The following is a 71,214-nucleotide window of genomic DNA, read 5'->3' as shown; positions in this document are numbered from 1 at the left end:
CCAGATCCCTGAAGAGAAGGCTGAAGACATCGACATATTCCCCTTTGACTATCTTGTCCCTTGTAGCCTGGGTGAGATGATCACCCAATGGAAGCGCCGTGTCGCCAAAGGGCAAAGCGCGGTAAGGAACCATTCCATAAGGAGACATACCATAAGGAGGGAACCCCCAAGAAGGATAAGTTGTAAACTGACCCGTAGCTGACTGGGCACCAGTATGCTGCCCCTCACTAACCCCCCACGGCAGTTGAGGATACCCCCCCACAGCCGTGGGGGCACCAACCGGGGGTAACCCAGGCCATCCCAGATAACCTGCTGCAGGCTGAACGGGTGCATTCTGTGTATGTGAAGGTGTAGCAAGACCTGGGGACCCGGAGGCAGCGGCCTGACCCCAGGGCCCCCATGGCCATGTGCATGCCTGAACAGGCAGGGGGGACTTACCCTCCACGCTGGCAGGCTGTACGGCCACAGCCACCTGCTCCCCTTCACCTAGATCACCCGATTCCACCACAGCCACAGCAGGATCCTCCGACGGTTCGGCTTCCATCTCCTGACTGGGTCCAGCTCCAGCCGCTCCAGCTGCAGACTCAAGGGCAGAAATCCGTTTTAAGACCTCCATTCGAAAAGCTGACTTGGAAGCAGCTCTAACCGGCCTAGAGCGCTTCTGCGCTTCCACAGCACCAGGATCACCACCCTTAGCTTTCTCTAAAGCCTCAAGGCATTTCAGGATTTCAAAATGGAAATTTTCTTCCCCCTCATCATCAGATGAAGAAACAGCCACAGGAACCCGTATAGAAGGCTGTCTCTTAGCAGGCTGCTTGCCCTTGGAAGGGCCCTTGCCTTTCTTGGAGGCCATCAGTAAACTGTAAATGGGCAAAACTGCACCAAGGCTTAAGTACCAAGTGCACTAACGAGCAGTGACACAGCCCCAACAATGGTTGCAATACTCCAAATGGAACAATATTAGTGGGGCCTAAATGAAACCAGCCTGCCCCAACCCAGAGACCAGGGCTCAAATTGGCCACTAGCCAGAGTTGAAAGAAGAGGAATCTTATCCCTCCCAAAGCCCCACAGCCAAGAAGCCCAAGGAAGCCGATCCACCAAGGGGGGGGGCAATGCGCCGCAGACGCGGACGCAGGTAAAATGGCGGCCGGGCCTGCCGAGAGGATGGCACCCCAGAGAGGGCCAAAAAGAAAGGCCCGGGCAACGCCGACAACGCGGCGAACCAAGCCACCCAAAGCCCGCCGGGGCAACGCCGGCCGCAAGCAAGCCGAGCCGCCCAAGGATTAAATAAAGCCGCAAACGCGGCGCAAACCGTGCCGCCGCGACAAGCGGCGGCCGACGATGTGAAGGCCCCCGGCAAGGAGACGGGCGCAGGGACTCGCCGCCGCTAAGCCGCCGCTCTCCTCGCCAAAGGCCGATCCTCCGTCGTCGCCCCCTCCACGGATCGCTGGGAGCGTGCGAAGCACGTCCTTCCCAGCCGATCGCGTGGAAGGGACTGCTGCTGGAGGGCGGAGACGCCTACTAAGGCTCCTGTCTCCGCCCACCAGCCAAGGACCCGGATGCCCGGGAAAAGTCTGTCTCTCCTCCAGCCGTGGGAGCAAAACCAGCACCCAGCTAAGCTGCAAAGCAGCAGCTGGGTAAGTGCTGTATTCCCTACTGCATGGAGAGTACTGCACATTTGTCTAAGCCAAATTTCATTTGAATATCATCCCTGTAATCTTCACTGTGTTAAGCAATGATTCAAGTTAAGTGGGACTCTTTGTATACAATTTGGTTTACTATGGTTTATTATTATTATCATTATGGTTTATTGTTGTTGTTGTTTGTTGTTGTATTTATAGCATTTTGAGCTAGGCACTGCTGATTCACCCACAAAGAACATCTGCTAAATCAAAATCTCCATTCTGACTTCACACAAAAATTGGTGCTGGTATACATAACCCAACTGGAATCTGGATGGGATTGAGAAATCAAATTGACAACTACACTTGGTATCTTGGAATCTCAAAGGCTGGGGAAATAAATTACAGAAGCCAGAATTTTTCCTGGTTTTGCACAAATGTGATGTTCTCTATTTGCGATTTAATCTCCATCTCTCCAAGAGTAATATTCAAGCTCCCCCTAGAGGGTGAGGTAGTGAGGGATTAATTATTAGTTGTATGCAATTCACCTCTGGGAACCATCAAAAAAGTCAGATGTATGCCAATTTGGCATGATTCAGTTTTGCCAGTTCACCAAATTGCTGTACTTTGTTCCATCTTATCTCAGCACCAAGGAGAAATACATGGTAGCTGTGCAGATCTTCTCTATCTTGGCCTCAACTGATGGGCAGCTTGTTTCTATATACTTTCTTAAATGCTACACAATTATCCTGAGGCCTGAGCTGAACAGTAGTGACCAGCTGAAAAGGAAGTAAGAAGATAAATGTAATCTAAGCTGTGATTTTATTTAACATTACATTGTTCTTAAAGCAGAATGCAAAACAGAATCAAGGATTTAGAGCTCAGACTCAGAGCTTGTGCCTGTACGAATCAATTTCCTATGGTTAGCCATGTGCCATCACAGAGCTCACAGAGTTGAAAATACTGTCCCTCCCTCGTTCTAATATCTTTTTAATATTGCCCTGCTTCTCCATCTATTCACTTTCTTGCCCCACCTCATGGCTCTAGTTTTATGGTATGTAATATATCTCTATTGCCAACCATGGTGGACCTCAAATGTGTGCTGTATGTGGCTTGAAAAACATTCCTTGAACACTAATGACTTCAGATAGCTGCATGAACAGATTTGTATTGCTTAAACCCAGAGTTCACAAGGAGTTGAATAATGCAGAGTGGAAGGATTTGATGTAGATGTGGTTGATAATGACCCAAGATTCCTGAACTGTGCATGAATGATGTGAAGGAGGGGAAGGGGGGAAGGAAGGGCTCACTGAACTGTATGGGAATTCTACATATGTGGACTCTCTGCCTAGAGAGAAACCAGGGCCAGTTTGGTGTAGTGGTTAAGAATGGCACGACTCTAATCTGGAGAGCCATGTTTGATTTCCCACTCCTCTGCCTGGGCAGCTGGGTGAACTTGGGCTTGTCACAGCTAGACATGTACACAAACAGAGAAAAACCTGAACATGGTGTTCATTGTTCATTGCCATCCACAAACAACGAACAACAAACATTGACGAAGATGACCTGTTCACGAACATGTTCATTGTTTGTTGTTCATGGGGGCCAGCAGGCTCTCCTCCAGCCATCAAGATCCCTACCACACCACTCCCAGAAACCCTGCCTGAGCAGACAGCAGGAAATGTGCCAATAATAAATAATAGCTTGGCCCCAGAAGCTGGCAGCAGCCTGGAACCTGAAGGGGTAGATCCCTACGGCACCACTCCCAGAAACCTTACCTGATCAGGCAGCAGGAAAGGTACCAGTAATAAATAATAGCTTGGCCCAGAGCCTGGCAGCAGTCCTGGAACTTGAAGAGGTAGATCCCTATCCCACCACACACAAAGAAAATTCAAACGCCAGTGCACTCTCTCTCAAAATACCAACAGCAACTGTCACTCCCTCACTGTCTGCAAAACCAAAGCTGAGAGCCCCCCTCCCCCCGCTCTTTGCTTCCTTATAACAAATTTGGAGCTCCACACTTGAAAGGAAGACCAGCCTATCAAGCTAAATTGGGCTTAGATTGGTGTTTCCAGGGCAACAGCAGGAGTTCAGACAGAGTTCAGGCCGTCCCTGCCTCCGGTTGCCAAGGGAATTGATTGCAGGTGCCAAATTGTCTGCCTTGATGAACAGCAACGAACAGCAACGAATGAGGCTTGCAACGACCACCTGTTCGTTTAGAATGGGGCCTCAGGAACAGCTTGTTCTTGAACAGCAGATTGGGCTGTTCATGGCTTTTTTTAGTTCGTATTGCTGTTCGTGCCCATCTCTAATCACAGCTCTCTCATCCTACCCACCTCACAGGATAATAATAACACACTTCTTAAACTGCTCTGAGTGAGTGCTAAGTTGTCCTGAAGGAAGGTTTAAAAATCAAATATTATTATTATTGTTTTTATTCCTAAAGATTTATTTTAAGTGCATGTCTAACAACAGCAAGTGTAAATGATACAAACAAGTGTTTGCAACCACGTATATAATAATATTACGATGTCAGAAAATTAAAACTGAGTGGCGGAAACCTTGGATAGTTGCTTTTCCAGACATCTCTTGCAGATCACATACCATTGTCCTCAAATTTTAAGTTTTGTTTTGACATCACACCGGGACATTTCTCTAATTGTGTGCTTTCTTGAAAATAAAGAACATTTGAAACATGATGCCTTCTATTTTGAAATTTGTATTTAACACTCATTCAGTTGTCTTTTTCAGCAAATGAAATTATTTTTAGCCTGTGGCATTCTGAACATTTGCTATATGTTCACAAGAGGCAAGGCTTTGGGTAACTGCTGGCCATTGAGTTTGGATTCCAAATCATCTGAAAGGATAAAGATTAGCCATCTCTTTCAAGGTACTGGCCTCTTCAACATCTTTTTAAAAGTTAGCAATGAGAAACTTTTTAAAAAGAAAAATCTTTGCACCATGCAATACATATTATTAATAAGAATGATCAACATCTTGGGCAAATATTCACATCATCTCACTCATAAGGAATAGGTCAACAGCCCAATCCTGTGGGGGAAGCACTCAAGGAACAGACCCAGACTTATATGGATATAACCCCTCCTGCTGCACCCTGGTGAGGCACACCACTGCTGTGGCTTGCTGCCAGCGGGAGTAGTGCAGGATAAGAGTGCACCAGGGGGATGCTGCAAATTTTGGGGAGTGCTAAGCACCCACTCAGGGTAGGAGAGCAAGGTCCTGAATGTCTGCCTAACTACTTTCACGCAAGTTCCCTTGCAGGCTATCCAACTCTTGTGTCCTGGCTGAGGGAGGGCTGAGAGCGCTGCGACAGGTAAGGAGGAGCTGGAAAGCCACCTTCTCCAGCTCACTCATTCATACCAGCTAAGGCTCTGGCTCACTCATTTCTCCTGATAGACATTTGCGGACAAGGCTCGCCAGGGAGGGGTGTGGCCCCTGCCCATGAGCCTGCATGGTTCATGTCTGGCAAGGAGAAAGGCACCTAAGGAGCCATGCTCATCACATTTGTAATGGGGTGGATGGATTCCAGCAGCCCATGCCAGCCCTCTGATCTAACGCCCTAAGTTGGGCTTCCCATCCAGGCAGGGGAGAGAGCGTGGCCACGGGTCAGGGTAACTTGTGTTTGCACTTGTAACTCCTTGTTGATGGTGGGAGCACAATTCCTCAACTGTCTCCCACAGAGGATCAGAGCTGCAACAGCCATGGGAGAAGACAATCCAGATCCAGATGATGAGTACCATCTTAGTGGAGGGATATGCATCATCTGGTTGCTGGCAGGACCTGTCACAATGGAACTGCCTCCGCCACCCCAAACCATGGACTGTAACATCCCAGGATGTTACAGACGGGGCTGGGGCTTGCCAGTTGCCTTGCCACACATGTTTCTTCTTCCCTTCCAGGCAGCTTGGAATCTGACTGGAAGGCCAAGGATTATGGCTGTCCCAGGCCCTGATGATCCTCCTCGACTTCCAGTAAGCGAGCAGTGTTTCAGCTGTCAGCCTGGCTCTTGTCGGTAATGGAGGTTGGCTGAGTGATAGGACAGATGTCCTGTCTGCACTTTCAGTGTATCCGCCACCTCTGGAGACAGTGCTCCTCTCAGGGCAGTTTCCTCTTCTGAGGTGTGGCGAGCCCGATCATATGAGTCTTTCTGCCCTGTCCTCCCACACTCTGTACAGTGGGAGAGTACCATGGGCAATGTGTGGTCCCCAGTTGCCTGCTCCCTGGCAGAGGGAGATGGAGTCACTGGGCAGTGGAGATTGTGGCCTGCCCATTGGCTGCACCACTGCTTGCCCCATGTGCCCTTGTCATGGGGGCAGCATAGCCATTGGCTGGTGCTGGTGGGGTTGTCACGGAAACAGCGGGGTAGGTGCTCTCAGCAGTGGCCATGCCATGCTGTGCCAGGCTCGGTCCCTGGCATGGCTCTCCCTCATAAGTCCATAGGGAGTGCTGGAGTGGCGCTGCTGTTACGTTGCCACATGGACACGTGCTGGGCCAACTCTTTGGATTGGTCTGCCCATCTATCATTTAGACAAGGATGCTAACATTTAATTTTTAAAAAATGGAAGCAAAATCAAAACAAAACCACAACAGGACATTCTGTTCTGAACAACTCTGTTCTCTGCTGACTCTTCAAAATGTTAACTTGTCTGCACTAAGTTGTAAGGCATGTCAATGTTCAGCTCCCTCTAGTATCATGGTTAAGTCTTGCTTCCAACTGGACATGTAGAACGGAGGCCAAGAGATGGTGTTTTGCTCATAGGCATTTTATGGGACCCTAGCAGAGGTGACATTTGAACCCAGGTTCAAAGCTCCCAACCCTAAGTACTTCATGGTAGGGCCAAGCTACACATGACGAATGACACTTGAACGGCAAGTGGATTGAGTGGAGGGCAAGTGAACAGGGAGAAATACACTTGCCATTCAAGTGTCATTTGTCACTTGTAGCTTGGCCCGTAGTGACACTGAAAATGGCAACATTAAACGTTAATTTGTTTCCAGAGCCATGAAAATACAATTATGTTTCCTAGGTCTCCTGTGGCACCTCCCAAAGGAGCATGATGCTTTTCATCAAATTCTCTTGTTGGCCTGTTTTAACTGTAAGGGCTTTTCTTACCTAAAAGACATAAGACTAGGAAATGCATACATAACAACTCAAGAATAGATAGTATCTATTTCACAAGAAGTATGCTGGGTTACATTGCCTAGAAATAAACCTGGCTGTAACACAGCCATAGTATGAGTTCTTGGGTTGGATCCAGCCAACTTTTTATTTTTATCTCACCCAATTACAATAGCTATCATCACACTTAACTTTTGTCTATGCTGGCCCCATAACCCTAGCATGTTTTTTTAATGATCAAAGAGAAAAGCTAATTGGTTCACACCTGGTGTGACCCTGATAGGGGATACTACCAGGTAAATGGCTGCCAGCCATACATGTCTTACTACAGCTTATTAGAGGAAGGCGGACTCTTTTGCAAAATTGCTCTTATCTATCAGTGTATATGAGAATTCCTCAGAGAACACGAATCAGAGGACGAAAAGATGGGATCCATTTCAGTGAGGATAAGTAAATAACTTATTTTACTTATAAGTAAAAACTCACCAAGACATGGAAAAGAGTAAGTACAAAAAAACCTACTAGCACATTAAGAGTCAGTGCTCTGTTTTAAAAAAGCAGAAGGAACAGAACTGAGAACTTATGAGCAGAGATTATTTATTTTAAAATTTCCATCCTGCTCTCCTGAGCTCAGAGAATCAAACAATAAATTCAACAAATATTAATAATAAGAATGTACTGTAGCGCCACAACCAACTCATGGCATCGCCATTCACAGAAAATAGCCCATAAAATTCAATGTCCAGTGAGGAAAAATACAAATTAATCACTGATTACTCTTCAAAGCAGAATCAAAAAGAGTCCAGTAGCACCTTTAAGACTAACCAATTTTATTGTAGCATAAGCTTTCAAGAATCACAGTTTTCTTCGTCAGATGCATGGAGGGCAAAAAGAAACTAGTCAGATATAGTGGAGGAGAGGGGAGGGCGGAGTAGATGCAAACAGTTCCTTCTGATACGGAGATGCAAACAGCTCCTTCTGATATGGAGATGCAAACAGCTCCTTCTATGGAGATCAGTTTGCTTCTGTTAAGGAAATCAGTTACCTCTGATAATGAGATAACCATTCATAGTCCCTATTCAGTCCCAGCTTGACAGAGTCAAATTTACATATGAATTCCAATTCAGCAGCTTCCCATTGGATTTTGTTTTTGAAAGGTTTTTGTTGAACTACAGTGACCTTTAAGTCGTTGATGGAATGTCCTGGAAGTGTTCTCCCGCTGGTTTCTGGACGTTGCCATTTCTAATGCCAGATTTGGTTAGTCTTAAAGGTGCTACTGGACTCTTTTTGATTTTGCTACTACAGACTAACACGGCTAACTCCTCTGGATCTTCAAAGCAGAGAAACACACAATGATAACAAAAGAAGGAAATTTAAAATTTTGTTTAAAGGTTATTAATAGTTAAAAATAGTAGGGGGGCAGTTCAGCTAATGGAAAGAGATCTACTACTTTCAGAAGGAATGCTTTATGAGGGTATGATGTGTTCCATGGTCTGAAGGTTATCTTAGGATCCAGCCCAATAAAAAGGAAATTGTGGGTTTAAGTAACACATATCTGTTTTTGGGATGATATATTTAAATTAGGAACTATAAGAATATTTTAACAGAACTAAGAAGCAAATGTATCCAGGATATTCTTAAGAGGCCTCTTGGGGCAGTAAAATAATCAATATGTGATTCAAGAAAGGGTTGGCTGAATTTTCAAGAATAATGGGTTTTTTTCATCTGATATCTTAGTTACAGCTGAACTAGTTGATGTCTCCTCCTTGACTCTTTGATATAGATTAAGTTGAATGATATAGAACACTTGAAGCTCTTTGATGTGCCACTTGTTGCTCTTCTGAGCCCTTTCCCCCCAAAAGGCATGTTTCAGAAAAGTAGGCAAGGCCCTTGTTCAGAGGGGCTTGTAGTTGGCAGGTGACTTCTACCTTGAATCAGGCACCACCAAAGGAAAAGGTGAGGTGTAACTTTCCTTGAGGCGCAGGCTTTGCACCAGGAATGGAAATAAATTCGCTCTTTTAGTAGACAGTAACTGTGAATGTGGCTGTAACTACTACTGTTATAGAGTTACGTCCAGTTACTTCAGACTGGATTAGGTTGTTACACGGCACCATTCACACCTGTTTCTTCACCTAAAACAAGTTCAGGTTTGAGGCAGTTATATTCTTTGGACAGACAATTCAACCCCTACCCAGCCGTCAGCCAAAGGTTTGAGGCTGGGGGCCGCATTTGTCACCACGGAGGATAAGCGGCAGTGTTTCCCCAGCCCCATAGGGTCATGTGGGTGAGGGCAGAGCTATGTGCCTTAATAGGACTGCCCTGCCCCCATAATGGCACTTGCCACCTCGTGCTCAGCCCATCCACCGCCTGGCGACAGTGCAGGTTTCGACCGGTCGCCTTTTTGGGGGGGCCAAGTAGGAAAGAGAATGAAGTGGAGTAAATCAGCGAAACATTGAAGTGGGTGTGAAAATCCAACATTTTTACAGTCTGAAATCTTTTAGGAGTTTGTAGTCGTGGATACCACGGTAGATACATTTTTCTTTTGATCTGATTTTTAGAGGAACAGCACTCAAACCCTGCCTAGCTACTAATTCACTGAGGCCCCTATTGGATTCCTTACCTAATCGGCATAACTCTAACCACTCTCCCACAAAGGTTACTGTTCAGCCAACTCCCAGTTAAACTGTTCTTTTCCCCATAACGTTTTAATTTGCTTCCCGTGCCCACAGAAGGGTGTTTAGCTATTGCTGGAGGTCTTTTCTAACCCTGCGATTTTATTGCTGGAGGTCTTTTCTAACCCTGTGATTTTATAAAATGGGGATGGGACTATATAGCCCTGGCTGTGAGACTGTCAGCAGTGAGACTGTCAGCACTTAGGCATTTCTTCATCTTCCTTTCCAGATGCTGTCAAATTGATCAAATATTGTATGTGATGTTGAGAGTGATGGTGGTGACTTCCAGGAGGCTTATTTAATTTTTCTTTTAAAAAAATTTGGGAGCTACTGCCACTCCCGTCTGTAAACAGGTTCTGCTCCATAACATCTAGTTAATCATAACTATGACATTATGGTATTATGTTAAGTTTGTTCCCCACCCCAAAAAACTGATGCAAAAAATGTAAGTGCAATTTATAGGGCAAAGATCGAATCAAACAGCATGTTAATCTAAATATTACAAAGCAAGAGGGTGAAAGGGCCAGTGGGGAACCAGCGCTATTTTTCCTGTATGATCCAGTTATGTATTTGGTTGGATGCAACCAGTTTTTCATTCAATCTTGTTAAATTTTCTTCCTTATTATAGTCCTCCCTCCCAAATGGCTTTTGCACATGAAGGGTGCTTCCACACATGTTGGATAATCCACTTTCAATACTCTTTAGTGAACATTTGGAACAGCTTTGCCATGTGTAGAACAAAAATTCCACTTCCAAAGGATTGCTAAAGTGCATTGAAAGTGCATTATTCAACGTGTGTGGAAATGCCCATAGACTCCCTGATTCCAATGTGGACACCTTTGAGTGATACAGAAAGAGATTTCCAGGAAGGGTTCCTCAATCATTTGGGGCTCTCTCCACTCCATTAACGTGTATTATTTGAGATTAACAAAAACAACAGGCACAATTCAGCAAAAGCTATGAGTTTCTATTACAAAGGAATAGATTTAAGGTAGAGGCCAGCTTTTTTATGGAATTCTAGAGGGTTAATCATGTTAGTTGATTGCTGCAAAACTGAAGAGGAGTCTTGTGGTACCTTAAAGTCTATCATTCCAGTATGAGCTTTTGTGAAGTCACATGTAGGATCAGACATACGATGGAGATATCCTATTGATAAGATGTAGCCTGCTGAAACTTGTATGGATTATACCAATTTAAAGAAAAAACAAAACCATGTTCCTATAAGAATTACCGATATCAAGAGTCTATGGATGCTTGGAGCTGAATGAGTGCATGTATCTCTGAGTGCTCCCCCTCCACCATCAAGGGCTACAGTGATGATTATTGTATAGAGTACACATTATGTAGCTGGGCAGTTACTCAAGGAAAAAAGTCCCATTGATCCCTATGCCAGTTCCACTTCCAAGTAGAGGTATAGGACCAGGTCTTAATTATGACCCAGTTGTTTGGTTTTTTAAAAAAAATTACAACTAATCTAATAACACAGACTTAAAGCAATAACAACAACAACAACAGCATTCTATCTATATGCCACCCTTCAGGGCAACACCCACTTAGAGAGGTTTACAAAGCGTGCTATTAGTATTGTTATGACAATCACCCTGTGAGGTAGGTGGGGCTGAGAGGGCTCCAAAGAGCTGTGACTGACACAAGGTCACCCAGCTGGCTTCAAGCAGAGGAGTGAGGAATCAAACCCAGTTCTCCAGATTAGAGTCCAGCTGCTTTCAACCATTATACCAAACTGGCTTGGAGGAATGTTGAAAGAACAATAATTAGAGCTCAAAGAAGAAGAGCAAAATTACTTCCAAAGTCTTATGCTTCATTCATGGCATTTCAGAAAAAGTGGTATTTGAACTTGCACAGCATTTGTTATATGTTAGGCTGGAGATCCTGGAGTAGGGTATTGTCTACAAAGGTTATGGGTGGGGGGTATGCACACATATCCAAGCACATACATTTCTTCTTGTTCTATGATTTTTAAAACCTTTTTATTACTTTTTTTTAAAACTCTAGATTGACAGCATTCCAGATTCTTTCAAAGGGAAAATGTACTGGTAGGATGAATTTAAGAAACGTTTCCCAGCCCATGTTCATTGAAATTATTCTGCTCGGCTTTTCTAATGTCCACCAGCTTCAGAAACCGCTCTTCTTCCTCTTTCTGGTCATGTATATATTGACTTTGCTATGCAACGGGTTGGTAATTCTGCTGATCGAGGTGAACCACCGCCTCAAAACTCCAATGTACTACTTTCTGAAGAATCTATCCTGGTTAGAGATCATCATCACCACAACTGTCACACCCAAGATGCTCAGCCAACTCATTTTAGAGGACAACACAATCTTTTTAGTTTCCTGTGTTCTGCAACTATACATTTACTTTGCGGCTGGTGCCACTGAAATGGTCCTGTTAGCTGTAATGTCAGTAGATCGCTATATGGCCATCTGTAACCCACTGAGATATACGTCTATAATGAGAACTCAAGTTTGCCAATTGATGGTACTCTCTTGTTGGTTGTGGAGTTTCTTTTCTGTAACAACTATTGTGACAATGACAACCAGATTGCCTTTCTGTGGTCCCAACATTATAGACCATTTTTTCTGTGACAGTGGTCCTCTGCTGGGCATGTTTTGTGCTGATATTCACGTTGTACAAACCTTAAATGTAGCACTCTGTAGCTTTGCCATTTTGAGCTCTGTATCTGTGACCGCTGTCACCTACATCTGCATTGTTGTTACTGTGATGAGGATTCCCTCTGCCGAAGGTAGGAAGAAAGCCTTTAGTACCTGCAGCTCTCACATCACTGTAGTATCACTCTATTATGGTAGCACCATGTTCATCTACATAAAGCCACCTGGCAGATCCTCTACAGACCTCAATAAGGTGGCCACATTACTTAACACAGTTATAACCCCTTTACTCAATCCCATCATTTACACCTTCAGGAACAAGGCCGTAAAGGAAGCTGTGAAAGATGCTCTTGGAAGAATGTGGTATGGTGTTCCAAAGTGAGTCTTAATATGACTTTTAAGTGTGTCACTATTTTGGTCTGCAGTAGAACAGCAGGATTGGAGTCCAATGGCACCTTAGATACCAACAAAATTTTCATGTGTAAGCTTTCAAGAGATGAGGTCCCTTCTTCAGAGACAAGTAGCAATGGAGATCCTGATATTTTTATCTTCCAGCCAAAGTTTGTGTATGCAGTGTAGGTTTGTGTGTACAATGGAGGGCATCAGGATGCAGTGGTAAAATGCAGCTTGGTTAGATGGGCGGGGTATAGCAAAGGAAGATGTCAGAATGTCAAGGTGAGATGCAACTTGACAAGAAAAGAAATTAGCATCTAAAGTGAGATAAGAATCATAAATCTCTGTTCAGCCCTGTTCATCTGTGATTTTATTTAACACTCCATTGTTCTTAAAGCAGAATGCAAAAAGGAATCAAGGATTTAGAACTCAGAGCTGAAAACACTGTCCCTCCCTAATCCCTTTTTAATTTTTCCCTGCTTCCCCATCTGTTTGCTTTCTTGCTCTTCCCCGTAGCTCCCCTTGAATGGTATTTTATATATCTCTATTGTCACCAGTGGTGGACCTCAGATCCATGCTGTGTGTGGCTTGAATAAAATCCCTCAATTATTAAGGACTTTGGATAGCTGCATGAACATATTCTCATTGCCTAAATCCAGAGCTCACAAGGAATTGAATAATGCAGAGTGGAAGTAATTGATGTAGATGTGGTCCATAATGATTCGACACTCCCAAGCTGTACATGAATGATGTGAGGAGGGGATGTGGGAGGTGGGGGAAGCAAGACTCACTGATCCCTATCGGAATCCTACATACGTTATCTCTCTACCTGGGGTGAAACCTGATTGTTCCTTAAGATTTAAGTGCACATCTACCAATAACTCATTTAAATGATACAAACAAGTGTTTGCAACACATATATGATCATATATTGTCAGAGAAGTACAACTTAGTGTCCTAAATTGCTTAGCATCCACTCTGGAAACCTTAGTTAATAGCTTTGCTAGACATTCTTTGCAGATCACGTACCAATGATCTCAAAGTTTAAATTCTGTTTTGACATCACACTGGAACATTGCTCTAATTGTGGGCTTTCTCAAAAATAAAGAACATTTGAAATGAAATGGCTTCTATTTTGAAATTCGTGTTTATCAGTCATTCAGTACAAAGTCCTTTGTTAATCATTTTCTTCTTTAGCAGATGAAATGATTTTCAATCTGTGGCATTCTGAACATTTGCTATATGTTCACAGGAGGCAAGGCTTTGCGTAACTGCTGGCCATTGAGTTTGGATTCCAAATAATCTGAAAGGATGGGGTTTAGCTAGCCATCCCTTTCAAGGCCCTTAATAGCTTCTTCAACATCCTTTAGAAAGTTAGCAATGATTGATGGGATATGAGATCTCTGGCATTCCAGGGGTGGGGGGAGGGCACATTTCAATAGGGAAACTTTTTATTAAGAAATTTTTTTGCACCATGCAATGCATATTATCATTGACAATGATCAACATCTGATGCAAAATTTCACACCATCTCACTCATGAGGATCAGGTTAAGTCTATCATTTAGACCAAGACACTAACATTGAATCTGAAAACAATGGAAGCAAAATCAGAGCAAGACCACCATAGGACACACTGTTATTAACAGCTCTGTTCTCCTCTGACTCTTCAAAATGTTACTTGTCTAAACTAAGATGTAGGCATGTCAATGTTTGGCCTCCTCTAGTATCACAGTTCAGAATTGCTTTCAACTCATCATGTAGAACTGAGGCCAAGGGCTGGTGTTTTACTCATAGATATTCTATGGGACCCTGGCTGAGGTGAGGTTTGAACCCAGGTCTAAAACTCACCACTCTAACAACTTCACTGAAGCAATAAAGAAAATGGCAACATTGTTTTTTTTTTGTTTCTAGACAGATGAAAACATATTTATGTTTCGTAGGTCTCTCCAGTGGCACCTCCCAAAGGAGCATGATACTTTTAATAAGATTCTTATTTGTCTGTTTTAATTGGAAGGACTTTGCTAACCTAAAAAGATATTACTAATTATAAGACTCTGAAATGCATACACAACAATGCAAGAATGGATAATACCTATTTCACAAGAATTATGCGGGGTTACATTGCCTAGAAATAAACCTGGCTGTAGCACAGACATGGTATAAGAGTTCTTGTGTTTTATCCAGACAGCTTTTCCATTTTACCTTAGCCAATTACAATAGCCATCATCTGACTTGTCTTTTGTCTATTGTGGTCCCATGACCCCAGCATGGCCTTTTTAGTGATTAAAGAGAAAAGCAGGTTGGGTCTAATCCTGGTGTGAACCTGATAGGTGATACTAGCAGTTAAATGGCTGCCAGCCATACATATCTTACTACATCATATTAAAGGAAGGGGGATTCTTTTGCAAAATTACTCTTATCTATCAGTGTATATGAAAATTCCACAGTGAACACCAATCATAGGACAAAAAGATGGGAGCCATTTCAGTAAGCCTGAAACTACGTAACCAAAGCTTCTGCCTTTGAACTAAAACTCACCAAGACGTGGAAAAGAGTAAGTACAAAAAAACTACTAGCACATTAAGAGTCAGTTCTGTGTGTGTGTGTTTTAAAGTAGCTGGAACAGAACTGAAAACTTATGAGCAGAGATTATTTATTTTAAAATTTCCATCCTGCTCTCCTAAACTCAGAGAATCCAGCAATAAAGTCAAGAAACAGTAATAATAAGAATGTACTGTAGAGCACTGATAACAAAAGAAGTAAATGAAAAATTTTGGTTAAGGATTATTTATTAATAGTTATAATCTATTAATAGATAATCCATTAGTTATATATATAAATAATTATAAATTGTTATATCTAGTTATAAATAGTGGGTGGAAGTTCAGCTAATGGAATGAGATCTACAACTTTCAGAGGGAATACTTTTTGAGGGTATGATTTGTTCCATGGTCTGAAGGTCATCTTAGCATCCAGCCCAATAAAAAAGAAAATGTGGGTATATCCACACATGTCAATTTATTGGATAATATATATAAATTAGGAAATACAAGAATATTTTAATAGAACACAGAAGAAAATGTTTTTGGGATTGTTACCTGGTCTCCTTGTGAGTAAGAGAATTTGTGTGGGGGAATTAGCGAGCAAGGGAGACAGTTACGTAAGAGATCAGTAACTATGGGATATTTTTAACCAATAATTTACGGAGTCCTTTCCCAAGGATACACACATGAAGCCGGTGTTCTTAATCAAAGGGCAATTTTTATTCAAGGCATACACACGCAAGAAGCCTAAGAAAAGCAGTAGTGAAGGGGAATAGATTTGAGGGATTGCAAGGAGATAATTACCTGTATGGAGAGCAGGGAAGTCCGTGGAAGGAGAGCTTCAAACGCCAATGTTTTCAGCCAGGAGAGCAAGAGGCTTAAGGCAAACCTCAAGGGAACAGCGCTTTAGATCCAATAAGCATGTGCAATTTGAATGGGGCCGGGGCACTGTCTTTAGGTAGAACATGCCCTGAGGTGGGAGAACCCACCTAGCTGTTAGAACAGACTACAATGGTCAGTTCCTGGGACCAACAAAAAGTTTGATTACCTTGATTAGTAGCTGGTGGGGCGTGTGAAAGAGAATGCAAAATTTGTTCTAGCACTGCACAAAGGGATAGTTTGTTAATGAAGTCCACCAGAGCTAACTTGATGAATTTAGATGCAAAATGTACCTTCCCAGGACTGAATTATACATACTTATGAATGTTATTTCATTAGCTCTTCAATCAAGGACAGGAGATCTCGTCATGGAAGGAGGGAAAGGAATGTGTTACATGGGAATGACTCTGTGAGAATTTTGTTGCACTGAATTCCATTAGGGGCCGGGGGGGGGGGGGACTGCAAATCCAATCACCACTCCACATTCCTATGCGGCATTCCATTCATGCCTGGGTCTCCTGGGCGGGACTCAGCAACTGTTAGCTGGAGGTCCTCTGGCTGCAATACAGGCTGCCATTTTAAATACAGAGGCCTGGTGATTTTATATCACAAGATAGCCACGTTAAAATGGCAGAGGCCGGACTGACGGATTATAGGATAGTCTTCAGAAATGTAAATAAAGAGATCAATAAATTATCAAAATTACTGGGGGGGTTTCCATCTGAAGTGTTACTTAGAGATGATTTAGTTGATGTCTCTTCCTTGCCTCTTTGATATGGTTAAGTTGGATGACATAGAAGAGTGATGTGGGAGCCACATGAAGCTCTTTGACATGCCATTTGTTGCTCTTCTGAGCACTGTTCCCCAATACAGCACATGCTCCATGTTTCAGAAAACTAGGCAGGCCCTTGCTCGAAAGGGCTTGTAGTTGGCAGGCAATTTCCACTTAAAACAGCCACCACCAGAGGAAAAGATAAGCTGTGAGTCTCTCTGAGCTGCAGGTGTTGGTCTAGGGATGGAAGTAAATGGGCTCTTTTGGTTGATGGAGAATGTGAATGTAGCAGTCTGTGAGCTGTGGAGTGACTTCTACTGATATAGAGTTGCATCAAGGTACCTCAGACTGGAGTACGTTGTTACACTTCACCATTAACACCTATCCCTTCATCTTTAACAAGAAATTCAGATGTCAGGCAAAGTTATATTCTTTGGATAGACAAATCACAGGAAAGGTTTGTTAATGATCCAGACAGCTTACTCTTTGTTTATCTATTACCCATTAGTTTATACAGGGCTTTTTTTCTGGGAAAAGAGGTGGCAGAACTCAGTGGGTTGCCCTTGGAGAAAATGGTCACATGGCTGGTGGCCCCACCCCCTGATCTCCAGACAGAGGGGAGTTTAGATTGCCCTCCGTGCCACTGAGCAGCGCAAAGGACAATCTAAATTCCCCTCTGTCTGGAGTTCAGGGGGCGGGGCCACCAGCCATGTGACCATTTTCAAGAGGTTCCAGAACTCTGTTCCACCGCATTCCTGCTGAAAAAAAGCCCTGAGTTTATATGATTGCTTATATTCTTCACTGGGGACACACAGAATGAAGCAAAGTAAATTGTCTTATCAGTGAACTGGGTGTGAAGAGTATACATATTTACAGTTTGAAATCTTTTCAGAACTTGCTGTCATGGATGTTCAATACATTTTTTTACCTGATTTTTAGAGGAACACCATCCAAACCCTGCCTAGCTACTAATTCACTGAGGCCTCTATTGGACTCTCTGTCTAATCAGGATAATTCTTAACCACTATCCCTCAAAACCCACTCTTTAGCCAACTCCCCAGTATAATTGTTTCCCCTCCTAATGTTCCAATCTATTTCCCACCTCCACCGAAGGGTGTTTAGCTGGATGAGGCAAATGCTTCCTCATCAAACAGAGTAGCTCTGGTAATCTATGCTGTGAGACTGTCAGCTGTTGCTGCAGTTAGGCATTTGTTCATATTCCTTTCAAGATGCTGTCAAAGTGATGAAATATTGCCCGTGATGTTGGGAGTGATGGTGACTTCCATGAGGCTAATTCCATTTTGTTTTTTTTACAAAAAACTATGAGCTACTGCCAGTCTTCACTGTGAAGAAGGTCCCCTTCATAACATCTAGTTAAGCATAGATAGGCGTTATGATATTATGTGATGTTTATTCCCTACCCCCAAAATACTGCTGCTGAAAGTGCAATTTATAGGGCAAGGATTGAATCAGGCCACATGTTAATCTACATATTACAAAGCAAGAGGGCGAAAGGTTGTGGAACCAGCTCAGTCTTTCCTTTAAGATCCACTTAACCATTGGGTTGGATCCAGCCACCTCTTTCACTCAATCTTGCTCAATTTTCCTCCTTATTAAACTCCAGATCCCATATGCAGGTCCCCTCATTCCCAGCATGGCTTTCTGCATGTTCAAAAGCGATCTCTTTTCTTTTAACAAGCAGAAATGCTGGCTGATCCAACCTATTCAGTTTTGCTCTTCAGTCAATATATTGGTTGTGCTGTTCCCTAGAAACAGGAAGACGTGGTGGGCATCTTTGTGTGATACAGAACGAATTTTCCAGGCAGGGTTCTGTAAGCATTTTGGACTCTCCCCAGTCCATTAATGTGCATACTTTGTCATCTACAAAACAGGAGGCACAATTCAGCTAAAGTTATGAGTTTTTATTACAAAGGGATGGATTCAAGGAAGAGGTCAGCTTTTCCATGGGATTCTAGAGGATTAATCAAATGAAGAGGAGTCTTGTGTTACTTTAAAGTCTGTCATTCCAGCATGAGCATTTGTGAGCTCAGACGTAGGATCAGATATAGGACGGAGAATGGACCCAGTTGATAAGACTGAAACTTGTATGGATTATGCCAACTTAAAGGAAAAACAAAAACATGTTCCTGTGGGAATTAACTACATCCAGAGTTGATGGAAGCTTGGAGCTGAATGATTGCTTGTATCTCTGAGTGGTTTGCCAAGGGCTATAGTGATGATTATAGTGTATTGTTCATATAGTGTGGCTGGGCAGTTAGTTAAGAAAAGAAGACCCATTTATCCCTATGCCAGTACCCTCTTTCAAACAAGGTATAGACCCAGGTCTTGACCCACATGTTTTGGTTTTTTAAATTCAAAACAGATCTCTTTTATCGATTCACAATGAATCTAAACACAGACTTGAAACAATGTTGAATGAACAGTAAGTAGAGCTGAAAGAGGAAGAGCAAAATTACTTTGCAAGCACTTGTGCTTCATTCATGGTATTTCGGGGAAAAATGGTATTTGAACTTGCATAGCATTAATTATATGTTAGGATGGAGATAATGGAGTAGGATATTGTCTACAAAGGTTATGGGTGGGGGGAGATACGCACATTTCCAAGCATGTACAGTACTTCTTGTTCTATGTTTTTTATTACATTTTATGACTCTTTAAAAATCTCTCGATTGACAGCATTCCCGATTCTTTCAAAGGTAAAATATACTGGTAGGATGAATTTGAGAAACTTTTCTCAACCCATCATCATCACTGAGGTAATTCTACTTGGCTTTTCTAATATCCACCAGCTTCAGAAACCGCTCTTCTTCTTCTTTCTGGTCATGTATATATTGACTTTACTTTGCAATGGGTTGGTGATTCTGCTGATTGAGGTGAACCACCGCCTCAAAACTCCAATGTACTACTTTCTCAAGAATCTCTCCTGGATGGAGATCATCATCACCACAACTGTCACACCCAAGATGCTCAGTCTACTCATCTTAGAGGACAACACCATGCCTTTCTTTGCCTGTGTTCTACAGGGATACATCTACTTTGTGGCTGGTTCTTCTGAAGTATTCTTGTTAGCGGCTATGTCAGTGGATCGCTATATGGCCATCTGTAACCCGCTGAGATATACATCTATAATGCGAACCCAGATTTGCCAGTTGATGGTACTGTCTTGTTGGTTGTGGGGTTTCCTTTCTGTAACATCTTCTGCATCACTGACGATGAAATTGCCTTTTTGTGGCCCCAATATTATAGACCATTTTTTCTGTGACAATGGTCCTGTGAAACACCTGATATGTGCTGACATTCACTTTCTCCAAACCATAGACTTGGCAGTCTCCTGTTTCAACCTTCTGGGCTCTGTATCTGTGACTGCTGTCTCCTACATCTGCATCGTTGTTACTGTGATGAGGATTCCCTCTGCCAAAGGCAGGAAGAAAGCCTTTAGCACTTGCAGCTCTCACATCACTGTAGCATCTCTCTATTATGGTAGCTCCATGTTCATCTACATCAAGCCAGCTGGGGAATCCTCTACAGATCTCAACAAGGTGGCCACAGTACTTAACACAGTGGTAACCCCTTTGTTGAATCCCATCATTTACACCTTCAGGAACAAGGTTGTGAAGGAAGCTGTGAAAGATGTTCTTGGAAGAATGTGATTTGGTGTTTTAAGATTACGTTTAGGTGGGTCAGCCTTTTGGTCTGTAGAATTTGAGTCCAATAGCACCTTAGAGACCAACACAATTTTCAGTGTGTAAGCTTTCAAGAATCAGAGCTCCCTTCTTCAGACATGAGTGAGAATGGAGATCCCTAAGCCTTTGTATTCTAGCCAAAGGTGGATGGACTATACATCAGGATGTAAAAGTACTATGCAGCTTGATTAGAGCAGAAATTATAATCTGTAGTGAGAGAAGAATTCTAAATCTCTGTTCACCCCCAGGGGATGGAGTCCATTTTTCTGAATTTGTGAATAAACTCCATTTAAGCAATCTTGCGTTTTGATCTCCCCTTGTGGTTTCTCTGTTTGAGAACAGCATCTTTTACATCAGCAATGGAATGTCCTGGAAGTTTAAACCATTCTACCACTGGTTTTTGAGTGTTCTGATTTCCACTGTCAGATTTATGTCCATTTATTTTTTTGTGTAGGGACTATCCTGTTTGTCCAATGTTGAGAGTAGAAGGATGTTGCTGACACTTGATAGCATACATAATATTGGAAGATAAACAAGTGAATGAACCTGAGATGGTATAATTGGTCTTCTTAGATCCAGTAACCATGCTGTCAGAATAAATACAGGGACAATGCTGGCATCTAAGGTGCCACTGAACTAAAATCCTGATCAAGATTGTGTGCTACGGCCAAAATAAATATACCAGCAAAGTTGTTATCTTGATTTGTATTTTGCATTGCCATATATATGGAGTTTAGGAAAAAAGATAAACTGAGATACTTCCTTCGTCTCCTCATTACCACTTTGTCTTGTTTGAGGGCAAAGTGTCAGGGAGAATTTCCAAAACATTAAAGGAATAAACAGTGCTTGTGTGGAAGTATAGATGTTATTGATTTAACCAACTTTGAAATTATGTTTCAGGAAAAATCAATCAAAGTCCAGTAGAAGGTTACTTACAAACCACCAGAAATCTCATACATCTCTACCTGACACCTAAGGATACCATGTAACATATGGAGGATACTGATAGACAAAGTTTGAATTAAAATAAAAACCATGTCATTCCACATGTTGAGGTCAACAACAATGATAGAATACACTGTACAAGTTTTTCAAGTCATCCATGTACTTGTTTTCATCTGTATAAAAGAATTCTTGCTTGCCAAATATAGATGCTTTTGTAACTATTTCTGTCCGAGTTTTTCCTGGCATTTTGATATTCCAAATTACCCTGCTGCACTGAGAATTCTCCATAGCTTCATGTTATGTGTCTACGTTTGGTTCAGAATGAAGCTTGATGTGTCATTTGCTACAGTTTTCATCACATTTACAATTACTTTCTCTTTTATGAATGCTTTGATACCTAACACTATGGTAAAGCACTACAAAAAGGCAATTTTGATTGAAGTGATTTGGGGGTTACAACAAAATTCTGTTTGATTATGTAATACTAGGTGATCTGCCCCTGCTTGCTTTTGTTCACCTACCCCATAGCTTGCTGAACTCCTGATAATTAATGATAGTTCAAATACTAGATGAGTTGCAACAACACCAGGGAAGCAACAGCTAGAATGATCCTACTTCTGCCAATCTGTAGCCAAAACTAGGTTTATAGCGCATCATACACTGCCAGTGCAATCCTAAGCAGAGTTCCTCCTGTCTTAACATAGAAACAGAGCTAGTCTGGTTCCATACCTAGATATGCTACAGAGGGAGTCTAGAGTCATGTAATCTAACTCCCTGCACAATGCAGGAAATTCATAAATACCACCCTTCCCCTTCCCCCACACACATCCAGTGATCCTTACTCCATGCCCAATAGATGGCAGAGAGCCTTGAGTGACAGGCAACTCCAAGGAATCTGATTGGGTAGCATGAACTGAACAGAGAAAGACTTCTGAACTGGATGCTGGGGAGAAGGGAGTCTGATTTCAGCCCTAGCTGAGAGGAGTTGAGTACTGACAGTTTGGAGATTCAGCCCTGACTGAGAGCAGTTTAATACAGACAGGAGAACGGGGGGGGGGGGGGCGGGGGGGAGGGATTAGCATGGAAGTTTGAGAAGTAGGTGCAGACTTCCATTTGGGCCAAAGAAAGGGGATAGATCTTCTAGTGAGAGGAGAATTTCCCTACCCAGTCAAACAGGGAGTTAGTTGTGAAGAGTAAAGAGTTATCTGGCCTGATGTGGTTAGAAACTGCCTTTGGAGTCCTTAAGAGGAGCACACGTGTTTCAAGAAAAGAGGTTTGGATACTGGAAAGAGGGTACGAGCCTTCGGGGGGTGGGGGAAGAGTGAGGAAATAGTCAAAGAAGGCACTAGAGTATTTGGAGAAACACTGCAACAAAAACCTCTCATCATAAAGATTTAAATAATTGTGAATAGCTTAAGAAAACCTCATTAATGTGAAATATAAGAACTAAAGTCTTTGCATGTACTGATTTTATCTCAGAAATTTTCAACCCCTGATTTCACTTGACCTTTTCCCTCTATGTCAAATAAAATATATTTTTTTAAAAAATTCAAAACACCTTGAGTGTCATTTAAGTTGTTTAAGAGAGACTGGATGGGTGCCATAATGGGCATGAAACATGACTAATACAGTTGTATGGACTTATGTAGATTAGAAGAGCTGGCTAACCAATGTCAATAGATAATATGTACTGAGGCCCAGGTGCTGGCAAATGTGCCCCACCACCACCACCCTGAGATACACACACCTGGACACACCTGGGAAAGTAGAAAAAGAAAGGCAAGACGTTCATGAACTCCTTGGACAGGCTTGAACCCACAGACCCTGCCACTCAGGATGAGCCCTAAGCCCCAGACCCAAGAGGCGGTTCCCTAGAGACATGCCAGGCAGGATGAGGGAGTTCTCTGCAACTGTGGCATCACCTGCAGCTACATAGAGTGGGCTGGGCTTGATTGATTGATTGGATTTTTAGCCCTCCATCCCCGCAAACAGGCTCAGGGCGGGTTACAATCATAGATAAATTACGACAAATAAAACCAGTAAAATACAACTCAGTACCAATATGGATTTCAACATTCCAGGTGGTGCACCCTTCCCCTTTCCCTGCCCACCATACACAGGGGAAGAAAAGGGTGGAGGTGTGGGTTAGTGAACCTCTAATTCCTCAAGCATGGGGAGGCAGATGGACCATATGCTCCCCCCCACTGGCAGGAGACCGGCAGGGAAGCTAATTAGATGGATCCAGTGCTGGCCTCAACCATATGCCTGGTGGAACATCTCTGTCTTACAGGCCCACTGAAAAGATACAAGATCTTGGTGGGCCTGAGTGTCTTCTGACAGAGAGTTCCACCAGGTTGGGACGAGGACAGAAAATGCCCTGGCCCTGGTTGAGGCCAGCCGAGCCTCCTGGGGCCCAGGGACCACCAGTAGGTGTTTACTTGCAGATCTAAGACCTCTCCGAGGTACATATGAGCAGAGGCGGTCCCTCAGGTATGCTGGTCCCTGTCTGTTTAGGGCTTTATAGGTCAGAACCAGAACCTTGAACCTGATCCAGAATTCCACAGGGAGCCAATGCAGCTGCTGCAGAGTTGTAGTCACATGTGCTCTGGACACGAGCAGCAGCATTTTGGACCTGCTGCAGTTTCCGGGTCAGGCCCAAGTGAAGCCCTCTGTAGAGCGAGTTACAGTAATCTAATCTGGACGTGACCGTTGCATGGATCACTGTCATTAGGTCATGGGTTGAGAGATAGGGGGTAAGCTGCCTGGCCTGCTGAAAATGGAAAAAGGAAGTTCTGGCAGCTGCCTGGACCTGCGCCTCCATTGACAAGGAGGAGTCGAACATCACACCAAGGCTCCTGACTGATGAAACAGGCACAAGTGGTGCCCCCTCAAAGGCCGGGAGCTGAATCACCATATCTATTCCCCCACGGCCCAGGTACAGGACCTCCGTCTTTGTAGGGTTCAACTTCAGCTTGATAGTCAGGTGCCCCCGAGACCCATCAGTCAACTTCAGCTTGATAGTCAGGTGCCCCCGAGACCCATCAGTCAACTTCAGCTTGATAGTCAGGTGCCCCCGAGACCCATCAGTCAACTTCAGCTTGACAGTCAGGTGCCCCCGAGACCCATCAGTTTGACCAGCATGTTGCTCCACAACTCCCCCTATCCCTCACCCCGTCCATGCATCAACCATCTACCTGGCTTACCAGGTGCCAGCAGTGCTGTAGGAGACTCTGAGATCTCCTTAGAGCTCCCCCCCACCAAGTAGACATATGCGGACAACATTCCAAGTTCCACCCTGCTGTCTGCAGTGAGTCTGAGGAGGAAGAAGGAGGTGGATGGGAAGCTGTGTATGGCATCAGCTCCCAGGGAGTCACTAGCTGAGCAAAACAGAGGTCCAGAGGCACCAGGAGCATCTTCTGGAGCCAACTCATCCTTTCCAGTCTGGAGCCAGAGACCATCCCCTGGGACATGTGAAGGGGCAGGGGGAGAACCTGGGTCAGGAAGGGGAATGATCATCCATAGGCAAACAAACAGACAGGGAGAGAGTTGTGTACAACACTGACTTTACTGAACTGCCAAGTGTGAAGAAGTTGTCTGGACACAATAAAGGTGATCAATTTTGACCCAAAATCTGCACTTCAAAGAGCCCTTTTAATACGCAGAAATCTCATGAAGGCTTCAAGAAGACAGCATTAACCACCAGCTGAAAGAGTTTTTCCTGCCACTTGGTTCTTCTTCACTTTCATCAGATCTACCCTAAATATTCACCCACTTGGTGGTTATATCGCATTGCAGAATCCCAAATCCCATGTTGTACAGCACTTGAGATCTCTTTTAAAATGCAAAAGTACACCCATCAACTTGTAATCAGTAGGGCCTCTACGACAAGTAGACTCCTGCTGATGTTTGGAAACCCATTGCATCAAGCAATTTTTGTTTTGAAATCTAAGGAAATATTTCCATCTTGCGATTACAATAACATTCTAACATTCTCACATCCACAAAAGGGATGAAGGAGAAAATCTGAAATCACCGGCAATGATTTTACTCTTGGGAATTTGAATTTCAATAAATAGGTCTGTTGCTCCTTAACCTACCACACACACTCCTGCATGTTCTAGCAGGTACTGTGTGCATTCAGACCCTCAACATCAGTATTCCTTGTGTCATAACAGTGCTATCCTAAGCAGAGGTCTGCCCTTCTTATCTCCATTAATCTCAGTGGGTTTCTGAAGGTGTACTTCTGCTGAGCATTGCCCTGTACATTTACTAAGAAACAGAAACAGCGACTTAAGCTGAGGAGATTCCCAGTCCCCAATCTACTGGAATGGACTCTTGGGAAATGATTTCCCAGAAGCTCAAACAGACATTAATAAACCTCCTTCCCTAAAAAGTCATCTTCCACTGGCACTTGGAATAAAAAGCAGCTGCATTCACAGTGGCGAGCTTGAGACAGAGGCTAAGAGTTCTTGGATGGCGGCATGAACTCGTGCATTGTGGCCAGTTGAGAACTATATCTAAAGGTGACAGCAGTGGATGGAAAAGGTAAGATTTTGAAAACAATTTCACGAATGCTTGTTTCCATTCATCATTCTTCTACACTCTCCCCACCTACTACATTCTCATTTTGTTTTCATTCTTTCTGCATTGTCTCCATCATGGAAGTCAATGGAATTCTCCAGGAATAAAACAAAGACTTGAATTTTATTGGCTTGGATTGAGTGGTTTGATTCCCGCTATGAAGACATCTGGAGGCAAAGTACAAAGCGAAGTAACTTCTTAGACAACCTGGCATCAGAACATTGAGGGAGAAGCCCCTGCATAGTTTTATTAGTGTAGCTACTGGTTAGGGACTGTGCTTCAGTGCTTTAGAAAACAGACTCAAACTATTACAGCACTTTTGTCAGGAGGCTGGAGTGGGGAACGGTTCAGTGGAATCAGTGTGAGTATGCACATTGGTAAGGCATGGAAATGATGCAAATTAATTTCTTCTCCTGTTTCTCTTATTCTCTTATTTTATATTGTTGATAACGTGTGTGGTGAAAGACAATAGAAGGCTGAGTCTGAGGGTGAGTTGAATGGCTGAGATATTTATATAAAGGGTAACTCACCTTCAAACTCAGCCTTCTTTACACTGATAATGACTCAGATTATACATAGAGACTTGTACTCTACCACTCCGCTCAGCAAACATTTGAAGCCTGAGGAATCATTTGCAGATGGAAGATGAATGGCTGAGAATATCTCAGCCATTCAACTCACCCTCAAACTCAGCCTTCTTTACACTGACATTTATTTATATATTTAAACATTTATATTTATATATTTATATAAGGAGGGGATATTTTAAATTTACTGTTTTAGGCCTTCCTCTTTGGATGGAGATTAATTGTTGCTAACCTATGCTCACGTAATAGAGCATTACAGAAAAGAAAGTTCCCTTTGTTGTATTGTCGAAGGTTTTCACGGCTGGAGAACAATGGTTGTTGTGGGTTTTCCGGGCTGTATTGCCATGGTCTTGGCATTGTAGTTCCTGACGTTTCACCAGCAGCTGTGGCTGGCATCTTCAGAGGTGTAGCACCAAAAGACAGAGATCTCTGTCTGGTGACACTGAGAGATCTCTGTCTTTTGGTGCTACACCTCTGAAGATGCCAGCCACAGCTGCTGGCGAAACGTCAGGAACTACAATGTCAAGACCACGGCAATACAGCCCGGAAAACCCACAACAACCACAGTTCCCTTTGTCTTTGTGTCAGCATGCACTTCACAACGTTTTAACTCATTCCACTTAATGGACAGTTGAGAGAGAAATCTGATTTTTTTCACTTTTTTATATTTGTAAACTAAACATTTATTATAAGCTACAGGTGGCATACAGCATGCTGTTAAATTTATCATTGTCACCTTCTCCTCCTTACTACAGCCCCCACCCATCCCACATGGTTCATGTTCCCTAAAAGATCCCTTTGCAATAGTCAATTTTTTTTACTCTTTTTTTCACCAGAGGAAAAGATGGTTGGATGGTTTAACCAAACAAATCTATATTTATGAAGGAAGTGATATTTCTGCTTCTTCTTTTCATAGGTAGAATGAAAGGCAACACCAGGAACGAAATGTCCAATCTCACTTTCCAGTCTGAATTTTTGTTGCTGGAATTTTCAGAGGTCTGGGAACTGCAGTTCTTACAATTCCTTGCATTCCTAATACTGTACTTGGCTACCGTGACTGGAAATCTTCTCATCATTGCCGCAATAGCCCTTGACGATCACTTGCATACCCCCATGTGCTTCTTCCTCATGAATTTGGCCACACTGGACATCGCCTCTGTTTCTGTCATCATACCCAAATCGATAGCCAATTCCATTACGCACAGCAGGTCAATCTCTTATTCTGGATGTGTTGCTCAAGTTTTCCTTTATTTCTTATTTGCGTCAACAGATTTCGCCATCCTGACTATTATGGCACGTGATCGCTATGTCGCTATCTGCAACCCACTGCAATATGAGACAATTATGCACAAAGGAGCCTGCATTCAAATGGCAGGCAGTGCATGGATTATTTGTTTTCTCTACTCTGCAATGCATACTGGTTGCACCTTTTCTATGAATTTCTGCTCTAATGTGGTCAATCAATTCTTTTGTGAAATCCCATCGTTACTGATTATTTCCTGTTCAGACTTATACCTAGTCGAAGTTGGACTTCTTGTGTTTGCTTGTAGTTTGTCATTGGGATGTTTCATTTTCATCATTGTAACTTATGTGCAGATCTTCACTGCCGTGCTTAGAATCCCTTCAGTGCATGGTCAGAAAAAGGCCCTTTCTACTTGCATTCCCCACCTCACTGTAGTCTTTCTGTTTGAGTCCACTGCAGTCTTAGCATATACAAGGTCCCCAACCAAGTCTTCATCTGTCCAAGACCTGGTCATTGCTATTATATATTCCATGGTTCCACCCATAATGAATCCAGTGATCTACAGCATGAGAAACAAGAACATCCAGGTTGCACTATGGAAATTGTTGGGTAGGAGTACTTGAGATACCATTTCCAGATTCCAAGTGTGATAAAGTATATGTGAAAGGGTATGTGGCCAGTGAGAACTATGAAAAAAGTCAGTGGAATTTTTCTTGTTCATAAGGGGAGGATTGCTATCAGAACAAAATCTAATTTTTTCTCACTTGCACATTTGGTTACCAACAGGCCTGGAGAAAAATCTCATGTTCCTTTAAGGGAGGCTTAATGTGTAGAAATAGGCAGGTGAAACTTTTCCAGGGAAGTAAGTAACGCCACCTGGTAAATAACAGCCCATTGAACTTCTATTAAAGGGACAGGACTTTTTAATCTCCAGGCAGTTGGCAACCCTAATTCCGTACTCTAAGACAATGGGCTCTACACAATCAGCTTTTCTAGTCTTAAAATGGCTATGCCAGAGATCCAGAGAACTAGTTTTATTTTTTGCCTACTACTTAAAGCAATGCCAGAACCCCAACCCTGACCAGAGGAATGGCAAGTCTAGAGAGGTGTCAACATACCTCTTTAGCTGCTGTAACATACTGGTTAAGTGGTTGGATTGCAAATCAGTACTCTGCTGATTCAACTCCAGCTATTGCCATGAGCTCTGCAGGTGGCCTTGGGTAAGCCGGTCCTCTTAGCCCCAGCCCCCCAGCTGTATAGTGGGGATAATAATCAAACTGACTTTGTTCACCACTCTCAGTGCGGCACTAATCTGTCCAGAAGGGCAGTATATAATCTGTTGTTGTTGTTATTGTTATTATTATACTTGGAAGGCCTATAAACCATCATACACCCTTTACGACATCACTGGAGCATGTTGAAAAGCATCCAAGTTTATATCTTTCCTGCACAATTAGGCACTTTTCATGACTGTTTCTGAGGGCAATGGGAGCAATAACAAGGGGTCACCATGTGGTCCGATAGGCTTGGAGGCCTCTAGACCACACCTTGAGGTGATTCTAGAACTATGGAGATTAGTGGCTTCCAGACCGGGGGGCGGGGCGGGGAGATCCAAAAGCTAATCTGTGTCTTAGATTATTCTCTGGATGTCCACTTATCAATTTAGTTTTCTTATGTAATTACAAATCTGAATGTTAAGGAGAGTGGGGTTTGACTTAATGCAGTGCTCGGAGGGGTAACAACAGCGGGAAGCTTTGGCCTTGCTTATAAGCCTTCTTGGTGCATGTAGATACTCCTGGGGGAAACAGGATTCTGGCTGCTTTTACATTTTTATGAATATTCCTACTTAACATCATTTTTGAAGCATAACATTTTCCTGTTACCACTGTAGTGAAATCTGTATGATAACTCTTACGTATTCCATCAATATATCTGATAATCAATGTGGTCCAATCTGTGGATACTTAAAATCCACAGATCAAGGTACACTGAGAGAAGGGGAATTTTTCTTTAAATTTGAGGGACCTTATAGGTTTGCAAAACAATCTGAAAATGGAGAGCAGGGTCCCACAACAGAAGAACCCAGTGGGAAAGGGAAGAGGGTGGGCACACAATGTGGTGGGGGTAGGTGAATGGAAAGACAGAGCAATAGGAAGGGAGATGTGATGATGGGCACAGTGTGAGGAGGAGCCACTGCTGACTCCACTCATATCTTTAGAAACCCCTACTGAAAATGTTGAGAAATTTTGCTTTTTATTATGGTTATGCTATGGATGATATTAAAAATATTCTAGATTATATGTTTCGGAACTTAGAGTGATGTTAATTGGAGTATCTTATTATCCACAACAAAACCACATATCCACAGAGCTCATATGGTATGGTGGTTGTACTAAGACTTGGAAGACAAATGGGATTTAAAAAGATAATGTATATCCATCACCATTGAAGTCACACTATTTTTGCATTTTTCCTCTGTGAGTGGAGAAATTAAGTGTGTATGCTTCAGAGGTATGTGTGCGTAAAGTGTCATCAAGTCATAACTGATTTATAGTGACCTCTGCCAGAGTTTTCAAAGCAAGTGAGAGAGGTGGTTTGCCACTGCCTTCCTCTGCAGAGTCTTCTTTGGTGGTCATCCATCCAAATATTGACCCTGCTTAGCTTCTGAGATCAAATGAGATCGGGCTATACCATGCTGCCTTCCCTCCATGTTTCAGAGGTACTCTTCAGTATTTCCCATCAGTAAGTTAGGAAAGCCCTGGCATGTTTCCCAAACTAAGAAGAGCTATACAATGTCTCTAGTGACACACTAGTGCGTCAGAGGGGCAGTAGAGCTATTAAAGCAAATAGGCCAGTTTCCTCCATATCCTTCTTCTTCTCTGTTTTGCTGCTGTCCCAAACTGCTGCTCTTAGGGATTTCCTCCTTTCTAGCTGCCTTCTTTTCTTCCTGATTCTTATTCTAACCTCCATGAGAACAACATGTGCTCTCAGCATCTCTTTCCATCAAAGCTTAGATAACTACAGTGCCTAGTTTTCTTCCTTCTTTCTGTACTCTTTCTCAGACAGTTCAACATAATTTATTGATTTGCTGAATGGGTATATGACAACATCATCTTCAATCTGTTTTAGGCAACCCGGGAAAGCACACACCTGAAGTGACATCTTCGTGCTGGCCATGGGCATGCTCCTGCACTTCATTGGTGCCAATTTGGCTCCAAATGGGCCAGGGATTAACCCTGTGCAAAGCATGGGAGCACACCCATGGCCAGTGTGATGATATCAGTTTCCGTAAGTGACATCATCATGCCTCCCTGGGATCTTACAAAAGAGGCCTAAGTCCAAGGCTTCCCATCTCTCATGGGAAGGGGATAGCAACCTGGGAACCCTATAAACAGGCTGAGGGGTTATCTGGCTTGGCTGCATTTACTGGCATGTATTGGAGCTCAGGAGGCTACATTGTGCTCTGGCCAGGATCCTGCAAGGAAGTATCCCACTCAGTGTTCTGTTCTGCGTCTGCAGGGAAGTGGCACCCTGCTAGCCTCGCACTTGGCCTCCTTTGGGCCGGCTTTGCCTGGGCCATTCACCACCACCATTCCTGCAGCATAGGAAGGAATTCTGAGGGGCTATGGGCCTGGGTTCAAATCCTACTGGGTAGGGTAGTCTCTGAGACTCACTTGCAAGTTCTGGCAGATTGGTCTCTAGTGCTTCTGGAGCATGGTTGGCCAACACCTCACTTGTATGCTGTGGTAGGGCGGACTCTTGCACTACTGGCAGCACTAGGCTCTTCCTGACCCTGCTGGTCCTTAAGATCTTCCTCTGAGCCTCCCAGGTCTGAGTCACTGGTCTGGTAGAGAGCTGGTCAGAAAGAGTCATAATATAAAAATGGAATAAATAAATAAAAAATAACACCTAGCATGTTGAATGTGGGATGTTTGTGGAATATCTTACTGGTTTGGGCAGCAAATGGCAGTAGCCATTTTGTGATCGTGCCCCTCACCTGGCGTCAGAATTGGAAAGGTGTACTCAGGTTTGAAAATATCAGGGCCCCAGCTCTATGGTATACCATAGGTTCAAGGTGAAATTCCACCCCAAACTGCTCCCTCTGGTTCCTGGAAAGGCCGGATAATTTTTTTCTAAATAATAAAAAAAAATCCATCGTAAGTCAAGGGTCCATAAATGCCAGTCTTCCCATTGTTAGGTGGCACTTCAGTACTTCAAACTAGCCTAGAAAAGCTCTTTGAGGCCATCATCATGTCTCATTCAGACCTATATTTCAAAACCACTTGAATGTCTTTGTTTCTCGGGGTATAAATGATGAGAGTCGTGAGTGGTGGCAAAACTGCATGTAAAACAGCAGCAAACAAGTCTACAGATGGAGACAGCATCTCCTGTGGTCTCATGTAAGTAAATGTGCCAGTAAAGACAAAAAGAGAAAACATAGTCAAGTGTGGGATGCAGGTAGAGAAAGCTTTATACTTCCCCCGGTCTGACTGAATCTTGAACACAGTAGAGAAGATGTAGCCGTAGGAAACCAATATTAACACAGAGCAAATGGAACCCAAAGTAAGAACACAGACAAAAGTGAAGATCTCATTAAACTTGGTATCTGTGCAAGATATCCTTAACAACTGAGGGATATCACAGAAGTATTGTTCAACAACATTGGACCAGCAGAAGTGCAGCCTAAATGTGTTTGCTGTTTGTATCATTCCATTAATTAGGTTGAAGACCAGTGCAGCAGCTGCCATTTGGAAGCAGGCATTCCAGTTCATGATCAACGTATACTGTAGAGGATGGCAGATTGCTACATAGCGGTCATAAGCCATGACAGTGAGCAGGGAAATTTCTGCAGTGGCACATACAGTAACAAAAAAAGGCAGGCTGACACATTCCCAGAAAGAAATCCGGTTGTCATTTATCAAGAAATTGACCATGGAATTGGGAACGGTGGAAGAGATGAAGCAGGTATCTACAGATGACAAGACAGCCAGGAAAAAATACATGGGGGTGTGAAGATGAGGAATCAGGGCCACGGATATGATGATGAAAAAATTCCCCATCAATGTTGCTAAGCAGAGGGAGAGAAATACCATAAAATGTAAAATTTGTAGCTCCTGCATGTCAGAGAAACCTTGAAGGATGAATTCATTCACAGTTGTTTGGTTTACCATTTGCTTAGTTAGGAAAATTCTGTGGGGACAAAGGAATAAAGGAGGTTGGTGCCTCTCTTTTTGGTTTCTGTATCACATCTACTAAGAGATGTGTTATGAAACTCTACTAAAATTATGAGAGCTCCAAAGTTGGGCAGGTTCAACCATGGTTAGTAGTTGGATGGGAGACCACCAAAAAGGCTAGGGTTGCAATGCAGAGGAAAGCAATGGCACCTCTGGTCATCTCTTGTCTTGAAAATCCCGTGAGGGGTCACCATAAGTGTTACAGGAGGAGAATTTAACACTGTCCCTTTCCTCAGGTTTAGAGGGGGACAAATCAAAAAGTTAGAAAGAGAGGTCAGGGCATCTGTTTACTCCTCACTGCCACGAACTATCCTTTGATGTGTAGATTGCTTATCTCACGGCATCCTTCTATTCCCTCCTTTGTCACACAACGATCTCTTCCCTACATCTTGCTCCATGGATGCAGAACTTATCCTGCTATTCATGCCCATCCTTAGACGAGATAGATAGAAATCTGTTTCTCCTCTTTCCTATCGAAGTATGGGGTTTCTATAATAAAGAACTCTTATTTCTTTTCTAAACCTATGCTAAGTGTAAGTTTATTTTCTCTCTCACACTCACACCAGCCAGCAAGCTCCAAACACCCATCACGTTCTCTCTGCTATTGATGCTACTTTGCTACCCTCCTACTAGTTTATGGAGGTCCAGCTTTTTTAATAATAAGTTAGTTGCTACTTGACAGCAATGATTAAGAATATAACATAGCTATGTGTTTTTCAAGGTGTCAAAAACATTAGAATTAGCCTTCAACGGCAAACATGGGATTCCCAATTCAGTACTAGCTCTTAAAGTGGATGCAGGATGGAGAAAGGAGGAGAGAGATGATAGATTGAGAACATCATCCTTTGTCAGCCTCAGCTTTCCCCTCTACAGCATGGCCCCCATCACTTTTTCCCTTCTTATCCTCCTGCCGAGCTCCAAGACAAAAGGACCATTCACTGCTTCTTCTCCGTAAACGTCCACTTCAAATTTTGAAGTAAATTGACGGTTCTGTTTTTGTATTATAATGGCTAGTGTTGACCTTATTAATAAAATGGAAGATTCATATGAAGACATAGGCATCATTCTAAATAAAAAATCATAATTACCATGCTGTTCCCTTCTTTTCAGAATTACTTCATTTGGCTGTGAGAAGATGGGCTTTAACTGCATACAGGAGATTGCCTCATTTCTTATTAGGTCTTGTTTAGGTTTCCATTATAGGTTTCCATTATGTATTTTGAAGAGCTCCAAGCATACATATGTTCTGGAGGGAGAAATTGAAAATATATCTCTCGAACAAGCATACCCAGAGCCACCTGGGAGCTCTTGATGGTAAGGTCCTTCTAGGGATGTTTGAAGGTTTTCCTTCAAAGACTATGTTGCATTTTAGGGAGGATGGCAGGTGACAAGGCCAAGTCAAGATCAGGGTAGGGGTGGGGAAATAGGCCAACATTCAGGTGTCAGTGGGTGTAAAAAGAATCTCTCTCCCTCCACCTCTTTAGAAATTATGTCAGTCACTATGGCATCTCCATTTCTTAGGGAACTCTGAGATATGTCACTTTAGATTCATTGAACAAAACAAAGGCAGTGGGACAGATGGCACCAGACACTTAACAGGTTGCTTTGGCATCCCACTGTCATCTCAGAATGGGCCAGCTTGGTTATGGCATTAAAATTATGGAATAACTTCACCAGGAAGATTCATCTATCTTCCTCTATCGTCTTCCACTAGTGAGTGAAGAATTTTCAGTTTTGTTTGGCATTCTCTCACTGGTGCTCCTTCCTGTTTATGTGTATTATTTAATCATTTATTTTAATTATTATATTCTGTCAAGCCACTGCCGATTTATGGTGGCCTGGTAGGGTTTTCCAGGCAAGAGATGCCGTAGCCAGCTGGTTTTAATTTTATGATTTTTTGCCACCTTGGGGGCCCTAAGTTGGCTGGAAAGGTGTCATAAAAACATTTTAAATAAATAAATAAAAATAACTGTGGGAAGATGCTCGGTACAGAAAATTAACAGTGTAATCCTAAGCAGAGTTACTCTAGTCTAAGCCCATTGAAATCAATGGGCTTAGACTGGAGTAACTCTGTTTAGGATTGCACAGTAAGTTGAAAATGGACAATCACTTCTCACATGGAAACTGTTTCTAAAATGTCTCATTGCTGGTGATAAGTGGTCAGGCAAAATAGAGTATTTTATGCATTCCTTCCTCACCATCATGAAGGGGTGTGCTCCTGTGCATTGGTAAACCACTTCACAAACACACACACACACACACACACACACACATCAACTGAAAATGATATTTAAAAACAGAATAAGTTTGAATTTCTTATCCCTACTGTTTTTACTCCAAAATGTCCACTTACTCTTTGTCTCTGTTTTGTGCAAAATGAACCCATGATTAATTATTTTCATGCCAATGTCTTTTCTTCACATCAGATTTCCCCCATAAAATGTAATCAACAACAGTACAATCCTAAACAGAGCTACATCCTTCTAAGTCCATTCAACTCAAACCTCTTTCAAACTTCATAGATTCAGAGGAGTTAGCCATGTTAGTCTGTAGCAGCAAAATAGTAAAGAGTCCAGTAGCACCTTTAAGACTAACCAACTTTATAGTAGCAGAAGCTTTCAATATGATGAAGAGAGCTGTGGCTCTCGAAAGCTTATGCTACTATAAAGTTGGTTAGTCTTAAAGGTGCTACTGGACTCTTTACTATTTTTCAAACTTCAGTGTCCAAAAATCCATTGGCAAATTGTTAAAATGTGACACAGTGAAAACAGTGACAGAATATAAATTGTAATACAGAGGATAACTGGAAAAAGAAACCAATGGAAAGTCAGAGAGACAGAAGGGAGAAATCAGAAGAAAAGGAGAGATTGAGAAAAAATGCAAAATAATTTGAAGATACAGATATGTTGATGCCTTTGCTATCTAACTATAATTTTTATACAGGAAGAAAGTGGCAGAATTAAAAGAGAATATATAATGGAGAAGTTAAATACAAATGTATGAACATTAATGATATTGAGTCAGAACACTGATCCATTTAGTTCAGAATGAATGTTCAAAAATATGTTTCAAGAGATCTATCAAAACATGAATCAATTTTGTTAATTACATAATGTTCTGGAATCCCCTGAACTCTGTTTCAGAGAAGATAATGACTTATAGAGTTGGTCCCACAAACTGCAGTTCACTCCAGACTTTTTTTTTAACACAGAAATCAACTGTGAGGTCCACTAAATTTTCTATTTATTTAGAAAAAAATTGTGCTACATCCCCAGAGTCCTGCTTGACTGCTACCCTAGAATTCATCTTGGCCCTTATGTGCATCATGATGACTAAGTAGATTTGAACACTCCAGAAATCCCATATCAAGCTAAGTGCCATATGCACCATCACAGTGTTATGTGTTAGAAGGTCATGTATCTCCAATTCTCTAAACAACCTTGGAAAAACTCTTTGAGGCCATCATGTCATGTTTAAACCTTTTCTCTTCCTCAGCGCCACTTGGATGTCTTTGTTCCTCAGGCTATAAATGATGGGATTCATGAGTGGTGGCAAAACTGCATACAAAACAGCAGCTAACAAGTCCACAGATGGAGACAGCATCTCCTGTGGTCTCATGTAAGTAAACATGACCGTAAAGACGAACAGAGAAAACATTGTCAGGTGTGGGATGCAGGTGGAGAAAGCTTTATACTTCCCCCGGTCTGACTGAATCTTGAACACAGTAGAGAAGATGTAGCCGTAGGAAACCAAAATGAACACAGAGCAGAATAAACCCACAACAAGAACACAGACAAAAGTGAAGATCTCATTGAACTTGGTATCCGTGCAAGAAATCCTTAACAGCTGAGGGATATCACAGAAATATTGTTCAACGACATTGGACCAGCAGAAGTGCAGCCTAAATGTGTTTGCTGTTTGCACTATTCCATTGATTACACTCAAGACCAGTGCAGCAGCTGCCATTTGGAAGCAGGCATGCCAGTTCATGATCAGCAGGTACTGCAGAGGGTGGCAGATTGCTACATAGCGGTCATAAGCCATGACAGTGAGCAGGGAAACTTCTGCTGTAGTGCATGCAACAACAAAGAAAAGTTGAGTGACACATCCCCAGAAAGAAATTCGGTTATCATTTATCAAGGAATTGGCCATGGATTTGGGAACAGTGGAAGAGATGAAGCAGGCATCTACCAATGACAAGATAGCCAGGAAAAAATACATGGGAATGTGAAGTTGATGAACCAGGGCCACTGTTATGACTATGAGAAAATTTCCCATCAGTGTTGTTAAGTAGAGGGAGAGAAACACCATAAAATGTAACATCTGTAGCTCTCGCATGTCAGAGAAACCTTGAAGGATGAATTCAGTCACAGCTGTTTGATTTACCATTCACTTGGTTGGGAAGATTCTGTGGAGAGAAAGGAATACAGGAGGTTTGTGACTCTGTTTTTGGTTTCTGTAACACTTCTACTGAAAGTGGCCTTATGGAAGTCTATTAAAAATTCAACCAAAAATACATGTGTTGTCAGATGTAGACTCAAAATAAGTAATGGACACATCTGTTTGCATGTGCTTGGTAGCTGTTGAGTGCCCTAGGAGCCTCAGTATGCATCCACACTATGTTAAAAGATGAAGGTATCCCCTACACTTTTAAAGGCATAAGATGAAGCAGAAGATCATTCACGGCTATACTTTTTCCTGAAATTCAGTTAAGAATATAATATCTATTTGTCTTAGTCAAAGTGTCAAAAATATTAGAACTAGCCTTAAACAGCAAACGAGATATTTCCACCTTAGTATTTGCTGCTTAAAGGAGATGTAGGAGGGGAGACATTAGATACTTTGCAGATTGGATACATAATCTTTTGCCATCCATAACTTTCTCTACTACAACATGGTCCCCAACAACTTTCCACTTTCTTATACTCCAGCCAGAGTTCCAAAGTAGAAAAAATAGTTTGTGAACATTAACAGTGCATTGGCCTTCAAAGACATAGAACATACCTTTAAAAACTCTAAATTTGTACTTGTACTATGCGTCTTTATCACCTTATTCCATTACCTCCTGATAGAATTCTGTTAGTTTGGGGGACCATCTGATATTATTCATCTCTGTTTTAATATTTTAATGCAGAATTAAGATTCTGATGTGCTAGCCAGAAGGGAAGCATCTTATCTGACCAGATGTTTTCACAGAACAACCTAATAAGATTACTGACCTGTTCTCTTCAGAATTACTGAATTTGGCTGTGAGAAGATGGGGTTTAACTGTATACACGAGATTGCCTCATATCTTTCTGTTTGGGTTTCAGTTACCTGTTTTCCCTAGCTCCACAAGTAAATGTGTCCCAGAGAGAGAAACTGAAAACATCTCTTGAGTGAACTCGCCTGCAGCCATCTGGGAGCTCTTGATGATACAGTTCCTCTAGGGATGTTCCAAGCACTTTCTTCAAAGTAACTCCATTTTAGGGATGAAGGCAGGTGCCCAGACTAGGCCAGGCCAGGGGCAGGGGAGTGATTTTCGAACAGTGTGTTGTCAGTGAGTCTCCTTTTCTCCTCCTCTTCAGACATGTCAGCCTGGCATCGACAGGGAGCTCTGAGATATGTCATTTTGCATTGGACAAAGCATCTCAGGCACGGGAGTTAGGAGTTAGGGTTGCCAGCCTCCAGGTGGTGGCTGGAGATCCCCTGCAATTACAACCAGGCAACAGAAATCTGTTCCCCTGGAGAAAATAGCTACTTTTGATGGTGGACTCTATGGTATTATACCATTCTGATGCCCCTTGCCAAATTTTGCCCTGTCTAGCTTTCACTATCAAAATATCCAGGAATTTCCCAACCTGGACCTGGCAACCCTAGCTCAGGTGGAACCAAACAGTTAATGGGACCAGGTGCCTGATGCTCATGGGGAGAAGGACCCCTTGTGACCCAGCTGAGAGCTATGCTGGGAATCACGAGATGTGGGACAGAGCTGCAGTAAAGAGGGGAACTGGTAGAAGTCACTTTCTCCCTCTTGTGCCAGCAGAACTGCTGATAGGATCCAACTGATTTCATTGTAAAATATATATACATTTATGCTATAAATAGGTTTCCCACAGGAATATTATGTTAAAGTGAAACATCCAGATTCATTGTGATACATCTGAGCTGACCATATATGGCTTCATTTTTCTTCTTCAATGGAACGTGAAAAAATCTTTAGACTGCAGGGGCATTATGACAAAACTAAAACTCTTGTGAGCATTTTTCTCAGACCCACCTGTTAGTAGTCAGATCCCTCCTCTCGCTGAGGGGCAGTTTATGGATAGAAAACATAAACACCTTCCCTCAAATATCCTAAGTGCAAGGCGCTGCCTGACCCAAAGTACATGCCAGCCAGGTAAAAGCCTGGGAAAATATTTCAGAAGGAGAGTCAGAGGGCCGCCTGAATAATGTCCCCCTCCATGTCCCAAAGAGACACATAATTTTGGACAAGTGATCCTCTTCATTAATCTTGTCAACACCCGGCTTCACTTCCCCTCGCCCATTTACCCAAGCACTATTTACACCTGTAGTCCACATCAAGCCTCTCCCAACTTATTATCCACCTCTGGAAAACCCATCAAGTTGTTTTTTGGAATGATTATATCAGCTTGCCCCAGGAAACATTTGGCCCTATATCTGGACTCCTCAACCACCAGCGTGTGTGTGTTCTGGAACCCATACATAAACACCAAAATTCGTTTGGGCCTTGTGTTCTGAATGTGAAACACTTTCTGCTCTGCTGCTGCCTCCATCTACCTCCATCTTTGAGTTTGGTAATTATAGCCTTCCCCAAAATAGTTTGCTCCCCTCTCCTCCCTGATTTCCTCTTAGTTAGCCTTGTATATGTTCTGTGTCTGTTTGTATATTTGCTCCTTTATTTCTCTTTTAATAAAAAACCTTCCTGGTTGAACATCTGGTTTGTATATTTTGAGAGTTCTCTTAAAAGAAAAATCCCTGTAAATATTGGTGGAGAATCCCAGTTATCCCCTCTTGTTTTGTCCCCTTTCAGCTAATCTCCCCCCCACCCCCGGTCACTAACTAATTAGGAGACTGCCTATTTGGGTAACACATCTGGACCTCTTTGTTCCTCAGGCTTTAATGATGTGATGATAAATAAACTATATAACAAGTCAGCCAGCTGAAAATTGACAACCACTTATCACATTGGAACTGTTCTTGAAATGTCTGTTGTGATGGAGGTAATGATGTGGGGGCAGGGCATTCATTCATTCTTGCCTCACTGTAGGGCACCAAGTCTCCTCCTGCCCTGGACACCACTGCTCCTGCTGCTGCTTAGCGGAGCTACATGAGCAGAATTAGAGGGGAAATTATAGTTGTGCGAACACTGTGATGTCACTTGCAGAGTGAATCCAGAAGTGTAATCATTATGGAGGGGGTGATACTCTAGGATTCACACAAACTCGATGGTAAAAAGCATAGAGTTTGGATAAATCTAGAGCATCACCAATGTGATGACTCATGAGTTCACACCTGAAGTGCTGCCATGAAGTCTTTATAATGCCGATCAGCAAAATTTGCCCCTTCCCTATGCTCCCCAGTTGTTGCCAGCCAATGCTGAACTGGTAAACCTTCCCCACGGTGATGATGCAAACATGATATCATGCACTAAACCTTTCACAGAAGCTTGTGCAAGACCAATTACTCTTGCAGTGGATAGACACATCTATGCAGGAAGCAGGGCTGGATTGACGGGGGGGACGGGGGGGTAGTCTGCCCCTGGCGCCGCCAAAGAGGGGGCACCGGGTGCAGTTGCCAGCCCCGAGAGCGCACCTGGGGAAAGGCAAACGGCGCGGGCGGCCTGCCAGCCACCCGCACTGCCATTTGCCTTTCCCGCAGGACAAGGGGCGGCCGGCTTGCGGGAAAGGCAAAAGACAGCGCGGGTGGCTGAAAGGCTGCCCGCGCCATTCGCCTTTCCCCAGGACAAGGGGCGCACAGCAAGCCGGCAACCTGAGAAAGGATGAAAAAATAAAAACTGGGGTGAAATACAAGATTCAAGTCCAGTAGCACTTGATTTCTAGGGTATGAACCAACTTGATTTCTAGGGTATGAATTTAAAGTCTAGAAATACAAAAAAAGTTTCCTGTTTTTTATGTATCTTGTAGTTTTCTATTCTTCTTCCAAGGAACTAAGAACAGCTTATATGGTTTTCCCCTCCTCTATTTTATCTTCACAACAACTCTGTTAAGTTGGGCTTAGAGTGAATGATTGGTACTAGGTTAGCCAGTACGTTTTATAGAAATCACGGATTTGAACACAGGTCTCCCAAGCTCTAGCTTGATATTTAACAATTGGTGGAATGATACAAATATCATTTATTTGGTGGCTATTTTAATTGGTACTTGGACTCCATTGCTGAGCCCTCCATGGCTCTACCATAGAGTTTCCATTGTTTCCTAGAGGGGTGTGATATCACTACCTGGTTTTCCTAGAAGTGACATAACACTCCTTCCCCTCTGATTTTTAAACTTTTCCGCCTTCCACTGAATACCCGTGTTGGTGGGCAGCAGATCTCCTGCCCCCCATGGGCAAATAGCAAGGTGGCTGGTATTATCAATATGTTACCTTGAGATTCCCTTTCCCAAGGATGCCCTGAAAGAAGGAACTCAGAAACCGTAGAGCATCTGAAGAGCTGGATGGGCAAAGGAGAGATTCTCTTCACACTTGCTGACTGTAGTTTATTGCCTGGCCTAGCCTCAGCAGCAGTTTTCAGCATTCAAAGAAAGGTCTCAGAATCCCCTGGAGAGACCAGAGAATCATGGTCTCCCATGTGGCTGAAGGCATCTTGTTAAAGAACTGTTTTACTGTCTCCCTCTGTTGCTACAAATGTGGAGCTTTGGAGACCAGACCCCTGAAACCTTTACAAGGGAAGAGATACAGCAATCTCCTCTATAGTTACATCCCATCTTCTGCCAGTTCCACGTCCTCACTACACAGCCAAGACTGGCAAATCTGAAGAGGTCAGTAATCTTACTATTTCGTTCTATGAAGAGTATCTGGTCAAGTGAGTGTTTTATTTCTGTGCAGCATATCAGGTGTTTTTTCCTTCCAATCTGTGTATAAATATAAACTTGCATATGTACTTTTTGTTTTATTAGTAAGGCCAGAACCAGGAATTAAATAACAATAAGAATAGCCAATAACAGGCCACAGGGCTTCCAAACGCATATTCCTTACTCATTTGCAACTGACAGACAAAGGGGGGGGGGAGAGAAATGTATAAATATTTTCTTTATCCCTTCCTATTCATAGAACTTTCCTGACCAAGTGAATGGTAAACCAAACGGTTGTGACAGAATTCATCCTTCAAAGATTCTCCAATGTGCGAGAGCTACAGATTTTGCATTTTATGGTGTTTCTCTCCCTCTACTTAGCAACGCTGATGGGGAATTTTCTAATCATCACATCTGTGGCACAGATTCCTCACCTTCACACCCCCATGTATTTTTTCCTGGCTGTCTTGTCATTGGTAGATGCCTGCTTCATTTCTTCCACAGTTCCTACATCCATGGTCAATTCCTTGGTAAATGACAGTCGGATTTCATTTGCAGGATGTGTCAGCCAAGTGTTCTTGGTTGTTGCCTGTGCCACTGCAGAAATTTCCCTGCTCACTGTCATGGCTTATGACCGCTATGTAGCAATCTGCCACCCTCTGCAGTACCTGCTGATCATGAACTGGAATGCCTGCTTCCAAATGGCAGCTGCTGCACTGGTCTTCAGCCTAATTAATGGAATGATACAAACAGCAAACACATTTAGGCTTCACTTCTGCTGGTCCAATGTTGTTGAACAATACTTCTGTGATATCCCTCAGTTGTTAAGGATATCTTGCACAGATACCAAGTTCAATGAGATCTTCACTTTTGTCTGTGTTCTTACTTTGGGTTCCATTTGCTCTGTGTTAATATTGGTTTCCTATGGTTACATCTTCTCTACTGTATTCAAGATTCAGTCAGGCCAAGGGAAGTACAAAACTTTCTCTACCTGCATCCCTCACTTGACAATGTTTTCCCTGTTTGTTTTTACTGTCATGTTTTCTTATATGAGACCAAAGGTGATGTCCTCTCCAACTGTGGACTTGTTAGCTGCTGTTTTGTATGCAGTTTTGCCACCACTCATGAATCCCATCATTTATACCTTGAGAAACAAAGACATCCAAGTGGCACTGAAGAAGAAAACAGGTGTCAATGCAAAATGGTGACCTCTAAGAGCTTCTCCCTGAAGATGGAGTACTGAAGTGATGACTGTCACCTAACAACGAGGCTATGCCTATGGGGCTTATATGCGTCTAATCAATAGATGTTTCCCAGTTTTGCATTTATAGTCACTCTATATGGTGTAATAACTAAAATTAATCTCTTGTTTTGCTAGCCTAAGGAGCTCCACATTTTTTCTTTTGAAAATGTATGCATTAAAATATTTGAATATTGCCTTTCCCCATGTTGCTTGTAAACAGGGGTTTATAGTAAGTATGACTTTACTATCTGAATGCAGATCCATGGTTCTTTTATTTTTTTGCCCCCCTCTTGGTACAGTTGTAACTACACAATTGCTGAAACCTTATGGCTGTTTCTGCTGTAGTCGGTCCCTGCTGGGGCCAGGACTTGGTTTCCACCTGGTTTCCACCTCTGTGTGCATTGCAGCCTTCCATCACTTCCCAGACAGTAATGACTCACCAAATCAAACTGTGCAGCTTGACCCAATGCCAAAGTGAGATTTAGTTGCATTGGAGTAGATGAATTTGCAAAAGCACATGCTTTTATTCATTGCACAACATACACCACAAATTATTCCACACACACACACACAGAGCATTCGAAGAACTGCACCATCTACCTCCTCCCCCATCCTTTCTTTTCTATTAATGGAATGGGTGAGGTTCTATTTTGCTTTGAAAGTCTTTATTTCTTGGAAAAAAACAAGTATCTACAAGGGTTGAAAAGGATTCCTTTTGTCTGTGACATTTATTTTGGAAAGCAGCTAAGGCAGAGAGGCTGACATTTGGTTTACTCAAAAGTGATCCTGTGGAGAAATGTTCTTTGCCCAAGAATTCACTGCAATATTGCAACCATTAGTCAGACTGTATTCAGGAACTCCTATGCAAATCTGTAGCTGGCAGAGAGGAAAAGTAGCAGGAATGAGGTATTATCCATCCTCCAGAGCATTCAAGCTCATGTGCAAATAACGGGCCCAGGAACAATGAGTTGCCATCTCACACCTTGCCAGAATATCACACCTTGAGGGTCAGAGTGGATAGCCAAATGTTCAGTTCTCTCTTCTGCTTGAGGCAAAAAGATGCGAATGGCCACAAATGGGGGAGGGGGGGGGCTCCCAAAGAGAGATTATAAATTCCAAAGAAGCTGAAGGTTCATTCCTTCACAGCCCCAGAGTCTTTTCCTTAATAACTACATTATCAGTACAACGAATGTGTTGACTTTATCATTGTGCATAAACAACTGGTTTATTCCACACCCTGATGTTTGTGATGACATCATTTATCTCAATCAAGAGATTTCATGCTGGGTGCTGGTCTCATTTTCTGAAATAACTGATTTCTGAAGTAATCATTATGGATGGGATTCAACCACTTTTACTTAACCTCCCCCATTTTTCCTCACTACAACTCCAATCCCATGTTTTTCCCATGAAGATTCCATGGTCTCAAGCATAGCCCTTTCCCCTTTTTTACCAGTGGAAAAGCTGGTTGAATCCACTTCATAAGACAGTGAAATGATAAACCAGATTTAAAAAATAAAAATTCACATATTATTGGACTAAATTCAAGTGTTTCATTTTTTCCCCAATAAATCCAGACTAGGGTGTACAAAATGTGCAAAAAATAACAAATTTGGGTGCCAGCAGCGACACCTTGGGTCTCTATTGTCTTTTGATCTTGCCAGTCTACATTTTTGATTTCATGTAGTCATCCTGCACAAAAGTTTTGATGCACTTGTTAGAAACGAAACATTCACTGAATGTCATGGAATGATAACCTTATGGTTTCAATTACTTCTCTCCATTTGTATTTTTTAAAATTTTGTAACGTTTTCCTTTTGCATTGTTTCTAATGTCCCCTTTTCGTGTTAACAGAACACCCACTAACCACCAGAAAACTATTATATTGTCATCTTTTTAATTATCTTCAGATGGGTGTGCGATTGTGTACAGATTGTATCCTCTGTTGCCCAGTATGAAATCTAAAGGGTCTGTTCTCAAGAGCTCCACAGAATTAAAGAAACCACAACTTGTTCTAAGAAAATAGTATACCGATGTTCCAGTCTACACAGTCATAGACAGCCTGGACCTTGCATACCCCATACAAATATCTTGTATGTCCAGTCATGATTATGGAATTGACTGGAGACTCTCTTAAAAATATCTTTTTATTAAATCAATCAGAACTAGGTGGATATGCATGGACACATTTGGGTAGCTGCACCGTACCTTTTAAAAATTTTTCACCAGCAACTTCCCAAAGTTCTGGAACATATATTAGGGAAGTTACCAAATTCCTTTGCTGTCTTGGCACTTGAACCCAGAACTTGAAGTCATTAAGTCTAAACTCTGGCTGTGTCAGCCATCTGACCGCTTGGTCTGAGCTACTGGTCCAGTCTCTGCTTTATCACAGCATCCTCATCAAGATGGCCAGTACAGAAATTACACCTTGCCTCAAAGGATCTAATGAAAGCAGCTGCAACCAGCAGACAAAAAGTTCCTATTAGATTATGCTAGTGTAAAGCCGCAGGGTCCCTTTAATCTGAGCAGCATTCCCATAGCGAAGACTGGTGTTAATTCTGACGATTTCATCAGAAAATAGTTACCATGTCTGAGAAGTGGCCAGATTTCAGGTTATCAAATTCAGACCACCCTGCCATACATTATCTCAAAATCCCTCTGCCACTTGCAATGGAAGGCTGACTCACGATGAGGCAGGAAGGTAGAGGCAGCACAGACAGGGAGGCTAGAAAATACACCCTCCATTACAGAGAAAAGGGGAAGGGTCGAACATCTTCCTTGACCTATCAAGTCAGTTTTGCGCTGTGATTTCTGTATCTGACTAGGATCTACAAAACCCAGGTTTGATTGGCGTCCCAACATAAAAGCTTAAGTGACATCTCAGCCTACCTTACATAGCAGAATGTAAGTTATAAGGATAAAATGGCGGACAGTGGAACAACATGCAACACCTTAGGTTCATTAGGGGGAGAAAAAATATTCCCTCCTTTACGAAAGCATATATATTAAGGAATTTGCTATGAGCCCACATACTGTATTGGTGTCTGGCTAGAATTTAGGGACCCAAGTTTGCTTGGTGACTTTATGCTAGCACCTACCTTAGCCAGCTATTTCACGGGGTTGTTGTGAGGATGGAATGGAGTACAACGTAAACTGTTTTGGTTTCCCATTGGGGAGTGGCGACATCTGTTATAAATTTAATTTTGGCTATAGTTCACTCTTGCTGTTGCTTCATCAGGCATTGCTGCAACTCTTTGGGTAAAAGGCAAAACCACTCCTTCATTCAACATACTGTATAACGTGAATGAGTAAGCAAGGCAGAGCCCCTAGTTTCTTAAAATATACTAAAGTGGTAGCAGCGTTACTAAGATCTGTGCGAAATAGTATGCAGATACCACACTGTCAAATCCTCTAACCTGTGCTGGGCATAGGAGGCACTTTGATTCATGATTTTGGGCCTCCATGAGATTTCATGTTCTTATTGCTTGTTAACAGCCACTTTAAATCTAGGGCTCTCTGTAAGCCACCACTGGCCTGCCGCCTCCACAGCTTCTCTGAAAATAGCATCACTTTTCAGATCAGTATTTACGTCTCTTATGACATACAGCACTCTCACATCCCAGCTGCTGTAACATAAGGGCTAAGTGGTTGGGCTGCCAGTCAGCATCTCTGCTACTTCAACTCCCACTACTACCATGAACTCTGCAGATGGCCTTGGGTAAGCCACTCTTCTCAGCCCCAGCAATATAGTGGTGATGTTAACACTGACTTTGTTCACTGGTCTGAGTGGGGCACTAATCTGTCTAGAAGAACAGTATATAAGTACTCTTGTTATTATTATCGCAGCCATTTGACATAAGGAACACCCATTCTAGAAAACGTAAGGGTGACTATTTTCATCTCCTTGGTCACTCCATCAAAGGTTTCAGAGTAGTCATCTCCAAACAGTGAACAATTTATTCATGTATCTAAATATGCTTGTTATAGAAATGGATTTTCTGTCTTTCCCTGAAATAGTCTAACTAGTAGAATGCCAATCTTGATAATTTAAGACTTGAACAGTCTGTATTTCTGCTTCTTTCCCCCCAAGTCTCTATGGAAGGCTTTTGCCAAAGAGCATAAACAGAAAAGAAGTAAAGACTGCACAGGCTCCAATCCTGTAAATGAAAATGACACACACTGAATACCTACATGGCACTTCTAATTTATACCAGAACACCTCTCTAGTTTGGAAACTGGAATAATTGTTTCTTTTATGCAACTGTGCAGGGTATCTGCGTAGATTCTCAGCCACTAAATTGAAGAAAGTATAGTATCAGCCTACCAACACAAGAAGAAGCAATTCCTTAGATACCTTATTCAGAGAGAGCAGCAGCATTGAAACCTTCAACCTTCTCTGGAGGTCATTTGCAAGGATGCCACATTGACCTCCATGCACAACTTTGTCTGATACTACACAAAAGGCCACGGAATGCATGGATTTACAGCAAGTTCTTTGAGCCTACCCCACAGCAGACAGACTTGCTCAAGATACAAGTCATGTTTCTGATATTTTTATTAGGATCTTCTTTCCTAGAGGGAAACAATATAGTTGTCTTCCTTTTCTTCAGAGGCAACCTCTTTCAATCCAGCTTCAGTCCTGAGTTTAGAACAGAAATAGCTTTAGCTGCACTGGAAAATTTTTAAAACATGGACAGGGGAAGTCATCTCTGATGATACTATTAGATCTGTCAGCAGTCTTTACCACTAACTCTGTGTTCCAACTGATGGATAAGAATGGTGAACAGGATTTAGACTGAATACATGAAGTGGTCTTATCCTAAGTCAGACCCTTGATCTATTAAGTCAGTACTGTCTTCTCTGTCTGGAACTGGCTCTACGGTGAAGATCTTTTGTATCAGCTATCACCCAATCCATTTATTTTAAGATGCCAAGGACCGAACATGGGATCTCATGCATGTAATGCAGATGCTCTACACCTGAGCCATGGACACTCCAATCTAACTGAGCTGGACCCCCTAACGGAGCTGGAACCAAAGAGATCAATTCAGACATTTCCTTAAGGCATACCAGGGGACGGCTTTCACTTACAATAGGATAATTCTTTCAACATCATTCACTTCCAGGCAAAACAAGATGTTGTGTGGGTGTAGGGGAGGGGGGAAGAGTGCAAAATCATTTTATTTTGGCAACAAAAATTAGAATAGCAGACTTTGGGATCAAGCACAGCTTAACAAACCTGTGGGATCATAAACACATGGTCCTACAGAGAGGACCTCTGATGCAGGCAGCCAGATGCAAAAAGAGGCTTGGCTCAATGCTCAACTGTGTAAAATACTTTAAAAGAAAGTAGCCCAGAGAAGGAAGAAAGGCCCTAATGCACAAGAAGCATGTTAAAATCAGAAATCTAGAGGTCAAATTTCAAAGTTCTGCAATTTTACAACCAATGTTTGTGCATGATGGAAACTTCTCAGACAGGCAAAATACTGTATGATAAAGAACTACAGAAACACAGGCCAAAATGGAGAATGGGGGCAAAGAGAAAATAGATTGCCTTTCAACCTTAGACACAAATCCAGAGGAGACAGGTACTCAGGAACAGGCCATTCTTGCCATGTCAAAACTGTTCCTTTCTGTTGTCTGCTGGAGGATGTGGCTGAGATTTGAAGTGTGCAGAGAGAGCTCTACAGATGGATGCTATACTACAACATCAAGTACATTACTGGGAAATGGTAATCAATTAGGAAAATACTGAGACCAGTCCTCCTGACTTGCTGTTCACTGCATTTAGCACCAGAACATTAGCACGGAATTTTTATGTACCTTTTCAGCCAGAGATGAGTTTTACATAGAGGAAGACCAAGCTCAGCCTGGAATATGCTTGATGAAAACTCTACCTCTACTTCCATTAGTGAAGCTCTCCACAAGAACGTTGTGCAGGTAGAATGTGGACACTGAAGCAGGTTTTCGGTTGTCCATCGACTAGGAGACCGTAAGAACACTAAATCCTTTAGGGACAGCTGTACCGCCATACAGAGAGGGCAGGAAAAATAGGCTCATTTTGGACATATCCAAGTCTTAATCTGAACTACACAGCAGGAAAGAATCCCCAGCACCAGCTCTCTGCACATCATCCCCCCCCCCCACCGGCAGATAGACTTTGATCCAATGCAAATGATGTGTGGATTGCCACCTTAAGATGTGTAAACTTGCGAAACGTAACATTCATCGCTGTTGTGTGAGAAAGGACAGGGTTAAATGAATTAACCATATCAGTACAAAACTTCTAAATCTGTTATGTTTTCCTCCTTTGGGGACCTAGAATTCCCAGTCATCCAGCTTGAGCTGCTCCAAATTCGATGCTACTTCATAAATACTGCTTGGTTCTTGCACTTGCAGGCCTTCAAAACAAGTCATTGGTGTTACAGGATACAACAGTTCAGGAAGTGCTTCAGATGGACGTCGTTTGATCTGGAGGAAAGAGAGTAAATTTTAAAAAATCTAACACAGACGTAATTCAAGGCATTGTGCAAGACAGTTCTTGTTTCACTCGCTCATTGTTCTAAGCCTCTCATCAGTCTTCTCGCCTCCCACCAGCACAAAACCTCCCAAAGAGAGACCCAAAGTAAACAAGGCAATTCAAACGCAGTCTCTGAGTCTCAGAAGCTCTTTGGTTTCAAGCTATTAAGTACAGGAGGAGGTTTCAACATCACTGACCACCCCACCTTCCAGAGGCCTACTATCCTCTCAATTGTGTAGAAACAAGACGGAATGTTACTGAGGTGAAAGTGAGGAGACAAACCACTTACCTGTTTGAAAAAGGAATGGTTGAGCAAGGCACTTGCGCTTGGTCTGTGCAAGAGAAACACAACAAAGAGGTCACGAGTCAGTAGACCAGGGAACAGGATGAGGAGACAGCAAGTTGTTTCTTCTCTTCTCAGGATTCTCAAGCCCCTAGCCTAGCAAGCTCGCCTACTGACATGAACAAAGAGGGATGCTATCATTCCAGAAAATGTGCAAAGCAGCAATGGTCCAGAAGCGTACCTTCACGTGGTTATTGCATTGCTGTTTGTAATCTCATCTGGAACTGCTTGCATTATGCTACATTGGTAATTGTTGTTCACACTGTCATTTAATTTTGTATTTCTCGTTCTAATGCATTGGTATTAACAATCCACATGGTATTCCTAGTTCTATTGTACTGTTCATTTGCACTGTTCATTGTATAATATACGTTAACATTGCTGCTCACACCGTCATTCAATTTTGGACTACAAGTCCTATTGCATTGTTCATACGACGTCTTATACTGCGTAAATATTTTTTCTCTTTCTGTACTCTGTAATTTGCCTTGTGTATCAGTGATTATGTTGGGTAAAGAAAGAGTGAGCGAGAGAGACAACGAATGAGGTGCCCATACTCTGTGTGCCCCCACTACATGTCATACATATTCTCCATTCTCTTGGGCAGATTCCTACCAGACCAATAACCCCCAAATTGGTCTTTAGCAGTTGTGAATGTGGCCCCAGCTGCAGCCCTTCTAATGGTTCTCCTGACTGCATCACAAACACAAAACCCAGTTCTGGCCTATTGTGATCCATGATAAACCATTACAAAGAGCAACTGGAATACAGAACTGTAAACTGTGCAAGTTTTAGCAGATAGGAAATATGTGGTTTTTAAAATCTGAGCGCACATGTTTTTGACGCAGCACTTCGCCCCTTTCCTATCTGCTAAAAAAATCAACTATACAGGCTTACACTCTAACTATTCAAAGTATTCCTTATTCTCATTTGCTATTATGGCCCTAGAAACTTGCCTCTTCTAAAAGAGGATCTTGAAACCATGCTTTTCAATTGTCCAAATGCTAGAAGTGACATCAAGTAGAAACACTGTTTTACAGAATCTATGCCCTATTCATCCTAGGTTCTGCCACCAAAGAATGAGAAGCCTTGAAACCCTCTGGTTAGTGACAATGGGGGTATAATTTGTAACAGCAGAAGGCAGTGTGAGAGCCTTCTTCTAGAAGAAGCAAATTTCTTCTGGAAAAAGCTTGAATTTACAATGAACAACGTTTTTCTCTTCCATTTCAAACCTCCCCCAATTTATTCTTGCAGTACCTTAGTTCTGGGTTCCTCTGAAGGCATTGTTCTACGAAGTGGTGAAAGTAGGGTGAGAAGGTACGGAGGTATGGATGTGGTGCTGCCTCACCATTGGAGGCCTTGGCATTGCTGGCTACCATATTTTCCCCGAACCCCATGCTGGCTCCTGATCGCAATGGTTTTGTATTCAGCTCCTCTGGAGGAATGGTGGTGGTGTCCAGAAGACAAGGAACCGTGCCATTTAGCTTCTCCAAAAGCATCTGAAGTACATGAGGAGAAGGCAGGTTTGTTTTAAAGGGCGTCTGAAACTCATGCCACAGTCATCCAGTTAAGTGTCCCAATATGTGTAGCTTCCTTGCTCTGTACAGCAGAGGCAATAACAGCCTACCTGAGTTACAGGCATATCCTTGAATGGGACGTGGCCATTCGCCAGCTCACAGGCTGTGATTCCTACACTGTAGATATCGGATTTTGCATCATAGCCCTGAAGATTCTAAAACCATAAAAATGAAAATATGTTGGAATATTTTGGGACCTTCTTTAAATTGAAGGGAAAATGAATACAGGAAGGAATTAAATAGAGGAGCATGGTGGCTCACAATGGCAATTTATAGGTGTTTATAGATGATTTTGTCAAACAAAAGAAAACCCAATGAAAGGATCAACAATGCAAAAGGAAAAGAGGAGCAGGAGCGGGAGGAGCCAGTCCTGCTATGTAGTTTCAGTTCAGGCTTCACAGTGTCTTTAGAGGTGTCTTTTTAGACAAGTAAAATTTGCTGGCTGAAGCAGTATGGGCTGGAAGCTGGATGCTGAGGCTGTGTGCCGTACAAATAATTTTATCAAGGAGAAAACTTCAAGAGCCAGTGTGGTGCACTGGTTAAGAGTGAGGGAGTGGGATCTGGAAAACCCAGGTTCAAATCCCCACTGCCATAGAAGCTTGCTGGGTGCTCTTGGGCCATTCACCCTCTACCCTTACGCCAACCATCATGTGAAGCTGGTTAAGCTAAAGCATAATGGGTGATAATGTATAAGCTAAAGATAAAGATAATTCATGAATAATGCTGTAAGCTACTTTGGTCCCCACTGAGGAGAAACAAGGTATGTTAAATAAATACATAAATAAGGTTGCAAGACTTAATCCTGGCCACTCCAAAGCTACAAACATAAGACCAAGCAAGAATCAACGTACCTGCTGCAAGACCTCTGGGCTAAGCCATGGTAAGACTTTGATGCTGTACTTGGGGAAGTCATGCACTACTTTCAGGCGTTGACCATGACTGATCATGCTTAGATTACTGCGCAGGCCAGACAGGTATACCTTTCCATCTGCAGAAATCAGGACATGACTGGCCTTCACACTCCTGCATGCAAAGAGGACAGAGAGAAAGCAGCCACAAACCCCCCTCCCAAGTCTCCAAAAATCTAGACCACAAACTTAGTCCGAGAGCAGAGCAACAAATTATTTGGCTGTTGAGCAGAGGCAATGCTAACATGAGTAGAAGATACAGCAACTGCAGCTCATGGAGATTTAATTTCTCATTCTTCAATTTGACCTGAAACTCAGCAAAAGGTTGAAGGCTCCCAAATCCGTTGCACATGTCTCATTCTCACTCAAAATGGCATATTCTGTGCTAGATTTGGCTCCTATCTGGCAAACATGCAGCATGCCCTAATGTTTGGAGCATCCTGCAAGCTATGAGAACAAGTTCTCATCACTGCCTTTCAGTTCTACTTGTGCCTACTCAGGCTTACAGTGCCACAACATAAACATGTCATGGTTTATGCTATATGACTACATTCTGAATTCAAACTGGCTTCAATCCCATTTAAATAGTATGGTTTTGAACAAAGTTGGGAACTGAAGTTCTACCAACAGACAAGAACAGAGATGTCAAACAAATTGGCCCACCGACGGCACTCTTATAGCCTGCAAGGCAGCCCAGGAGAACCCCAGTCCACTGTCACTTAGTTTAGAAACAGCAGGCAACATAACCATCCAGCTTGTCACTCCAGTGTTTCTAGACAACTTTACAGGGCACTAGAGAAGATGTTAAAAAGTCTAGAGCAGTGCAGGAGCCCAAGGCAGCTAACAGCAATGTAAGCCACTCGGATTAGCTCAGCCACGTGTTCTCTGCTCTAGCCTCCTTATTCTGCCTCCCCCCACCCACGATGACAGGGCAAGGCCAGACAAGCAGGGATTGTGGATGAGGAGGTGGTAGCTCATGGCTGTTTCTCAAGACTGGGTGGGGGAAAATACACCATCAAGAGAAAGGCAGATGTTAAAACTTTAATTCAGTTTTGGTGTAATAATACTAGTTAATTATTCCTATAATGAAATTAAGTATATTAATAATACTCTGTGCTGCAGAACTTTTGCTCCACTGATTCTGACATCAGCACGATCGGAAGACCTTAGACTAAATTTCTCCTAACTCAAGTCTTTGCTTCACAAATTCTATCTATGTTTGGGTCAACGTATGTTTCTTAGGACTTTCTAATGAAGAACTCTCACAAATACTACAGTTCCCAGATTTTTTCTTCTTCTCAGAAGCCAAGATAATGGAACTGATTTTAAAATTGCTGAAGTTTTGTTCTTTCTTGCTTAAAGTGCAACGGCCTTGCTTACCTGTGAACATATCCCATATGATGAATATAATCAAGAGCCTTCAATACCCCTTGCAAGATATAAGCCATAGCTAGTTCACTCATACCATCCATAAAATGTGTACAGATTAAATCTTTAGCAGAACCTGCAAAGAGAGAGAAAAAGGGTAGCACAAGAAAGTCAAACCACTTGTTTTTAAGATTTCCTCCCCCCTGTATTTATATTAAATAGGCAAATGACTACATGTCTAAAGTCTCAAGATTTGCACATACAACTACTTCACCATTCAGAAAAACAAGTGGGGGACCTGCAAAGACACGGGGGGAGAAATCCCATTCAAGTAAACTGGTCCTCCTCTCCATACTGTCTCCCTTGCTGGCGCCAGCTTCTCCTTAACGATTGGCGCTGGCTCTGATTTCCTCCCTTTGCTCCTTTTCCTTCCTTCATCCACCCACCAGGGCCAGATCTAGGGTTCCTGGCGCCCAGGGCAACCCTAATCTGACCCCTTGCGCATGCGCGCAGCACACTCCCGGCACTGCATGATGACGTCACTTCTGTAACATCATCACACAGGGTGGAGCGTGTCGCTCGCACGGTGCACCGGCGGAGGCAGTGTGCGGGGCTGGGAAGCCACCTGCGCCATTCGTCTCCCCGCAGGACAGGGGGTGGCCAGCCACTCCCTGTCCTGCAGGGCAGGCGAATGGCGCGGGCAGCCTCATAGCACCCCCCCCCCCCGCTGCCTTCTGTCTGCCCCGCAGGACAGGGGGCACGCAGCAAGCTGGCCGCCCTGTCCTGCGGGGCAGGTGAAAGGCAGTGCGGGGGGTTGGGAGGCTGCCTGCACTGCTGCCCGTGCGCTCCCAGCAGCTGGCAGCTGCTCCCGGCGTCCCCTCCCTGGCGGCGTGGGGGACCGACTACCCCCCTGCCCCCCACTCAACTTTTGTTTGATCTCCAGGCTGCTTTTGCCCCTTCTCTCCCTTTCCCACGGCCTCTCTCAGCTATCCATCCACCTACCTGTGTTGTTCAGCCACTCCAACCAGAGGGGGGAGGGGCTTTGAGCTGGAAATGCAGGACAGGCTTTCAGTTCTAAGCTTCCTCTTATCAGCCGGCTGGTGGTGGCTGGAAGGCAGTGCTCTAGCCATTGCAAATCACCCAGAAACGGGCTCAGTAAAACTGTGCATTCTGTTGCTTGGCAAGGATACAACTTCCCCACCCCTTTCATGAAAATTCTGAGGTGGAGGCTGGATCATTCCCTGCCATAAAAGCTCAGAAGACATTCTGACATCTTTGTCTTCACATAGGAGTCAAATTTTAAAAAATGGATAGTATTAAAGAGAATGTATTAGCCCCCCCCCAGGCAATCCAGAATAAAGGAGACTGTGGGACCACTGTCAGTACACAAATGCACCACTCAGTCTGGCTTTTCTGCTAAAAGGCCACATCATAGCTGCATGAGCAGGGCTGGTCTAACAGGCTGTACGTACCATAAGCCATGAAAGAGGTCACAACCCAAAGCTCATTGCTGACTATGAAGGCTGCTTTATATGGCACAAGGTTGGGGTTGCTGAAGAATTTTGAGACGTGAAGTTCATCCTAAAACACAAAAAACAATAAAACAACCACAGATTCTTAGCCAATGAGAGAGCCAAACACATACAGGAAAATTCAGAATGTTTCAACACTCACTGAAAAAACTAGTTTCTTTGGACTTGGGCTTTCACCAGTTATACAGAATTACAGGGGTGTACAGAAGCGTCAGCAAACAAGTGCTACTTGTTTTACAGTAATGCAAATCCAACAAACTCTCTCTCTCTCCAGAACAAACAAAGCCAAGCTATCTGTATAAGACTGCCAACTCTACCTGCAAAAATGCCACCATTTCATTGGTACAGGCCTCTAAGTTGATCCTCCGAACTGTGACAAACTCTCCTGTATGTTTATAACGTGCTAGATGCACAGTCATTAGGTCCTCGAAGCCCTTCCCTGGAAAGATAAAGCCATCATCATTAGAACGACTTCAGTAACATCTTGAAATTTTCTTTGGCTGTTTTAACAACATGGTCTTTTAACAGTTTGTACTAGCTTTTAGCCGTGTTTAACTGCATATCAGTTTTAATTTGTTTGACCACTTACGATGTTTGTGTCTTGCTGCTTTTTCTGTTTCGCTAGCCACCCTGAGTTTGCAAAGATAAGGTGGGGCATTAAACATTTTAAATAAAAGTAAAAATAAAACCCTAATTCAGATTACAAACAAATCCTTTCTGACTGCCACCATACATCTCTCTTGCAGAAAACATCCTTGATTTGATTGATTTTCCACATTAGCATGTAACTGTTCTGCATTCAATCACTCAAAGGAACGTAAGTATTTACAATTATTTCATTTATACCCCACCTTTCTCCCCAATGGAGATCTAAATTTATTATTATTATTTATGTTATTTATAGTCCATCTTTCTCGCTAAGACTCAAGGCAGATTACACACTGCGAGTCAGTACAGTTAATTCTAAAGGCATTTCAATAAACAATGTAATATGCAAATTTGCAAAGATTTAAAACCAGCAGAAACCCAAATACAGTGATTAAGAAATGCTGAAACAGAGCATAAGTTTGACATATTAAACAACATAGAAACTACCTGGTACGATCATACTTCCAGCAACAGACAGTATATAGTAATAAAGTTTATAGCCCCTATAAATTTTTAAATCCTTCCATTGTTGCAGTGAGTTTTACAGGTCAATCAACCCCTGCTCTGGGTGTTGCCGTCACTTCCTCTTTGAACATGGGGAAAATCCCTCTAGGCAGCGGGACTTGCTTCCAAGTAAACGTGTGGTGGCTTACATCATTCTCCTCTCCTCCATTTTGTTTTGTCCGTTTGAAAAGCTTTCTCCACTTTTATATTATAAATATGTCTGATTTTTCTTGGTCACGTGTATTTTAAAACCTAACACCCCCCGCTCTAGCTAACTGTTAATATCTACATTTGCTTATTTCCATATAAGCTCCATGTTTCTTTTTTATGAACTTCATTTAAACCATCTCGTTCTTGTCAGTTTGCTCGTTTAGCCCTCAGTTATCAATCCAGATTAAGATGGGTCAACTATAATAAATACTATCTCCTTGAGAATTTTAAATTCCTGCTAGGACCCAATGGTGATGTCGGGTTGGCAGGAAATCCTTTAGGGTGGTGTATAGCCCCAGGAAAACACAAGCAAATCAGAACAACTTCCCTTAGCAAAATGGCCAACTGGGTCAATATAAACCTGGGAAGAGATTTGGGAGTGCTTATTGGGGCACCAAGTAAGTTCTCATCATGTCCAGAACACATATACGCAATTATCCTTGTTTCCTCAATATCTAACAATTGCACGGAGGGAGGAATTTTTCTTCCATCTTGCATAGATGGCATGTAATATCGTTTATTTTAAAATGATGCATTTTTTTAAAAAAAAACATTTTAATGCCACCATTCCACCAAACTTAGGATCCCCGATCAAAAATATTAAAACAACTTTAAAATACCCACAGCCAGATGACAATTTAAAACAATTCAACAAAAAATACAAATACATAAATTAGGAGGGCTAGTGATAGAATGGAAAACAGAAAAAGTCTCAAACAGCAGGGAGCACCCCCCCCCCCCGCCAAAGCAGGGCCCTTGAAGATGACTGTCATGATTGGGTAGGTTTCTATGGTAATAGGTGGTCCTTAAGGCATGCTGGCCCCAAGGGCTTTAAATGTCACCTTGAACAGGGGCAGTCTTAGTCCTGGGCATCTGTCCTGAATCTCACACTGAGGAGGGGATAAACTGGCACCCCCATGCAGCCACCCTCATTGCTGCTTGTTGCCTCTAGGCTGCCACAGGAGCTGTTCTAGGATAGGCAGGTAGGAGCAGAACCAGGGAGAAGGGTGAGGGGACAGGGGGTCTGAGAGTTATGACTGCTTCTAAGGTAGCAGTGGCCTAGCAATTGCTGTAGGGTGATGAAAAGAGAGCAGACAGCCTCCTCACACCCAGTTGCTAGAGTTGCAATGGTGGCTTCTGGCATGAGTACCCCCAACCAGAGGGGAGGTGAAAAGGGCAAAGGATGGGAGTGGGGGGGGGGGTTCCAATTAGTCACTGTTTACCACTGCAGAATGCATTGCTCCTAGTGGCGGCAGCAGCCTGGCACTCAGCTGGGGTAGTGAAGAGGGGCAGCCTCCCTTCACTCTAGTTGCCTCTGGAGTCACAGCGGTGGCAACTTCTGCCCTGATTCCCCCTTGTGCACAACAGCTGATTGCCAGGCTCAAGCGGCAGTGTGTGCGCAGCCCAGCAACAGTGGGGGCCATCACGGGGAGATGATGCTGACCTGCAGATACTGCTAAAGCTGCCAGAGCCAAAGATGAGCCTCCACAACTTCCTTCTCTCCCTACCCTCTTCCCCCCATAGTCTGTGGGCTATGCTGGGCCATGCCGGGCTGAGAAGGAAAGTTCCACCATATCTGAGGGACCACCTCCTACCCAGAGGCTTTCCTTCATCTCCACCCCCCCCCCCGGTCCAATATCTAATGACAGGAGACGTGTTATGGCAGCTTCTGCTCTGAAGCCCTCTCCCCCCACTCCAGAGATGATGAGGGCTAGGGATGAAACCTGCGAAGGTGATGGGGGCCACCGTTGACTCTGGACCAGGACCCACACTACCCCAGATCTTGAATTGGACCCAAACTAAATTGGGAGCCAATGTAGATAGAATAAGACAGAAAAGATATCATCCCTATGGCCCACTCCATTCAGCATTCTGGTCTCAGCATTCTGTAACAACTGTAGCTTCTAGACATTCTTCAAGGGCAACCCCACATAGAGTGCACTGCGTTCGTCTAATAATCTAGATATCACCAGGGCATGCACCACAGTGGCAAGATCTTTTTTGACCAGGAAAGGCGGCATCTGGCTCACCAGCCAAAGCTGATGAAAAGCACCCCTGGCCACAGCCACCATCAGCTTATCCAATAGGAGATCCAGATCCAGCAGCATCCCTAAACTTTGAACCTGCTTCTTTAACTACTGTGAAAGAGTAGTATATTTTAGTTCCGAAATCAAAGTTAGTTAAAGAAATACAGAGATCAGTACTTTGTCAAAGTACTTTTCTGGGTTGTTGTGGGTTTTCCGGGCTGTATTGCCGTGGTCTTGGCATTGTAGTTCCTGACGTTTCGCCAGCAGCTGTGGCTGGCATCTTCAGAGGTGTAGCACCAAAAGACAGAGATCTCTGTCTTTTGACCACGGCAATACAGCCTGGAAAACCCACAACAACCATCGTTCTCCGGCCGTGAAAGCCTTCGACAATACTTTTCTTGGATTGGAAAACTTACCTATTACAGTCAATAACTCATAGAGACTGTTATCTGGCAAATAAGTACTCATTGTGTCCCTTTTGGGAAAATGTGCTATTGACTCAGAGCTTGCTTCATTAGTCTGGAAAAGAAAAAAATGACACAAAGAAATCAAATAGACACAGAAGCAGCTGGGTCAAAAGAAACTTTTGTACAGGCTAGTTTTACACAGGGCTTTTTTTCAGGGGGAACGCAGTGGAACGGAGTTCTAGCACCTCTTGAAAATACTCGGCAATAGTGCTTGAAAATAATATGCAGAGAAGTTAGCCGTGTTAGTCTGTGGTAGCAAAATCAAAAAGAGTCCAGTAGCACCTTTAAGACTAACCAATTTTATTTTAGCATAAGCTTTCGAGAATCAAGTTCTCTTCGTCAGATGCCTGATACAGAGTCGAAGAGAACTTGATTCTCGAAAGCTTATGCTAAAATAAAATTGGTTAGTCTTAAAGGTGCTACTGGACTCTTTTTGATGAAAATAATATGATTTCAAAGAATCCCATGTATTTCTTCCTCATTTCCCTCTTGAAAGTTCCGCCACCTCTTTTCCCAGAACCCCCCCCCCCCGTTTTACATATGCTAAAAGTGGCAGGATACACTTGCTTAAAGCAGCTTTTAAAACCTGAGTTTCACTCTGAAATTTCTCTCATGCAAGGGTCTACTATTCAATGGCTGCAAAATAGCAACTTAGCACCTCCCATCTTATGCTTGCATTTCTAGCAGAATGTTCCTGAATTTCAAAATGAGAAAGAGCATTAAAAACTAAATTTTGAAATCTAGCTGGATTCAGTCCTCATTATTTCCCATAAAAGGGCCTGGACTGAGAAAGTCTGCAACTTTGCAGAATCACTGTGAATAGAGAATGAGGTGGACACATCTATGTTCCTATCTACACATCTTCAAGCTGGTCCTCTGCAGACCCTCGACAAAAACGCCTCCTGCTAAAGCCAGGCGATACCTGCATTTATTTTGGTGCAAAGAGTTTATTGCCCCTTTACAGCGTTTGGCGTCCTTCTCTTTTTAGGACCCAGCGGACTACTTCGGACGGGCATCCCTTTCTCCAGGAAGCGCCTCGGCCGGGACTGCTCCGGCTCACAGCCTCTCCGGACTCCTTCCCTTCCTCCGGAAAGTCCCTCGTGCCTGTGCCGGAGCCTCCTAGCCTGGGGGGGAAGGCTGCGAGCGTCATTTCCGGCCCGTCAGCGTTTGCGTTCGGTCGGGGCGTTTGAAGTTCTTCCCCTTCACACTAAGCTTCTCAAAGTTGCAGCATTGCTTCCTTTGCACTCTAAAATACTCGTCTGCTCACCCACCCTCACAGCACCTTTAACTTCGTTGTTTTTCCTTTTCTAAAGTTCAAATGTGCTTTATGGAATTAAAATAATAAACTGTGAAGAATGTCCAACACAGGAGGGAAATCACAAAAGCAAACCTTTGGAATAAAGTCAGCCTGGACAGCCACTTTACAGCATTTTATGGCAGATAAAGTAGCTGTGGACGTTTAGCATTTACAACTTAAAAGTTTTGCACATGCCTTATACGTATTCCAATGGAACTAAATGACATGGAACTGCGTCCATTTTTTGACATACAATTTGCCTATAGAGAGAGGCAAATTGTCTATTAAAAACCCCTCTATCCAGAAGAATTTTAGTGAGGGCTCAACGTTCTGTATAATCTTAAGAAAATTAAAACTGACGCTATTGGTGAAGCCCAGCATACAAAAAGCTCTCAAGAAAAACAAAAGCTCAAAGGATTCAATAAAGCTTTTTTTTTTTTTGGTGCAAATACTGAAAATTTAAAGAACAAAAAAAATCTCTTGTTGAAAACTTGGTATTTTATTAAACAAGACCAGCTTCTAAAGATAGGGATTTTGGAAACAGAACAGGACACAAAATTTCAAGAAAGATTGCACCAACGCAATTGGAAAAACAGATGCAAAGGTAGAAACGAGCTAAAAATTACAAATTTGTCAAAACTGGAAATGGCAATGCCTTGATGCTGAGCAGTTAAGATATGATGACACCACAGACACTCAACCAGTGATAGGGAAGAGAGAAAGTTCAAAGACAAGCAGTCAACAGTTTTAAACCTACTCTCTTTGAAGTTTATGAGTTATTTGATGTAAAGGGAGAGTAAGAGGACTTACACCAGGCTTAATTTTGAGTCAATTTGTAAGTTAAAATGCATGTCATGCCCATATATTCTTACAACCACATATTCTTGCAGCCCGATCCTCTTCCGAAGTTAAGGGCCGTTATGCAAGTTCAGGAGACTGTGCAAGGTGTAATGAGCTAGCTTTACTCTGACCTTGTTTGCTTTTATTTGGGCTAGAGAGAATAGCTTATGCTAGAAATGATCAGCTGTATATGGGATGGAGGGGAAAGAAACCAGAGGTATGAAGGATACAGAGGAGAACACAAGACAGGCACAGGAAACAGTATGTATCATCATGAACAGATGTACAAAAGTCAGCAAGATGTTTAACTTTGATTCTAGGATTATTCCTGTTTCTACTCTTACCTCCATTGTTCATTCAGTAGTTCAAGAACTATACAGTGTAGCCCATTGCTACTGTTTTGGGTGCAGTAGAAACAAGCAGTGACTTCTGACAACTGTGGACCACAGGCCACTACTATCATGGAATGCAAAACCAAGATAATCAGGCATTGCATGCTTGAAGCAGTGACACCTGGCCAGCTTTCACAGGAAGCAAGATCTCAGAACTCACACCAGTCACAAAAAGGGAACACAGCAGCACTTCACACAGCTACACCACCAAGGTCACGCAGGCATGCTTAACAGGAGGGCCAAAGAGGTAGGTGTCTTCAGGGTCAGAAAGCTGGCTACGCCCCTGGGATTCTTCCAGCTCTAGCCCTTCTATGAAAAGTTTTCAGGGAGTTATAAGGTGCCAGAATTAACTCCCTTAGATTCAGTTTTAAAACAAGGTGTGTTGTGTTTTGACTTTTTAGCAGCTGACAAGCAACCTCATTTTTAAAAATTTCTTGTATAAGGAAGCTTTTTATAAATTAAAAATAATAACTGATCAATGCAGTCATATAAGCTGTACTACTGGTGGAAACAGCCATTCGAAAATCCAAAGTTTACACCTAAAGTAAATTCACATGCCATGCTTCAAAATCTGCTTTTCTGAGCAAATCTTGTTCCTATGCATGTAAAGCTGAACACATTAACGTACACACAAGGTGCAGGGAGGGTGGGGGAATGCTCACAAGGAGTCAAGGAGATACCCATGCAAGGGGCCACAAACCACAATCTGCAAAGGTCACTTACTTTTCTCCGAGAGTCACCTGGAGGTTGCTCTACAGTAAAGAAATTGATCACTCAATTGTGTGTGTTTTTAAAGCTATAATTTAAATCAGTGGTTCTCTATGGCTTTGCAGAGCACTGCCACATCCCACAATTAAGGTCAACTGAAAGAACAACAGGACTGCTAGATGTGCTGGATACCACCCCATCACATACACACATCAAATAATGTAAGTGTTAACAATATGTAGCTGTGCATATGCATGTAGGGTTGTCCCTTCCCACAACTGAACCGTAGCCAATCCTTCTGTATCTGAAATAAGGGGAACGGCTTACCTCTCTGCCTTAGTGCTATCTCCTCAACATGAAGCACAGCAGGCCAGGCAAGAGAGTGAGGATGAGAGAGCCATAGGTGGCACATCATAGAGCCACGTGGTGCTCCCAGGCCACTGAACATCACTGACTTAAAGCAACAAAAATCATTGGCACAACTGACAGCTCTTATCAAAACATCTTTTCCTTTCTTAGCATTAGCAGCAGAAGAACTACATACCTGGTCACCTATACTTCTCAACTAAAAATTATTACATCACATGGGTTTTATAAGGTTTTTAATTAGGAGTTAAAGAAATGGTTCTCAGGAATCATTATACAGAGACTGCTAAAAATAGGTTATAATCCTCAGGTTCAAGGCAAACTCCTACACAAACAGTGTAATCCTAAAAAGAGTTACTCCCATCTGAGACCATTGATTTCAAAGGTCTTAGACTGGATTAACTCTGTTTAGGATTGCACTGAAAGAGTTCTATATCTATAGTATGTGTATGCACTGATTTCAATTTTAATTTCAAAGTCATCATGGGAAGATTATCTAAAGAAATAGTTAACAGTATTCATTCTGGTCCATCAATTTGACCGACAGGCATAAATCCAAAATTCAGTCTTAGAGTGATTCAATATTTGTATCCGCTGGTCTTTAGCACCTTGGGGTATTTTAACAGCTTCCCCAACAATTCAGAAGATCAGAATGCCTTGTCCTTCTAATTAGCTCCAGACTTCTTTCTACTCATGCTGACCTGGCTATTTTCAAATACTTTCAGGTTGCCTACAAACCTTGGTTTTATTGTCAAGTTAAACTCATGGGCTAAAGTTCTTGATTTTTGGTCCAGGGACGACTTCCCATTATCTTGCCTGCCTGATCTATTCTGATGGGTTCCTTTCCTCTCCTTTCTTTCTACTATCATTTTTTACCGCTAATGTCCTTCTTCAAAAAACAACATATTTCTTTGGGAAAAAATCCGCGGGGTATGCCTACCACTTGAAACGAGTAAGAAGCTTTGAGGCTATGCCATACACTAGCAGTGTCACACACACAAACTTCCTCCCAAACAATCAGAGGCTTCATAGAGAGCAGCATCATATTAGTTCATCTTTTACACTATCAGACCTATTCAATTTCAAGGGGAAAGGCTGAACAAAAAAGTTTCAGGATTGTGCTGCTTGTGCAGACAAGGCCACAAATTAACCTTCCTAGCACTGACAAACCATGATGCATAAGTCAAAGTAGTGATTCCTTGGACTTACCTCCAAGCAGGTCCAACTCCCTCAAGCCCTCAACAATGAACTTCTCGGACACCCACCGCTAGAAAAGAAACCCCAAACAAGTGAGACTTAACAAGACATGACAGAATTTTATTTTACCACAGAAAGAACCCTATGTGACTGACTTAAAAAGCCGTAACAGAGTGAAGAGATGCACTCTGCAAATTTCTTCCTTAATAATAACATCCAATAGTCTGGCTTTGCACTAGAAATTCCAAAAGGCAAGGCCTCTATATTCTTCTCCATTGGTACGTAGTAAGATAATACCATTTGCTTTGCATCATCTTCCCCTTTGGTAAGCAAGCACAAAGCAGCTAAAAGTCAGTTCAGACAAGCCCCAGTGAAAGATGCAGAGCCTGAGTTAGGGCCAAACTATATGTAACACAGGCAGTCACACTTATCATCCTGTTCACAGTACAGTGGGGAGGGAGTCATTCTACTGTTTACATCAAAAAAACCAATGTGCTATAACAGTTAGTGCTGAACTAAGATCTGGGGATCCTGGTTCAATTCCCCACTCTGCCATAGAAGCTCGCTGGGTGACCTTAGGCCAGTCATACAATCTCAGCCTAATCTATCTCACAAGGTTGTTCTCAGGATAAAAATGGAGAAGAGAACGATGAGAGTCATTTGGGGTTTTCATTAGGAAGAAAGGTGAGTCATAAATGAAGTTTTAAAAAGGTGCCCATTGATGACTTGAACCCACTTCCCCTGACTTGAAACATTTTCCCCCAGATTGTTCCCTAGATTGGAAACTGTACTCGAAATGTGCACAGGGATGTAAGGCAGAGGACAAAGGAGGGTTAATTCCACTTGCCTACAAACCTCTCTTAGTTATTACAAACACTACCACTACTTTGTGAATGGAGCAGAGAGGTGGACAAAAGTGCCTATTGCTCTTTGACTCCTCTACTTTTGCCCTAATTTCAATGGAATGTTGTCACACCTAATTTTATTTGGACCAGGGCTACAGTATTTTGACAGGTAACATTCATCGTAAGGGAAACTGATAATTTCTTCTACTGCAACTCCCACTAACAAGTATTAAAATAGGTAGATGAGCTAAAAACAATAAAGGACTTGGCTTAATGGGGAAAATGCTGTAAGTCAGAGAACTGAATTTAGATCTGGAAGACATGACTTCAAATATTATTGCACCCAGGCTGGACTACTGTACTATGCCTTACATGGAACTGTCCTTAAAGACAATGTAGAAGCTAAAGAAGAATTCAGTAGGCTGATGGCTGACAGGTCTCTTTTATAGAGAACATATTATACCTGTCCTGAGACAACTGCACTAGCTGCAAACTGGCTTCTGGGCCCAGTTCAAGGTTCAGATCTTGACTTTTAAAGCCTTGTATGATTTAGGGATCAGGGTGCTTAAAAGACTGCCACCTTCCATATATTCTTGCGGATCGGCAGACATTTGTCACAAGTCCTGTGTCATTTTCCATCTATAGCAGGAGCATAGTGATCTGCTACTAAGGAACAGGGCCTTTTCTGTAATGGCTCCTCAGCCTTGGAATATGCTGGAGTAGAAATGTTTTTGGCATCAGATAAAGATATTTTTGTTCCCCTGGGCTTTTTTAAACGGTGGGCTTGGTTACTCTCTTGGCTTCATTTACTGATGATCCTATTGCCTTAGTGGGATAGTTAATTTTTATTATTTTAACTGTTTTATTGATCTGCTTATGTTAACACTTGCAGTGCTGTGGTCTGGGGGATCTTGTTTTTATTATGATTGCTGGTTTAAACTGGTATTGAAGTGACTTTTAGATGGTGTTTTAATATTTATTCTAGTTGTGTATTTATGGTGCTAGACACTCCAATAGCCTTTGGGCTAACACACAGCATACATTTTTTCATTGAATAAAAATAAATAACGGACTGAGATAACTTGGGTAAATGATTAACAGACTGTTTTCCATCTGTAAATAAAGAAACCTATCCACAGTGTTATTGTTGAGAGCAGATATAGCAAAGACTGTAAACTATTATTTCAAAGCAAAGATAATATATGAAATACAAACAGTAGCACTACTCTAACAGATTTCCAGTCTGAATCCCCACTCTACCATGAAAACTTGCTGGTTCTTGGGCCAGCAATAAACTCTCAGCCTAACCTACCTCACAGGGTTGTTATGAGGGTTAAACAAAAGAGGGGGGACAACCTTGGGCTCCTTCGAGGAAGGGCAAAGTTAAAAAGTACTAACATAAAGCAAAAACTATTTATGCATTTTTCAAAATTGTTCCTTTCCCCATAACCACAGAAATGGCAAATACCTTCCTTCTCTTTTAGTTGGCCAAATCTTGCTCAAAATTTATGAGCAACAAAGAGGCTGTTGACTTTACAGAGGGCAAATGGAGTGAAATGCCCTCCAGCTAGAAATTCACCCAGGTACTCATGAGAAAAGCGTAGACAATCAGTAAAAACGAAAAATACAGCTATTTAAAAGGCCTGACTATTCACATCCACAAGTAGAACTTCTTTCAGATAGCAATAAGGCATCATTTCACTGGAACGTGCACAAAAATTTGTCTTGTGCTCAAGTAACAGTTTTGAACTAGGTAATCTTACTGGCACCAGCCTGATCCTAAATGCGTTTATTGCAGTCATGTTTTGAGATATTTCCTTACTGACAGGGCCATCCTAAGTAGAGTTGAAGTCAGTGGGCTTAGAAGGGTATAACTCTGCTTAGGATGGTAAGGCTCTGACCTAGGCATCAACCTGGAAAGGAAAGACACAATGATCATTAGTAATTCTTGAAAGTGTTGGGACACTCACCCTAATTTGTTCTGGTTTACTTACAAGAAAAGACATGGAATCCAAACTTGATGATTCTAGTCCACAGGTATGAATTTTTAAAAAATTAACCTGATGGCAAAAAAGAGCAAGAATAGTATTTCAAAAAGCTGAAAACAAATGGACTGATTCTTCTTTGTTCTTACAATCAAAGGAAAATGACAATGACAATGACTGCAATCTAAAGGCACTTTTCCTGAAAGTAAACCCCGTTTAATAAGATGGGACCTACTGAGCGGACCTGCTTAGGATTGCTCCCAATATTCGGCGAAACAAGGTATCAGCCACACTAGCTGGTGCTGAAAAAGAAGCCAGCATTGTACAGTGAGCCCTGACCAGAATAGACAAAAGTTTAACTATCAAACAATAAGGTTTTACATAGAGATTTATCCTGCCTCCCTTTTCGTATGGTATTAACATTTTAATGTGTATTTTAAATTTTTTGTGTTTTCTGTGTTTCATATTTTATATTTCAGAAGATTGATTTGTTTCCCATTTTTCTGGGAGTGCTGTGACTGTGCATTAGTGATTCTTGGTGGTCACTGACCATAAATGAATGAATCAGTCAGTCAGCTGAGGTGAGCCCAATCTCATCATATCTCAGAAGCTAAGAGTTGGCCTTGGTGAGTAATTGCATGGGAGATCACCAATGAAGACTAGAGTTGCAGAGGGGTTGCCATAAGACAGTTATGACTTGAGGGCACTCTCCACCACCATTGTAAACTGGACCATGTTTAGCATACGAGGTCTAAATGCCTCTTTAATAAAGCTCATTGCTGATTTTATAGAACTCAGTCTCACATAAACTGGATTTTGTGGTGGTGGAGAATGCCCTCAAGTCATACTTGACTTATGGCGACCCCTAGTGGGGTTTTCACGGCAAGAGACTAACTAACAAAGGTGGTTGACCATTGCCTGCCTCTGCAACCCTAGCCTTCGTTGGAGGTCTCCCATCCAATTACTAACCAAGACCAACCCTGCTTAGCTTCCGATGAGATCAGGCGCACTTGGGCAATCCAGATCAGGGCAAACTGGATTTTATTTTACCAGTTATTGTTTGACTTTGGAAGGATGCATCTGTGCATACTCTAGATCTGTGACACTCAGTGGCTTGGGAGCCACAGATAGCTTTTTGACATGACACGTATGACCCTTCTGAGCTTCATTCTCCAATGAGACACCTGCCTAAGTTCCAGGAAAGTGGGCAAGAACTGTACCCAGTGGGGCCTGTGTTTGGCAATTGGCTCCCACTTTGAACCAGCTGCCCCCAGAAAAGCAGGTAAACTCTGAGCCTCCCTAAGGGGCAGACATCATGCCAGGGATGGAAATAAATGTGGGTAATTTTGTTGATGATAACTGCCACTGTGGCTCCCTGTGAGGCACAGAGTAAGTACTACTGCTCTAGATCCTATGACTTTAACAATGTATGAAGAAAAAAGCTCTTGATGTCCATAGCTCACTGAAAGTGTCAAGTAAATGTGCTGCAGCAATTTAAAAAAAGGCAAATTCAGTGTTAAAAAGAGAACTGAAAATAAAACAGTAATGATTACTATTATATATCTGTAAACTGCACCATAGAAGATATGATCAATAGATTCACAAAATGAAACGGACATATCCCAGAGGAGGGGTGTTCACTGTAAACCTGAAGGAAGCCCCGGGCTTGCAGGGGATTAAAACTTCCCAAAATAACAGATGCAACACCTATAGCTTTACAAAAAGAATGCCTATTTTCAGGTTGAGGGGGTGTGTGCTTATGCTACCACTATATTGTCAAGCCTTGGTTTCTGTAAACAAGGTGAGGGAAGCAATAGTGGACTGGCCTGACAGTTGCAGCAACTATGTAACTGGTTGCTGCAACCATGCAGCTAGCAATCATGCAGCCTGACCACACTTTTCCAAGGGAGAAGCTATGGGGCAGGGAAGGAGGGAAAGCTCAAGATGGGGAGGGGGGTAAAGGTAGCTTGGCTTGTGGGTGAGACGGAGAGAAAAACTTGGCCCAGTCTGGCAGTGGTAGCCATCAAGCAACTGGCCTAGCAGCCATGGACTGAAAATCTTTGCAGGTCCCCCACTTATGGAAATCTAAGACACAGCCACATTCAGAACGTAGACAAGCCAAAGCCAGCAGTTATAGCAGCTGCGCTTCGGAGAGGCACCTCAGAGAAGCCGACTTGGGACCAAGTCCCCTGACTCTTCAGTTACCAACTCTGGGTTGGGAAATTCCTGGAGATTTTGGAGATGAAGTCCTGGGAGGGCATGGTTAAGGGAGGGGAAGGAGCTCAGGGGATATGCCACAGAATCTACCCACCAAAGCAGCCATTTTCTCCAAGGGAACTAATCTCTGTGGCCCGGAAATCAGTTGTAATTCAGGGAGATCTCCAGCCACTGCCTGGAAGCTGCAAAAGGCACAGAAAAAGGCAACTCCGATGGCCCGGAATGAGGTGGACCTCTTAACAAGCGGGCCTACTCTAATTCAGGAAAGCAGTCGCTGAAGAGGTTCCATGTCAAGCAAGGTTACCAACTTCCAGGTGTGGCCTGGCGATCTCCCAGAATTACCGTCGCTCTCCAGAATACAGAAATCAATTCCCCTGGAGAAAAAGACCACATTGGAGGGTGGCCTCATTGATATTATACTTCCCTGAGCTCCCTTCCCAGGCTGCACCCCCAAATATCCAGGAATTTCCCAACTCAGAATTGGCAACCCTAGAAGGGAACCCGTTTTGAAAGACGAGGTCAGACCCTTCTTTCCGCCACTCAGCAGGGCCTGGCCGCGCGTTCACAAGAGCCGGCCGGATCCCTCACTACCCGCGCCCGCAGCGGCTTCCCCCAGCAGGAGCTCTGGGCCAGGGCAGGGCAGATGCGGCTCCCTCCAAAGCCAGCGGCACTGGGAGGTGGACTGGGAGGGGAAGTCCGCTCGGCGCGGCCCGGCCCCACTCACCCCAGCTCAGCGCCGTCAGGCAGGCCGCACGGTCGCTCCGTTTCCTAGGCGACCCGGAGAGGCAGGAGGCGGGCGCGAACGAACGGCCTGGAGGCGGTGCGGCGCGGCTCTCGCGGGTTGGTCGCTTCCTTCGGGAGGCGGAGCGCCGAGAAGAGGCCGGGGCTGCGCGGCGGAAGCGGTTCGGGCCTGAGAAGCAGGGCGGTGTTGCGTTGGGTGGAGGGGGCTGCGTTTGACGACGTCAAGCTCTCCTTGCGTGTCAGGCGCTGCTTTCCTCGGGGCTTGAGGGAAGCGCCGCCTCTTTCGCGCCTGCTCGGCCGGGGAGGCTGGCGGGCGCCTTCCCCCTCGCGTTGGCCAGCTGGTCGTTCCAGCCGGCTTGGAGAAGGGGGTGGGGGGCTTCAGGCAGTGGACAAGGGCCTCTTCCCTGCTCCCTTCCTGTGGAAAAAAGGCGCCTCTGAGGCGAAAATCAAGGATGCCGTTCCCTTCTGCTTGCAAAATGCTCGTCCTCCTGGACTTTCGTGATATTTACACGGAGTCACTCAAAAGGCACCATCCATTCACGCGTTCACGTTGCATTCACAGAGAGAAACACAAAAAAAACCCAGATCCATTGCTTCGTGGCGCCTGCTGTGGCATAGAATCATGAACTCTGGGCAAAACCTGTGCAATCTGGCTTCCCTATTACTTTGGTGAAAAGAGGGAAAGGAGGGAATGTGATGAAGAAAAAGGGAATGGCCGAATGGCTCGTTGAATCTTATATATTACTTCCATGGTGCAGAGGAAGGCTTTGGCCCATACATTCTGTACTACTTGTAACAAGGAAACCAGGATGCATCCTAGTAGTGAGAAACCAGTTCTTCACCAGGGGTGGGGTGTAGTGGGTGGGTTTTAACTTCCAGCTCTAAAGCAGCCATTTGGAGAAGCTGCTCCACATACATTTTGGAGAGACTGCCTTCAGATCCAAAAGGAAGGAGATGGCAAGGTGTCACGTGCTTTATTGGTGACATCAGACTCCGATGATTCCTGTTCTTTTACAGCCAGCTTTGAGACCACTGGTTGTGCTAAAGCTAAAGAGAGCTCAGTGGACTTAGATGGGTCTTGAGCAATGGTAGTCTGTGTCGGGTGCAACAGTGAATGAGGCAGAAGAGCCCAAAGGAAGGAGGTCCCTTGATGGGAATCTAGGCTCCTATTATAGTATGTATTGACAGGAAAATGGACGTGTACAAAAAAGTGGTGTTTTTTGGAGTTGGGTATTGGGACTCCAATAAATATTCCCAATATTTAGATCCTAAAAACCAGTATAGCATTTGGATCCAGGT

At 43.0% G+C, this 71,214-nt stretch overlaps 6 protein-coding genes across 8 annotated transcripts; 3 read left to right on the top strand and 3 right to left on the bottom strand.

Moving 5' to 3' along the window:
• Positions 1-19,386: 19,386 nt before the first annotated feature.
• Positions 19,387-20,322, top strand: LOC129339409 (olfactory receptor 49-like). The gene has a single exon (XM_054993988.1). The coding sequence runs from the start codon at positions 19,387-19,389 to the stop codon at positions 20,320-20,322; it is 936 nt and encodes a 311-aa protein (XP_054849963.1).
• Positions 20,323-27,380: 7,058 nt separating this feature from the next.
• On the top strand, positions 27,381-28,334 carry LOC129339408 (olfactory receptor 14I1-like). Its single transcript, XM_054993987.1, has one exon. The coding sequence runs from the start codon at positions 27,390-27,392 to the stop codon at positions 28,332-28,334; it is 945 nt and encodes a 314-aa protein (XP_054849962.1). The 5' UTR covers positions 27,381-27,389.
• Positions 28,335-31,967: 3,633 nt separating this feature from the next.
• Positions 31,968-32,771, bottom strand: LOC129339407 (olfactory receptor 14A16-like). Its single transcript, XM_054993986.1, has one exon. The coding sequence runs from the start codon at positions 32,769-32,771 to the stop codon at positions 31,968-31,970; it is 804 nt and encodes a 267-aa protein (XP_054849961.1).
• Positions 32,772-36,407: 3,636 nt separating this feature from the next.
• Positions 36,408-37,334, bottom strand: LOC129339405 (olfactory receptor 14C36-like). The gene has a single exon (XM_054993985.1). The coding sequence runs from the start codon at positions 37,332-37,334 to the stop codon at positions 36,408-36,410; it is 927 nt and encodes a 308-aa protein (XP_054849960.1).
• A 4,924-nt stretch (positions 37,335-42,258) lies between these two features.
• Positions 42,259-43,188, top strand: LOC129339404 (olfactory receptor 14C36-like). The gene has a single exon (XM_054993984.1). The coding sequence runs from the start codon at positions 42,259-42,261 to the stop codon at positions 43,186-43,188; it is 930 nt and encodes a 309-aa protein (XP_054849959.1).
• A 5,183-nt stretch (positions 43,189-48,371) lies between these two features.
• STRADA (STE20 related adaptor alpha) lies at positions 48,372-69,971 on the bottom strand. Of its 3 annotated transcripts, none has more exons than XM_054995002.1 (13): positions 69,899-69,971; positions 66,943-67,032; positions 64,140-64,197; positions 62,580-62,608; positions 59,277-59,379; positions 55,789-55,910; positions 55,412-55,520; positions 53,952-54,075; positions 52,515-52,686; positions 51,714-51,818; positions 51,344-51,585; positions 50,033-50,075; positions 48,372-49,694 (listed from the first exon to the last, which is right to left on the bottom strand). In XM_054995002.1, exons 2-13 carry the CDS (start codon positions 66,976-66,978, stop codon positions 49,542-49,544), a joined length of 1,296 nt encoding a protein of 431 aa, XP_054850977.1. In that variant the 5' UTR covers positions 66,979-67,032; positions 69,899-69,971; the 3' UTR covers positions 48,372-49,541. The 3 variants fall into 3 exon arrangements, with proteins under 3 accessions (XP_054850977.1, XP_054850978.1, XP_054850979.1); XM_054995003.1 differs by having other exon boundaries at positions 66,967-67,032; XM_054995004.1 differs by lacking the exons at positions 59,277-59,379; positions 62,580-62,608; positions 64,140-64,197; positions 66,943-67,032; positions 69,899-69,971 and adding an exon at positions 56,061-56,194.
• Between the last annotated feature and the right edge of the window lie 1,243 nt (positions 69,972-71,214).

The sequence above is a fragment of the Eublepharis macularius genome, chromosome 12 (assembly GCF_028583425.1).
Source record: "Eublepharis macularius isolate TG4126 chromosome 12, MPM_Emac_v1.0, whole genome shotgun sequence".
Lineage (NCBI taxonomy): Eukaryota > Metazoa > Chordata > Lepidosauria > Squamata > Eublepharidae > Eublepharis > Eublepharis macularius.
The sequence above is the reverse complement of the archived record's forward strand: the minus strand, read 5'-3'. Positions and strand labels throughout refer to the sequence as shown.

Bases quoted from the DNA above. Each gene is read 5' to 3' on its own strand.
- LOC129339408 (XM_054993987.1), top strand. From the start codon at position 27,390: ATGAAAGGCAACACCAGGAACGAAATGTCCAATCTCACTTTCCAGTCT.
- LOC129339405 (XM_054993985.1), bottom strand. From the start codon at position 37,334: ATGGTAAATCAAACAGCTGTGACTGAATTCATCCTTCAAGGTTTCTCT.
- LOC129339404 (XM_054993984.1), top strand. From the start codon at position 42,259: ATGGTAAACCAAACGGTTGTGACAGAATTCATCCTTCAAAGATTCTCC.
- LOC129339409 (XM_054993988.1), top strand. From the start codon at position 19,387: ATGAATTTGAGAAACTTTTCTCAACCCATCATCATCACTGAGGTAATT.
- STRADA (XM_054995002.1), bottom strand. From the start codon at position 66,978: ATGTCTTTTCTTGTAAGTAAACCAGAACAAATTAGG. The intron at 64,198-66,942 runs GTGAGTGTCCCA...TTTCTTTTCTAG, and splicing joins GTAAACCAGAACAAATTAGG to CGGTGGGTGTCCGAGAAGTT. The intron at 62,609-64,139 runs GTAAGTCCAAGG...TCTTTACTGTAG, and splicing joins GGAGTTGGACCTGCTTGGAG to AGCAACCTCCAGGTGACTCT.
- LOC129339407 (XM_054993986.1), bottom strand. From the start codon at position 32,771: ATGGGGAATTTTTTCATCATCATATCCGTGGCCCTGATTCCTCATCTT.